This window comes from Calidris pugnax, unplaced genomic scaffold (genome assembly GCF_001431845.1).
Source record: "Calidris pugnax isolate Ruff unplaced genomic scaffold, ASM143184v1 scaffold23, whole genome shotgun sequence".
Classification (NCBI taxonomy): Eukaryota; Metazoa; Chordata; class Aves; order Charadriiformes; family Scolopacidae; genus Calidris; species Calidris pugnax.
Genome location: NW_015090772.1, coordinates 734401 through 800951, shown reverse-complemented (window position 1 = coordinate 800951; position 66551 = coordinate 734401). Strand labels below are relative to the sequence as shown.

General features: G+C 42.6%; 3 protein-coding genes across 3 annotated transcripts in view; 2 read left to right on the top strand and 1 right to left on the bottom strand.

Annotated features, from left to right (window-relative positions):
- Positions 1 to 623, bottom strand: part of CRTAP (cartilage associated protein) — a 24348-nt gene extending 23725 nt beyond the window's left edge. The window contains exon 1 of the mRNA XM_014941476.1: positions 114 to 623. Within this exon, the coding sequence (XP_014796962.1) occupies positions 114 to 575 (462 nt within the window). The 5' untranslated portion in view covers positions 576 to 623. The remainder of the gene's footprint in view (positions 1 to 113) is intronic.
- Positions 624 to 6086: 5463 nt separating this feature from the next.
- GLB1 (galactosidase beta 1) lies at positions 6087 to 54592 on the top strand. Its single transcript, XM_014942202.1, has 16 exons — positions 6087 to 6218; positions 18299 to 18468; positions 25317 to 25467; positions 25773 to 25833; positions 26671 to 26765; positions 28802 to 28982; positions 30258 to 30316; positions 31195 to 31316; positions 31414 to 31454; positions 32064 to 32176; positions 34562 to 34636; positions 40414 to 40503; positions 43045 to 43158; positions 44091 to 44222; positions 48779 to 49018; positions 53116 to 54592. Exons 1-16 carry the CDS (start codon positions 6165 to 6167, stop codon positions 53374 to 53376), a joined length of 1959 nt encoding a protein of 652 aa, XP_014797688.1. The 5' UTR covers positions 6087 to 6164; the 3' UTR covers positions 53377 to 54592.
- On the top strand, positions 6101 to 13716 carry TMPPE (transmembrane protein with metallophosphoesterase domain). Its single transcript, XM_014942212.1, has 2 exons — positions 6101 to 6218; positions 9187 to 13716. Exon 2 carries the CDS (start codon positions 9279 to 9281, stop codon positions 10596 to 10598), a length of 1320 nt encoding a protein of 439 aa, XP_014797698.1. The 5' UTR covers positions 6101 to 6218; positions 9187 to 9278; the 3' UTR covers positions 10599 to 13716.
- Positions 54593 to 66551: the final 11959 nt, after the last annotated feature.

The window sequence follows — 66551 nt, the reverse complement described above, 5'->3', positions numbered from 1 at the left end:
GGTCTAGTTGGGGGTGTCCCTGCTGACTGCGGGGGGGTCGGACTAGATGGCCTTTGGAGGTCCCTTCCGGCCTGGGCAATTCTATGACTCTATGACAAGGGTCCGGGCCTCACCTTGAAGTAGGCGAACTGCAGGTACTTGTAGGGCTCCCGTCGCTGGAACTCCTCCAGCAGGTCGCGGCCGGGCTGGGCCTGTCGGAAGGCGGGCAGCCCTTGCTTGCAGCGCCGCAGGCACTGGGCCCTCCGCAGCACCCCGGCCAGCAGGCGCAGCTCGGCCAGCGCCGCCCCGCCGCCGGTGGCGGGAGGGGGCTGCCCGGTAGCGGCGGGAAGGGGCTGCCCGGCGGCGCTGCAGTTGCGGTGGCAGAAGGCCTCGCTGTCCCGCAGCAGGCGGTAGAGCCGCATGCTGACCTCCAGGTAGTTGACGCTCTCGGGCCAGTTCTCGGTGCTGTACTGGTCCAGGCCGTAGCGGTAGGCGGACTCCAGCGGCATCAGCTCGTCCCGCGGGAAGCTGCGGAAGCTGTACCGCTCGTACTGCGCCCCCGCCGCCGCCACCAGCGCCGCCAACGCCAGCCACATGGCCGCCCCTTCCTTCGCCGCCGCCACCACCACCACGTCGCCGCCGCGGGGAGAAGCGGGGGGGAACCGGAGCGGGGAGGGGAGACCGGAGGTGGGACCGGGGGAGGGATCCGGTCGAGGGGGCGGGGGAAGCCGGCCCGGGCCCGCCCCCGAGAGGGTGTGCCCGGCGGCGGGGGAAGGTCGGTGGCGGGGAAAGGGGCTCTATCGCTCTCTACGGCCACCGGCGGGAGGGTGCAGCGAGGAAGGGGTCGGTTTCTTCTCCCCAGGAACTAAGCGGTAGGAGGAGAGTCGAGAGAGGTCATCCTGCCCCTCTGCTCTGCCCGGGGGAGGCCCCATCTGGAGCACTGGGACCAGTTCTGGGCTCCCCAGTTCCAGAAGGACAGGGAACTGCTGGAGAGGGGACAGCAGAGGCTACAAAGATGATGAGGGGCCTGGAGCATCCCTCTTATGAGGAAAGGCTGAGGGACTTGGGGCTTTTTAGTCTGGAGAAGAGAAGGCTGAGGGGGGATCTGATCAACCCCTATAAATACTTAAAGGGTGGGTGTCAGGAGGATGGGGCCAGTCTCTTTTCAGTGGTGCCCAGGGACAGAACAAGAGCAAACAGGCACAAACTTGAATGTGAGAACTTCCATCTAAACATGAGGAGGAACTTCTTCACTTTGAGGATAGCAGAGCCCTGGAAGAGGCTGCCCAGGGAGGTGGTGGAGTGTCCGTCACTGGAGACATTCAAACCCACCTGGACACATTCCTTGCTCTGGGTGGACCTGCTCTGGCAGGGGGTTGGACTAGATGATCTCCAGAGGTCCCTTCCAACCCCATAGCATTCTGTGAAGAGGAAACAGCCTCAAGTTGTGCCAGGGGAGGTTTAGGATGTATATTGGGAAAAATTTCTTCAGCAAAAGGGTTATCAAACACCGGAATAGGGAAGTGGTGGAGTCTCCATGCCTGGAGGTACTTAAAAGGAAAACTCAGCTGACTCTAAAAAATTTCTTCAGCAAAAGGGTTATCAAACTCCGGAATAGGGAAGTGGTAGAGTCACCATGTCTGGAGGTACTTAAAAGGAAAACTAAGCTGACTCTGAAGGTCTTTCTGGTGATGCCTCTGCCTTGCCTTGCCTTTTCTTTCCTATTTTGCTTTCCTTTTCTTTCCTTACATTCCTTTTCTTTCCTTACCGTCCTTTTCTTTATGTCCTTTTCTTTTCTTTGAGTTTCCTGTCCCCCTTTTTTTTTTTTGGTCCCTTTTTCCCTTCCTCTTCCTTTCCCTTTTCCTTTTCTTAAATGGACAGATCTTGGGTTTAGAACTCATCCCACGTGCCTTGCAGTCCCACCAGTAAATCCCTCTTCTTTTCTTCCCCTTCCTTTCCCCTTCTCTCCCAATGAGTTGAATGACGATGAGACTGTTCTTTGCCTGAAACGCCAAGGGGTTTTCTGCTCCAAAACCACTTTCAGGGACACACAGCACAGGAGTTCCAAGTGGTAACAGGATTTCATTGTCTTTTTCTCAATCTGTTTCGGAGCAGATGCTCAGCAGCACACGTGAAGCCAGGAGCAGGCTGTTGCAATCCTCACTTTAGGTTGAAAAAGCATCACTTGAAGCCTGGCAAAGGAAAGAGACAGCCACAGTAAGTCACAAATCCCCTATGTCGAGTGGAGAGTGAGATACAGGATTATTAGGCTTAATAAAATATTAACATTTGCCAGAAACAAGAAAGCAGGTTAACTGACTGATGCACAAAGACTGATGCACTCCTAACTCAAGGACAAATGGGGAAGTTTTAGGAATGTGGTTTTTCTTTCTTTTCACTGGTACTGAAATTTTTTCAGATGAATTCTTATCTTGGCATCCAAAAACCCTTCCCAAACCTTCTCACCCCTGGTTTATAATTATTTTTTTCCCCTTGTGTTTCTAAATTCTTTTTTCTTTCAGCCTTTGAGAAGACAGGATTATCACCAAAGTCATGTATCACTTCAGACAGGGGGCTGTGCTCAACATTTGGTGCTACTGAGGACAAGAAGCCACCCCCGGGAGCTCCTCTCCTCACCTCTTCCCCAGGGCTTGGGGCAGAGGAGATGGGAGACCCTGTTCATGAAGGGCAGGGGTTGGGGGTGGGACATAGGGCTCATCAGTGGCTTGACAACTGGGTGATCTTCCTGATGAGCCTGCTGGATGGCAGTGTGGATAGTCCACGTACAGCTAGTGGCTAACGTCGTCTGCGTCGCCGGCGCCGCTTGGCTCGAGCTAGCCGTTTAGATCTCCTCTGAGGACGCCGGGCCATCCTGCAGCGCTTTGATCTCCACGGTGCCGGAGGCAGCCTGGCCGCGGGCTCGTTATGTGCCGATGACCCTGCAGGAGATGGATCCACCTCCATGGGCTGTTCCCGATCTGGTGGTGGATCCATCTCCATTGAATCCTCGCTATTCTGTGGCAGGTTGACCTTCATGGCCCTGGCTTGCTTGGTGCTGCGCTCCCCGTCATCCTACTTCCATTAGTTGGGATGCAGAGGCATCCTTGGCAGTTCCAATGAACCTCTTCTTGCTCTTCCCACTTAATGTGGGCACTCGCCTCACTTCACTGGCTCCTCTACCAAGCTGGCTTGCTGTGAGAATCTCAGGCTGCCGAGCAACCTGTGGACGAGCTGCAGAAGTTCCTGCCTGTTTAACAGGAAGCCAGTGACATCACAAAAAGAAAGCACTGTGGCTTGGGCCTCATGGTGTTCCATGAGGCCCTGAAGGCCCCATTCTGGGTGGCCATTTTGGCTTGCCAGAGAGAAAGGTGGCCCCTCAGGCACCAGGACTGCCCTCCAGCTCCCCTTGTGTGCCCTGGGCTCTATCCCCCTCCTCGTGCCAGGCCTGAAGTCCCCTCAATGTGACAGTGACCACAGGATCCTAGGAGAGTTGAGGAGTCAGGCCTGAAGTGCCAGGCCTGAAGTCCCCTCAATGTGACAGTGACCACAGGATCCTCGGAGAGTTGAGGAGTCTCCATGAGCCTCCAACTGCTCGGCTCCCTGCAAGTGGCATCGTCCCAGCACCCGACACTTGCAGAGAGGGGCAGAAGAAAGGAGAGGGCCTGGCTCCCTCCAGGCTACTGTGCAGGGTCAATGGGAGGAGTCCATTGTAGGGCCACCAAGGTCCTTGGGGCCTGGAGGTAGGGTTTTCAGTGTGAGGATAGGGAAGCAGTAGTTAGAAGATGAATCTCTTCTTCCATCTCAGGTTTTGTTTAACTTCCCTCTCATCCTGAAACAGCTTAAGGGAGTGCACGTATAAAACTATGAGCAAGAACCACAAGCATATGTGCACGTGCACTCTTCTGTTTGCATCTGTAAAAGGTACCCTTTCATTTCAGAAAGAAACCTGAGGGAGAACTACACCAAAGAAAGACATCAACTCTAACAGGAGCTCTGGCTGCTGTGCCGCTATATGTGTCCCGCTCTGGGAACTCTGCCAGAAGCTCTTCCTGCTGTCCCAAAACTATGTGCTTCCAGCCAGCCCACACGGTGCTAAACGCAAAGGGAAATCTCAGCTGCACTTTCGTCACATTCCCGGTTTCTTTTGTGCTTTATGCTTTAACCCTGGTTGTTGCTGGGCTGACAAGTCTCTCATTTTTGTTTAGTCAGTAATTCACTTCTCATTTCAGTTCTCACCACAAAAAAATAAAAATAGTTTCTGTAGAAACAGATTTTTAAGTGAACTAAGTGGCTCCAAGAAAGCTCCTTCCAGAGGAGCAAGCAGCAGCACAGAAACATCTACTCCCAGGACGTGGCAAACTTTCACTGTTGATCCCACCTGAATAAACACATGGTCACTCTAAAAGATGATGTAAAGCATTTCTCTGCCTTCTTCATATATTATAAATCCTGTTGGGGAGGTGACATTCCTTTCTTCACAACACTACCAACCTGTAGAAAGCCCTTTCTAGGCTGCAATTTGTACCTTCAGATGGCCCATTCAGAATCATAGAATGATATAATCATAGAATTGTCCAGGTTGCAAGGGACCTTTAAGATCATCTAGTCCAATCATCAACCTCACTCTGATAAAAACCATCACTAAACCATGTCTCTAAGCACTAGGTCAACCCATCTTTTAAATACCTCCAGGGATGGGGCCTCAACCACTGCCCTGGGCAGCCCAGTCCAATGTGCAATAACCCTTTCCGTGGAAATATTTTTCCTAATCTCCAATCTGAACCTCCCCTGGCACAACTTGAGGCCATTTCCTCTTGTCCCATGGCCTGGGACTTGGGAGAAGAGACCGACCCCCCCTGGCTACACCCTCCTTTCAGGGAGTTGGAGAGAGCCAGAAGGTCTCCCCTCAGCCTCCTTTTCTCCAGGCTGAATACCCCCAGCTCCTTCAGCCTCCCCTCACAAGACTTGTGCTCCAGACCCCTCACCAGCTCTGCTGCCCTTCTCTGGACCCGCTCCAGCCCCTCAATGTCTTTTTTGTGGGAAGGGGCCCAAAACTGGACACAGCCCTCGAGGTGAGGCCTCACCAGTGCCCAGGACAGGGGGACCATCACCTCTCGGGTTCTACTCCCCACACTGTTCCTGATACAGGCCAGGATGCTGGTGGCCTTCTTGGCCACCTGGGCACACTGCTGGCTCATCTTCAGCCCACAGTCGACCAACATCCCCAGGTCCTTTTCTGCCAGGCAGCTCCAGCCACTCTGCCCCCAGCCTGTAGCGCTGCAGGGGGCTGGTGTGACCCAAGGGCAGGACCTGGCACTTGGCCTTATTGAACCTCATCCCATCGGCCTTGGCCCATCCATCCAGCCTGTCCAGGCCCCTCTGCAAAGCCTTTCTACCCTCCAGCAGGGTGACACTGCCACCCAACTTGGTTTCATCTGCGAACTGACTGAGGGTGCACTTGATCCCCTCATCCAGATTGTTGATGACGATGTTCAAGAGAACCGGCCCCAACACCGAGCCCTGGGGGGACACCACTCATGACCAGCCACCAACTGGATTGAACTCCATTCCCCACCAGAACTCCCTGAGTGAGTGGCAAGAGCTGGGATCCGGGCTACAGTCTAATCAAACAGACAATATAAACAACGGACAGGGAAGGCAAAGCCACCAAACTGCACCGCTGTGACCTACTCCAATGTCGGCGGTGGGGAAAGCGGGGCACAGTGGGGGGGCTATGGATGGCACTGGCAGGGGACAATATGCAGCCACACGACCCTTAAGGTGCCCAGTCTTAGAAGCTGTTGAGTCCAGTTACTACTGGGATGGGAAACTGCCCAGGGACACCCTTTTGCCCCTGCTCCTTTCCGGGCTGGGGGTTTCCCCCCCTTCCTCTCTTGCCCTGGATTTCCCAAACCCTCCGGGCGCACGGGTGGAAAGTGGGGTTAGGGCCATCTCCCACCTCCTTTGGTGTCCCGCCGCTGTGGTGGTCCCCAGCCTCAGCCTCTCCTCAGCCACCGGCCTGTGTCACCGTGAGGCGCATCCCCTCAGCTCCCTGTGGCGGCGGCGGTTTCCCGCCCAGGCGGCGGGGCGGGGCGGGCCGGTCAGCTGACACCGCGCTGTCACGGGACGGCGGGGTGAGGTGAGGAGCCTTCGCTCCGCTCCCTTCGGTTCCGCCGCCTCACGACATGCTGCGGCTCCTGCTCCCGCTGGCCGCTTTGGCGGCGTTCCCCCGGGCGGCGGTGAGTCCTTTCGTCGTCCCCCCACTCCTCCCCTCCTCCTTCTCCTCCGGGCACTCGCCCCCGTGGCTGTTGGGGGCGGCCCCGAGTTCTGAGGGAGCCGCCGGGCGGCCCTGGCTACCGGCTGGTGGGGGGCCTTCTGCCGCCCGCGGCGGGGGAGACGGTTAACTTCGGGCCGTTTTTTAATTCCTGAGCGATTTGTGGTTCGTGGGGGGAAGGAAGGGAGAGGGGGGGCTGGGCCTGCGGCAGCGCCGAGGCGGGGGCTGGCGGGGCAGGTGCGGCGGCGGGGACCGGCTCCTGAGGAGGCCTGTCCCCCCTACCCTTTTCTCCTGAGGCAGGCCTTTCCTCCCCCGCCTTTTCTCCTGAGGCAGGCCTGTGTCCCCCGCCTTTTCTTCTGAGGAGGCCTGCCCGCTGCCGCCCAGGCCGGCCCCCCGTCGCCGTACCCTGAGCCTCGCCGTTTCGTCCCGGGGAAGGGCTGACCGTGCCCGCCCTCGCCCCCCGGGCGGTGGGTGAGCTGTGCCGCCGCCTTCGGGGGTGGTGTTGGGGGGGTGATGGCCCGGGACGTGCGGTGCTGCCAGCTGTACTCCTGCCGGTGAGACCCCGCTGTGAGAAACAATAGGCTACAAGGCAATTACTACTATATTATTAAGCAACCCATATGCAGGGTGGCGGGGTGTGTGTGTGTGAATCGAGCTGCAGTTACCTGGTACCGACGCTTTATTAGCAGAGCCCTAGGAAAAACTGGCTCTTCCTGTGGTGAGTGAGAGGAGTTTTTCCCGTTCTGCCCCGGTTCAGCATTGACTTCTGTTGCTGCTTTATCCAGTAGCAGCCTGTACCACTGCCTAAACGGGCCCTGGGCAAATCCTTAATCTTTACACTTGTGGGACCATGCCTTGTCGTTTATGCCTTGAGATTGGAGCAGTGTGTCAGTGTTACCTTTGTGCTGCAGTTGGATGATGCACAGGTGGTTAAAGCTGTGTGAAAAGTGGCACAGCCTCATGGGAGACCTTTATCAAGGGAAAGTTTGGATGACGGTAAAGGACGAGGTTATGGCTGAAGCAAAACTCTGAAGGATGTGAGTAAAGAGGAATGGAGAATTAGTAGTCACCAAATTTGGTAGCCTTAGAAGAGGAGCACTTTGGTAGATTAGTTTGAAATGGTTAATATACTTTAAAAGTACATAGTGAATTTCAGGAATTTGCTGCTGTGGGAGGTTGTAGGGTGGACAGCATTGAACAGGTTCCCAAAAAGGATTAACCAAATTAAAATACAGCAGGTTCATAAACTACATCTGAAAATGAGCAGGCAAGGATTTGCTTTCTAACATTGCTAATACAACAACTTTGTCTGCTGGAAGAGAATGAAGGAAGCAGACCACAGACAGTGGCCAGGGTCATGTTGTTTCTTTAAGCAGCATTTCTTCTTGCTGTTGTCTATCCAGAATACGGCCTGGGGTCTGGAGGAACTGTGGACTCAAATCAGCAGCGCATTTCTTACACTCTTATCTCCCTAGCCTTGTTTACTTTTGGTAGAGGTATGTGTAAAACAGCACTGTTTTTTAAGAGTAGTGTTGTAACAGCTGAAGGGCCTTGAGGCATGATTTCTCTATCAACCCACAGACCAAGCAATAATGGAAGAGGTCTTCTTAAAACTTGGTCTAGTCCTGAAAATATAGCAGGGGCCTATCATCACGGAGGCTCTAATGTCCTTTTAAATTAGCTTGGGGAAGTATATGCTGCAGATAAGCAACCTGGCAAGCTGGGGTTTGTAGACTTCTGAGCTTAAGCTCATTGCAGAGTCCTGCAAGGCTGTTTTCATGCCCTAGTTCTGAGATATTTTTGCCTGTAATAATTGCTTACTTTTTCTCTAGTTAGGTGTGGACTAAGACAGGAAGTGTTTTGAAGGTCATGCAGTGACATACGCTTACTTTAAATAAGGTAGCTTGTTGTCTCAAACTTGGTCTCTATTATATATTATGAAGGACCATCCAAACTTTTCTCAACTACAGTTAAATAAAACAGTAGGTTTATTTTAAATAGTAGTGTGCAAACTGGATGTGAGTAGAACCACTGTGAACTCTGAGCAAAACAGGGAATTCTGGTACAATTCAAGCATAAGTCGTGCTTGCTTATTTATTTTCAGGCTAGGAGCAGAGATGCATTAGGCTTAGTGCTCTCTTTAGTTCTGAAGGAGCGCAGTGTGTGATGTTTTAATCCCTTTTCAACTTAATTGCATCCTGGTAGTCATGCTGACAGCTGTTGGGTCTTGGGAACTGTACATGCAGTGGAAGTGATCAGAAAGTGAGTAGTGAAACACAATGTGTGTTTCACTAGTTCTACTGATTTTGAGGGCTTTGGGGAAGTCGTCTTCACAGCTGAAGGCAAGGATATCTGCCAATATCATCTGCGGTTTCTGGGACTGCAGTTGCATCTGGTAGTTATTTCATTGGGGATTTCAATGCTGCTGCAGTTACCTGTTAATAAAACCTGCTGCATTCAGTAAGAATGATGTAGGGTGCTACATGCTTTTTAAGTGGAGCCAACTGCTTGGGCAGAAGAACAGAAAACACGTGCTAAATTAACAGCAGAAGCAGCTTAGTCACAGAACACAAGGTTTACAAATACTATAATGATTGTTTCCAGCACTCATTGGATCATTGTTGTAATCTATTGCCATCTACTATAAGGACATCTTAATGAGGAAATGGCATACAAAAAAAGAAAAGGGTAGGAGAGGAGGAATCACTGAAGGCGGCAGGCAGGGCGCTTGGAAGTGGACTGCCAGAATCCAGTATTTTCAGTTGTCTGATTTATTCCACATCAGGAAATCTCCTCCCAGTCCTTATGATAGTGATTCTGCATGGCCCAGAGTCCTGGGTAGTATATACAGAGCAATAGCCCTTTATTGCAGTCTGGGAAAAGGGGAATGTGTGTAATATTTCAAAACGGCTGATACTGGTTCCTGGTTGCAGGCTTCGTTGACCCAAGGCACCCCTTCATAACCACACTATTGCCTGCTGGAGAATTCTGCAGAACAGAAGGGAACGAGCAAAGGGAAGCAAAGATGATCTCCTTCAAGCAACTGCCTCTTGAAGCAAAGGCTGCAGTGGCTGCAGGAGTGGTTTTCTTCTCCATGATGCTGTCGCGGAGTTATCTGGCAGAGCAGCTCGAGCTCAGGACGCGGCGTTGGCTTCTGAGGCTGCAGATGGCACTATTTGCTAATGCGCTCATGTTGATAGGATCTCTTCATGTTTGGAGAAGCACAGTCACCACGTTCTCCAGGTCTTCAGCTGCCAGCTCATTCTGTTTCTTGCCGTGGAAAATAGCTGTGTTCATGTTTCTAGCTTTGGCTCATTCAAGCTTCTTCACGCTGCTATTTCTTGTTGCAGAAGAGCCCTATTTCTTTTCTTTAGCTGCTTACACTTGCCTGGGGGCCTATATCATTCTTATCTTCTTCCTCTTCACTCTAGGCTCTGTAGAGCAGGCTTACAAGCTCTTGGCTGGGAGAGGTGCTAAGGCAGGTGCTGGCAACAAGAACAGCAGAACAGCTATGAAACCAGTTTTGGCAGTTCTGCTGACTGTTGTGCTGACTATTGTTGGGCTGTTAAATGCTTCCCGGCCTCCCACTGTGAATTCAGTGGAGGTTCCAGTTCACAAGCTGCCATCATCAATGAATAATCTGAAAGTGGTGTTGCTTTCAGATATCCATCTGGGTCCTACAGTTGGGAAGACCAAGCTTGCCATGATTGTGAGAATGGTTAAGGCTTTGAAACCAGATATCACCGTGATTGTTGGGGACCTGACTGACTCCGAGGCAGAGATAATACGACCTGCTGTCGAGCCTCTTGGAGAACTTAACTCCCCTTTGGGGACATACTTTGTCACAGGAAACCATGAGTACTACACATCAGATGTTAGCAACTGGTTTGAGTTGTTAAAATCGTTTAACATTCAGCCACTCCATAACGAGAATGTGAAGATTGTTTCACCAAAGAGCACTGATGACTGGTTCTGCCTGGCTGGTGTTGATGATATTGAAGCAGATGTATTGCGCTACTCGGGGCATGGCATGGATTTAAAAAAAGCTCTCAGAGATTGTAGCAGTGAGCGTGCAATAGTGCTGTTAGCTCATCAACCCATTGCTGCAAAGTGGGCCCTTCAGGAGAGACCAGACATCAATTTAATTCTCTCTGGTCATACTCACGGAGGGCAGATGTTCCCGCTAAACGCTGGGGCTTATTTTCTGAATCCCTTCTTTGTTGGCTTGTACAAAGTTGGGCAGAATACCTTTGTCTATGTCAGCCCAGGGACAATGTACTTTGGAATACCCATGAGGCTGGGCAGCAGAGCTGAAATAACGGAGATAATTCTACGTTCTCCTTGAGGACCTTTCCATTTGAAAGATTTCTGCCATCCTTTTTGGTCAGTATGTTGGCTCTTCTGCTCTGAAAGCAAATCCTTTTTCAGGGAATCCAGAGAAGACGTGCTAGGGTAGACTCCATCAGGTTCTGTTAAGTTTGAGCAGAAGTCTATCTTGGGCCTATGAAGCAAATTTGAGCTGTTAAAATACTGAAGAAATCCATTATTTGAGTTCATTGTTATTGAGGTTCTGGACTTAAAGATAACACTGATGTCATGGAGGTAATGTGTGTCCTGTGCATGTTCAGTAGTGTCTCTGGTCTCAGCTACTTCCTGTTCCACTGGTGATTATCCATTGGGCAGCTGCCTTATCAAATCTCAGGCAGGTGAAGTTCTCATCTCTTGCAGTGAAACAGCACACGCGTGTTTTGTGGAGGGGACTACACAGTGTCCACTGAGTACGTCAACTCTAAAAGCCTTGTGCTAGAAATCTAACAGGAAGGGAGTAGTTCTGCTTTTTTTTCTGTTTTGTTTTTTTTAATTGAATCTGAGTGTCTTTTTCTTGCTGTTTGCAGCATGCACTAGGGCTTCCAGTCTGAGCTTCTTACCAGTACAGTAAGGTGCCAGGCATCAGTTCCTGAAATTTAATTTTTTCCAGTTAAAAAGCTGGGTAGACTGATATCAAAGGGTGAAAGCAGCTGTCTTTCTGCTGGCATTTTCCCCCAAATAACTGGGCATTTAGTACTTACTTACTGAAAATACCTCTAATAAAAGCAAATGAGAAAGAAAACTCATAATGAACATAACTTTTGTTGCTGTCTGGGCATACAGTACCTGCTGATGTAAAGCACAAAATCCAAAGCTGAAATACTCAGGCTCATTTCTCTTTATTTTGCATTTTTTGTTTATGCTTAACTTACCTTCTGTGACTTTTCTCTTACAAGAGTAAGGAGATGCTATTTGAAAACATTTTAGACAGGTTAATGCTTGAATTTTGTTTAAAATTTTAATATTTCAAGTAAACGGTGTCCTTTTGAAGAAGACTAAACTTTTCGGCAGGTGACTTTCCTTAATAGCGTTTGTGCATCAGTGTCCTTGTTGCCTGATAGGCACATAGCAGAATAACTGTTGCAGGATGATCAGGGGTGGAGAAATTCTCTCTGCCTTTCCTAGAAGGGCTTAATACAAATTAGGATCATTCTGGGAAATTTGAGAGATTAGAAATTATTAATAAAAACATTATTGCTTCCATATCATCTAAGAAAGCCAGGATGTAAATTAATGTGCATATATTGTCCAGGCTGATAAAAGAGTTTACTTCTGTACTTCTTCCTCTCCTCCCCTTCCACCTCAGTGTTGGTGTATGAAACTCCCCAGGCAATACAAGTCTGGGGATCCTGCCTCTAACTGAGGTCTCCAGCTGTAGCTTGCTCTGCCTTTCTGCCCACCAGTACCTGGTGGTCTCACAGGCAAGGGGCAAAAGAGATCAGAGCTTACACTGGAGGCTGAGGATGGCAAGACCAGAACTGCAGTGTTCAATCTTTTCTTGCCTTCCTGTGTAATCCTCATCCAGACACACTTTTGTTTTATTCTTCAGCTTCTGTTCTCGTTTTGCAGGAGGTGTGTGGGGTTGTATTTGAAGAGTACCATAGACTTTGTAAAGCTGAGTTTTTCTGTAAGTGAAAACTCAAGTTTCACTTCATCCACTTTCTTCAGCCCCTCCCACAGGCAGAGTTTCTAACTGCTAAGCTGTTTTTGTGTCCTGTTTGTGTGTACAAACATCCTGCATTTTTACTCACAGGAATATTGAGAAATACTGTCATATGTGCTGGAAAATTGAAGCTGGAGAAGTCAGTCATCTTTTAGTCTGAAAACTGAACACCTGACCAGGCAGGCTTTTTATGTCTATAATTTCTGTTTGCCAGCACCTATAATTTTGTAAACTTTTTTTATGCTTGTGCAATAATATCCACTTAGGCATCTTAAAGTTTCCACAGGTATTTAACAGTGCCCAAATGGGGTCCTTCTGCGGTTCTTTTCCATTGTAACCTTGACACCCTCTGTTTACTTATCAACATGCGTTGGGTTAAAAACTGTGTTCTGGGTTTAGTAATGCAGAATATTCCCTCTAGACCATTGGTCCAGGAGGATAGCGTTTCATTTGTTATGCTGAGGGTTATTACTGTGTTAAGAAGACTAATTGTTTAGCTAGTTTTGTTATCAGGAGGCTTTTGTGGGACTGGTTTTAGATGGCATTGGTTTCCCAGTGAGTTGCTAGTATTTTTTTCTTTTTCTCCTGCTGTGTTTATTTCTCTTCGCATTTTGTCCAAATGTGTCCAAAAACCTAGCTGAAGTGGTCCTTCAGTCCTGGGGGGCATATGTGACTTCTTCATTATTTGTACATGCTCCTCTTTGAAGATCTTTGAAGATCCTTTTAGGAACAGACACACGTCCTTTTAGGAGTGGTCATATTATCATTTCATAAATTTATTGAGTTCTCTCAATGTAATTTAGTTCTTGTTTTTTTTTCTTTGACTCCTTCCCTCTGAAAGCTTCTTGGCCTGGTGATTTGTTTTCACTTAAAATGTTTTATTTCTGTGCCAAAACACTTCAAAGCCTTTTGATATTTTGCTATTTCTCAAAAAGTATGGAGGTATCGTAGATCAGCTTTCTTTTTGATAGTGTGAGGAATGAATTTTTTCTAAAATCTCTCAAAGACATCCATCCCTAATTGTCCTCTAAGGCTTTTCTTACACTTTTTCTAATTTGACTCAAATATGCTTGATTTAGACCTATGTTCAGTATTCCAGATGAAAAATAAAATATTGCTGTGCTGCTTATTTTGTAATTTTTTCATTTTTTTTGTAAATTTTTTTTTGTCTGTGTGGAATGTATTTGATCCAGAGAACTGAACTAAATGAATATGTATTTCTTCCTATTAAAGGCCAGTTCATTGGAGGGGGGAGTTTGTCACTGTCAGCAGAATAAGAATACCAGAATAGAATAGTATTATCACTTTGTGAAAGTTATATTTATTACATTATATAATCAGTACAGAGTGGATTTGAAAATATGTAAAATTGTGGTATAATAAATGCTTTAAATGTTGGGATTTAATAAAACTTTATTCACTTATCAAGAAAGATGCCTCTAATGACCTTTTATTTTGTACCAATATTTATTGTAGCAGTACACCATGAATAATTTTAACACGCTGATTCTATTTACCAACAAAAAGCTACTGACAATAAATCTGACTAGTTTTGGGAAATCTTAGAAAACCCACGCTGCTAAGTGGGTGGAATGTGGGCAAGGTAAGGCCACTATTAAATTTGCCTAATGCCTATTAGGGGGATGAAGTGCGGGCTGAAGAGATGAGGAAGTGGTGCAGAGAAAAGCAGCACTGCAAGGGCAGAGAAAGGATACTAAGAGGTTGGGTTTGTTTGGTTTGGTTTGGGTTTTTTTTGGAAGGAGTAGAAGAAAACAAGAGTGATTTGTGGTTCTCAGTTTTGATACTTCGGCTTTGGATTAGAGAAAGGGCCTGGAAAGGGGTGTTCCGTGTTTGAATGCTCTACATAAAAGATGCTGGGCATTTTACAGGTGGAGGGCTTCATTGAGGATTCATATCCATATTTGTTTGCTTTCCTAATAAGAAAAAGGCTTGTTTTGTAAATTTGGAGAAAGAGATCCTAGCCACTGTTAAATAGTTTTGTGTGTTGAAGCTGCGAGGTTTTTTTCTGATGCTGAGAGACACACGTCATAAAATATTGGAATAGCGTTCAGGTTGCAAAAAGAAGTTCTTTCTTGATTTAAGAAAGGACAAATTCTTTAGTTCTTCCCTTTTCCCTGCAAGTTTGTTCTGAGTATGTAAGATGCAACATGATGCCATTGCCTGTGAGAGTCTGAATTTTCAGCTGGATATTAATGGGATGTGGTGTGAATGATCTGGCATCCTACACAGTGTGGAGTTCGTTTGTGTCTGTTGAATCTGCTTAATAAACTTGCAGAGCCACTACCCGATCTTCTAGGGAAATTCAGGGAATTAATTCCTGCTGTTGTATTTTCCCTGCAAGTTTGTTCTGAGTATGTAAGATGCAACATGATGCCATTGCCTGTGAGAGTCTGAATTTTCAGCTGGATATTAATAGGTTGTGGTGTGAATGATCTGGCATCCTACACGGTGTGGAGTTTGTTTGTGTCTGTTGAATCTGCTTAACAAACTCGCAGACCCACTACCTGATCTTCTAGGGAAATCCAGGGAATTCATTCCTGCTGTGTGTTCACAGCCATGGGTGGACAATATTCACTGTTTTGCTCTTACTGCAAGCCTTGATCTGTAAGCGATGGGTGGAGTTGGGCCCTGACAATAAAAGAATGTTGAGTAGTGGATCATGAAGGGAAGTCAGAGTAAATACCTGGGAAGCTTCCTCCCTCTCCTTGCCCCCATAATAATACTGTGTTAGGAAGTGTATGTGTAAGAAAGGTGATTTGACAGTTATGGTCACAGCTTTAAAAGTGTGGCCTTTAAATGATAACTGCTTTAATGATGATAACTTTTGTAATTAATATCTTCTTAAAATGATGAAAGGAAATACTTGTTTCTCTTAGAGGTGTCTGTCCCCTGAGGGTGGAGCTATGTAAACAGTTGATTCAGTGTTGGGCATATCTCAACAGTTAATCTGCCATAAGTGGAGCAAGTGTCTTTTCTATTGGCATCTTGACATGGTTCATCTAGTTGAGGGGATGAAAGTCCTCTTTCAGAGGGAAACAGCAGCAATTTATTTTGACTTTCCTTTATTTCCAGGGGTAGTGGCCCTTTAATGTCCCTTTTTTCCTAATGCTTCTCTCTTTTTTTTTTCTTTTTTTTTAATATTGCAGAATTGGTTAATGTCCCTTTTTTCCTAATGCTTCTCTCCTTTTTTTTAATATTGCAGAGTTGTGTTGCTGCACCTGGGTTCTGAGTTCCATTTAGTCATGATCATTTTGGAAGCACTCAGATCCCTGTTAATGCTTTTATTTCCAGGGATAATGGCCCTTTAATGTCCCTTTTTTCCTAATGCTTCTCTCCTTTTTTTTAATATTGCAGAGTTGTGTTGCTGCACCTGGGTTCTGAGTTCCATTTAGTCATGATCATTTTGAAGCACTCAGATCCCTGTTAATGCTGCACCTTGTCACAGTGCCCTAGAGTTAAAAACATCCAAAGAATGTGAAACAGCCTCTTGGTGTTCTTTAGGGTGAATGGGTTCCTTAGGGGATGGATACACACAGCACAACTCCATCCTAGTGCAGCATACCCAGGAATCAAGGTGCAGGTTATAAATTAAAGATCAGCAAAATATCACTTAAGTTTGAACTGAAAGGAACATAAGCAGATGGTAGATACCTGTGCATCCTCTACAGCGGTTTACTTGAGGTTTAACAGCCTGGAGTTACTACAACAGCATAATTTCACAGGGAGAATCCCAACCTTTGAGTTATTTTTGTTCCAGAGTGGTTGGTTTGCATTTCTCAGGTCTGTAAAGGACTTGTGGACTTTTGGTACATCCATACCTTTGTTCATACCTTTGCTCAGTCAAGATTTATTTCAACTTTCATGGACCTCTTTGTTAAGTAATGTTAAGAATGCGTCCGTGCTTGTGGGATGAGGGCTTAAATGGCTTCCCCTGTGCAATACTTTGTAATGCCTTGCAGTCCTTGTTTCCCTGCCAGCTCAGGGCTGTATCTTCTCACATCTGTGTTACGTGTCCACCACACAAACAATTTCAATTTCTCGCTGTTGGCAGAATGTTTTGGGTTGCTATGCGCATTTAAGACACTTTCCACAACTTTATTCTAGGCTTTCTGTGAAGAAATGCCTTTATCATGGCAACAACACACTAGCCTTCCTCTTTTCTGGAGTTGGTAGTCTTCAAATGTTTGAAGAGTGTTCTCTCAGTTGCTCCGTTTAATGGCAGTCTAGGGATAGGCATGTTTACTCAGCAGTTCCATCCTCTGGTTTTCAGGAGAGTGTGTTTTGTTTTTGTGCTGTTGTTCTTTTGGCCTGTGACACGTTGCACTGGCCTCCTTTTTCCTGTCTTGTTGCACTAAGAGTATGGTCTTGGCTGGCAGTCCTGTCCAATTGTTGGCCTGGCATCTTGGTACTTGCAGCTTTATGGCTTTACATGCCTGCTGTATTTCACATTTCCCATTCCTTTCTCTTTACCTGTAGTTGTACACACTATTGTAACAAAGCTGTTCAGCAGTTAACTCAAAGAAGTGGTTTCATGGGAGGACTCTTCAAAACTATGTGTGGTCTGTTGGTCCCTAATTAACCTTTGGGCAGATTTCCTTAGATGGTGGATGGCTCTCATGTAGTGGAAGTCACCTGGGGTTATATGGTGGTCTATGTCTTTCTTATCTTTCTAATTTCATCACTTTTGTTTCATGGAATCAGTTTCCTAATAATTATGCCACATTATCAATATGGGGCAGGCCCATGCTCATCTTTTCAAGAACAAGGCCAGTATCCTTCAACAGCTTGAAATGTATGCTATTGAAAATGTTTTATTTCATTTGGATTAGTGTAACATCCAATGAATCATGAGGTTTGGTTGGTTGACTTCTGACTTATTTTCTGACAGGTATGGAAAACTGATTACAATTGCTGACTTGGGATGCTACTTAGTTAACTAAGTAAAAGGTTCTTCTTTACGGTTGGTTGACTTCTGACTTATTTTCTGACAAGTATGGAAAACTAACTGATTACAATTGCTGACTTGGGATGTTACTTAGTTAACTAAGGAAAAGGTGGTTCTTTAATAAGTTAAGGGTTCTTAAAGGCATAGGACCATGCACTTAAAAAACCCAACTTCTTTTTTTTTTTTTCTTGTTTTTGACAAGCAAAAGAAGTACTGCTGTTGGTCATAGTACTTTAAACCTTACTAAGATCTTGAGACTAATCCTGTGCTCTTGAAGTTAAGGTGTTCTTGTTATGGCTAGGGAGTGCATATTCTTAATCTACCTGCTTCTTTTTTTTTTTAGGTTTACTAGTTCGGGTGGAAAAGTATTGCAAACATATTCTTAATCTACCTGCTTCTTTTTTTTAGGTTCACTAGTTCGGGTGGAAAAGTATTGCAAGTAGAACTTTCTCCAAAAACTACTAATCTTTAGTGACTTACATAAGTCCTATGCAGTTTGCCAGACTGATCTATCAAACAGTTTTATACCTACTAGAAATTAGGCTTTCAAACCTGCATGTGTCAGAGCCCTGGTGCATTTAGAATGTGGCATTTGTTCCTCAGAAGCTCCTGGTGGGCTTTTGCTTCTAGATGCAAGCGTGACATGAAGTTTAGTAAGTTGGAACACTGAGTACAAAGCGTTGTCACTCATCAAATCTCCCTCATTAAATCCTCATCATTTGCACTGGTGTGTCTGCAATGTGTATCACTGGAGAAAGACGGTACTGTTATACTTGTTAAAAGTGGAGAATTCATGTGGAATATTTTGGTGTAGCAGTGAATCCTGTCGTTGCTGAGTGGCTGTGACAGGCAGGTGCATTGTAGTTCTTTGGTGTGTTATGTGCAGGTGGGCTGTATGTAGCTAGCAGAGAGCCATTCACCATCACTTACTTTAACACCACTGTACCTTCTATTGTGGACAACCCACGGGTGTTCCATAGACTGTTCTCTGTGTCTTTCAAGGCAGAAAAAGATTCTATTGTGTATTTTTGGTTTTTTTTGTACACAGAGTATACCCCAGAGGAGTTTTGGGATTGATTATGACTGCGGCTGCTTTGTCAAGGATGGGGAACCTTTCCGTTACATCTCAGGTAGCATCCACTACTCACGGGTACCACGGTATTACTGGAAAGACCGCTTGTTGAAGATGAAGATGGCAGGACTTGATGCCATTCAAACGTAAGTAGCTGTTGACTTTCGAAGTGATTTGTACTCCTGGGAGATAAGGACTGAGAAGTAGTTAAGTGGAATGTTACCATTGGTTTATTAATTTTTACCTAATAGATGACAAAGCTCTAGAGAAGTGAATGGTGGTACAGGATGACCTCTAACACCATAGACTGGGACAACTAGGCAGGTTGTAGCTAACATCCACTTCCCTGCTGATAGGCAACACCTTTTGCTTCACAACCAGGAATGCAAATATGACCTGAAATAAATGGTTGGACTGTGAACTTTGGCAACTACGGAACTGTTGTATGAGCTCAGCCTCTGCCAAGGGCATTGTAATCTCTGGTTGAAAAGCGGAGGAGGTGAGAGGGAACAATAACCTCTTAATACAAATGTTTCTGTTTTTTCTTTCCTAAAGCTTATCACTTCTCTTTGAAACAGCCTGCTTGTATGCTGTGCACTGCCAGGCAGCAGTGGTTCTGGCAGCGCAGAGCCTGTAGGACATGGCACTTTTCTCAGTGCGAGTGTTGCATCATTTCTCCTTCCCCTCCTTTGAAATCTGTACTTTGTTTCATCTGCAAGTTGCAGTATTGCCCAGTACACTTGAGGATGTCATCCATAAGGGCTAGTATGTGAGGAGCTGGTGTCAGGGAAAGAAGTTGCATTTTGGTTTGTTTGTTTTTTTTTTTTTTCAAATTTAGGTTTTTTTTTTTTTTAATGTCTTAAACTCTTCCTTGTGTTCTGATGTAATGACTTCTTGATGGGTAGATTTTGTTGTTTGCTAATAAAGTAAGCATGTTCCATCTCGGCTGGTGTCAGGGAAAGAAGTTGCATTTTGTTTTGTTTTTTTTTTTCAAATTTAGGGTTGGTTTTTTTTTGATGTCTTAAACTCTTCCTTGTGTTCTAATGTAATGACTTCTTGATGGATAGATTTTGTTGTTTTCTAATAAAGTAAGCATGTTCCATCTTGCCTGACGTAAGAACAGTGGGATGAAGTAACACTTGCTGAGGACAGAGTTGCTGGAGTTGCCCATACAATTATGTTTTGCTGCAATAAAAGTAATTTCAAATGGACCTGAAAATTACACCTTTTGATGTCTGGCTTGAAGGTCAGCCTGGGTGCTAATGGTGGCTCTGTGGCCCCTATGATCTATAGTGTGTCACACTATTTTTCTTTTCCTCCCAACCTCCATATATCTTCAGTGCCCTCTGTTAATTTTTGACTCTTTCAAGCAATCCCTTCCTTTTTTCTTTGAAATTCCCTGTTCATGTCTCTGCTACATCACTGGTCTTTTGAGATAGGAATCTTTTCTTTCCCATTCCCCCCATGCATCTTTCCATTTAACACTGATCTCTCTTTCTCTACTAAAAAAAAAAACAAAAACAAAAACCCAGCCATCCACCAAAATGCTTTTGTTTTTCTTTGAAGTTTGCAGATAATCAAGCCTTACTGCTCCTGATTATTTGAGTTAAAGCAATACATTTTCATGTTACCCCAAACAATTCTGCTGTGATTTTTGTGTAGTTTTGGTAAAAATGGAAATTGGTCTAGGTGATTATTTAATCATGTTTTTGTTTTCTCTGCCTACTCTTTTGTGGTTCAGTAAAACGAACGATTAGCAAGGGATTGAGATACCAGTTGTGTGAAGTCATTCTGCAATGGGCAGCAGCACTGCCAGACCTTCTGGCAGAACATGGTAGTTGGACTCTGAACCTTGGGGCCACTTGAGAAGACTGTGATTTTGCTGCTTGGGTTTTTTCCCATGAGAAAGGGAAGGGTCTTTCTGCAGTTTGAAATATAGGAGCCTTCCTTTTTCATATCAAGGTGCTCCTAGTGAGGCATACCACTTTAAGGGAAACAGGACGCTTTTGTTATAGCATTGTCCTCATAAATACCTTGTGGTCAAAGTAAGCCAGACCTGCTCTCCTTCCTGTTCTCTGCAGCCTCGTTTCCAAAAGATTTGGAAAGATTCCCTGGTGAGGCCCCATCTGTGTCCAGTTCTGGGCTCCCCAGTTCAAGGACAGGGAACTTCTGGAGAGGGTGCAGCAAAGGGCTACAAAGATGACTAGGGGCCTCTTGCTTATGAGGAAAGGCTGAGGGACTTGGGGCTTTTTGGTCTGGAGAAGACTGAGGGGGAAACTGATCAAAACCTATAAATGTTTAAAGGGTGGGTGTCAAGAGGATGGGGCCAGTTTTTTTTTCAGTGGTGCCCAGTGACAAAATAAAGATAACAGGCACAAACTTGGACATAAGAAGTTAAATCTAAACATGAGGAGGAACTTCTTCACTTTGAGGGTGGCAAAACACTGGAATGGGCTGCCCAGAGAGGTGGTGGAGTCTCCGTCACTGGAGACATTCAGACCCCACCTGGACACGTTCCTGTGCAACCTGCTCTGGGTGGACCTGCTTTGGCAGGGGGGTTGGACAAGGCGATCTCCAGAGGTCCTTTCCAACTCCATAGCATTCTGTGATTTGCTGTGCCTTGATGCATCGTTCAGCAAGTGACTGAGTCAGCAGCTCGTCTGGGACTCTTGCATGAGTGCAGTCGTACAGGTATGTAATCATTTGCACCTAGAAGCATCTTAAGCAATAACAGAATGTGAGAAAACAGGTGACAGGAAGCTTGAACTTATGTTAAAGCTTAAAATATCAAGGCCGAAGCATTCCAAATAGCAGGTTGAAAATCAATGTTGTGGTTTTGTGACATCCTGGAAGATGGTGGAGGTGTATCTAGGAGTTCCACTCCTGACCTCTCCAGTTAGTGTGTAGAGACATCGATATCTGGTCACACAAGGGTAACTGCTTGTTTTCAATTCCTGAGCTGTGTCTGCCAACTAGAAATGAGTGCTGTCAAAGACATTTGGAAAAGACAAAGTTAGTGTTCTCTTCTGGGTGAACATGGATGAGATAAACAATTAACCACTAGATGGGGCTAAATATTTATGGGATTTACAGATCAGTGGAGAAGCTGCCTGGAACAATCAGCAGTTACCATACAGGCTCATAGAAAGTTAAAGAATGTTTAGCATTTTGTTTGGTTTACTGTATTTGACTAATGAGCAGAAAACTATAAACCTGTAGGAACTACCTCTAAGAAAGAGCTGATGTTTAGAGTATCTCTTTATTAAAGAAGGTAAGCACAAGTTACTTTTTCTAAAGACTCATAGATATGTAATATAGCTAGCATGTATAAAATGGTGCTCTATTATTTATTAAATTAGTACAAGCTATTGAGTGTTACACTATGGTATAGTTTGAAGAAGCCACCACAATTTATTGCTGTTCAGACAATTATTCCACCACCCAATGACCCATCTGCACCTGGGAAGGGGAATGAGGGGAAAAAACACAGAAATCTGAGGGTTGAAATGTAGACAGATTTAACAGAATAAGACTAAATAATTAACATTAATAATACCAAAGAGCCACTATTGATCCTGATACCTATATAAAATATAGGAGGATTATAGTCAGCCCGTTCTACCAGCAGGAAGCTGTGCGTTCCCAACAGGGGACAGCAAATGTTGAACACTTTGAGTGCCATGGCTTCAGGAGGAAGGGAAGGGCTCAGGGGTTTGGCAGTGGGGCGAGAAGTTCTCAGGATAGCAGCCATCATAAAAGAGGAGAAAACTCCTCAGGAGACTTTCTAATTTATATAGAACGTAACGTTCATGGTGTGAAATAATCCTGTTCCCCAGCCTTGGTCAAGTGCCCAGGTCTCTCTTCTTCTCATCCCTGTACCTGGCACGGCTCAGAAACACTGAGACACTGAAACCCACATCCCATAGCTGGCTATAAAATAAATATGTTTACAAAATGAGACACAAGAGTCTCCTAAACATGCAGTTTTCCCTAGCATTAGAGGAGACTTTGCTGTCAAGTAAAATTACTGAAAGAGAAATTAATCCTGTGTCGCTTAAACCAGGGCACACTATTAAAAAAAAAAAAAAAACAAACAAAAAAACAAACAAAAAACCACACCTTGGTGTTACAGAGAGAATTAAGGTAAGTAAAGTGGGGTTTTTTTGCCTATTAACATCGCTCTGAAATAGTAGAGGAAAACCCTTCTTCTTCTCCACTAAAATCTACATTTTTTCCAGCCTTGTGGGGAAGCATGTGTCATAAATTGAATCTGTTTCTGGAAGAATTTTTCTATCTTGAGTGTAAGGGAGCTGGAGAAACCCTTTTGTTCTCACCTAGACAGTATTAAGAATATTTAGACCTGCAGACTTGTTTCGAGAACACGTTCATAAAACTCTATAATTGAGTATATTTTTGTAAGTAACAGGTTACAAGGTGTAGTTAAATTACAACTAAGAATGCTTTTCTCATATTAACCTTAACTTGCTGGTTATAAATAACTTGTTTGGTAGCCTTAAGAGAAAGGAGTTCTCAGCATTTGTTACTTGAGTATAAGCAGTTTCTGTAGTTGTATTTTAGGCAGTGAGAAAATGTTATGAAGTTAGTATCCAGGCATCTTTATTTAGCTCAAACAGGTGCGGTTGTCTCCTAGAAGCATTTTTCAGTGAATAAGTTGTGAATTTGTCCCAGAAAGAGCTTTGTCTCCTACTGCAGTGTCACGTTGGTGATTCATAATCAGATGGTACTTATCAGTGGAACCTGCAGACCTTTTTCTTATTAATAACACTTCCATTTGTCGTCCTTCTCCTTTTGTATTTTTTTGCCATTTCCTGTGCAGGAGAAAATTAAAAAGTGATAACTCTTAATTCCTTGTTGGTATCAGACTGTGTTGCTTATTAGTTAAGAGTGTGTAGAACCCTGGCTGTGTTCACCGACAGATTCTGGGTTGTTCTTCTGTTCTATGTTAATGTTGCATCAACTAGCCTCTATTTTTTTTCTTGTTCACTTCATGTTATACAGCAGAGTACCAAAAGCTTTGCTAGGTCAAGAGACATCACCTTTTTTCCTCTGCTAATCTTTTAGGCAAGTTTTCTTGTGAACAAATGGAGTTAGGTTTATCTGTCTTTGACAAATCCATAGTCATTATACAGATAATGTAGAAGAATTCTGTATTTCTAAGCAATAGTTTTGAAAAGAATATAGCTATTATGGCTTAGAGCAAACTAAAATTATCCTGCAGTGATGACCTGGGTAATGGTGTGTGGAATAGGGAAAGAAAAGCACAATATTGGGATTCTGGGAAGCCATCTGGGATTGGCTTCTCTGAGGTAGGTTGATAATTTGTTTTAAATAGTTTTCTGTTTTCTCTACTTTGATATTAAATGTCAGCTCACCTGCTTGAAATTTAGGTGAAGGGCACAAAATGGAGTTAATGTTGAATGTATTTTCATGTAGTTCATCTATTCATTAAATGCATATTTAGTTTGCTCTACGAGTGAGTTAATTGAGTGCTTTGGAAACAATTAGAGCAGGGTGACAAAAATCCGAAATATACTACATAGAGGGAAAAGTCTGCATTTTGATGTCTGAGTGTGTTGGTTTGACTCCGTCCTGGCATACAAACCTTAACCTTTCTCTTTTCAGAGGTTTAAGGGTTTGGCATTTGTGAGGTTGCAATATTAACTAATGTTGCTGAAATATTATAATTTTTGTATTTGATGTTCACATGCATGTATTTCTGAGTGTGCCCATTTCAGTTCGTGTGACGGTTCCTGTTTTTCTTGCTAATTGAAAGCAGTGTTTTTCTGCACTTTCTTTCCCTCTTGGGTGGTTCTTACAAAATTAACTCTGGAAAATATAAACAAACCCAGACAGTAAGAAAAGTGTTGCCTGACAGAGTCTTTGCTTGACTAACCACGGGTTTGGTTTTACAAATTTCTCTCAATTTTTTTCTCTGGAGCCTTGGCAACAGTTCTCTTGGAGGGATTACAAACGTATGTGCAAACAGGTAAATGCATGGAGAATAAGTTTTCCCGTTCTCTTCTATCCTTGCTCAGGTTGTACCCATCCCTAATTTGAATGTCTTTCTGTGCTACAACTGCTGCTTAGCACTATCCCAAGGTGAAACTTGCATGGTTGTCAAGCAAGGGCCATAAGCTACAATACAACATGTAGTAGTAGGTAGATAACATGTTTCTTTGTTGTCTTGCGACCAAGTGTATTTTTTATCTTCTGCGAGGTGTTCTGTGGTGAGGTTGTGGTTTCATAAGTCCTGGAAGTAGGAGAGAGGTGTTCTCTCAAATGGTTATCTGCTTGTTTGGCTTTATTACTTGATTGAAATTAAGTTTTACTTTGCCCAGGCTCCTGGGCAACTTAGCACCCTCTAACTTGACTGTTCTTCCCATGCTGGTTTTCCAGAACCTTTGTGCCCCTGCATGAGGAAGACTTTCAGGATCTAGATGCAGTATCATTTAAGGCTTAGACATTTTTAAGTTCTTTGTATTGGTAGCAGCATGGACCTGTCATCCTAGTTGGTGTTACCTATGCAAGCTGGGTGATCCATTCGCAAAGGTTCGCGTGCTCTTTTGGGCAAGATCATTCTTGACCACCTCCTGCGTGGGTGGTTTACTGTATTCTCTCTTCACAAACTTCCCACCGCTGTACCACTGGCAAGTGACTTGCTAACATCAAAACTGTTAACTAAAATTTGGGAACAGACATCATGGTTTCTAAATGGCACTAGCAAAACCTCTTCCTGCATTGATATGGACTCCTGCAGACATACTGCAAAGTATAAGCCTTGTTTCAGTACTAATTTTAACACTTTCTACCATGTGAAGTACCTCAAAGAAGGAAGACCCTAGAGTTACTCTTGTATTTTACTGATCTGAAGAGCAGTTCAGCCTTACAGATCTCTGGTGCATGTAGTGCAAGCAGTTGTTATTTGGAGTTTTGGTTCAATTTTCTAATGGAAGGTGACCTTCTGTCTTTATAGGTATGTGCCGTGGAACTACCACGAAACCCAGATGGGCACGTATGATTTTTCTGGTGACAAAGATCTAGAGTATTTCCTGCAGCTTGCTAACGACACTGGTTTGCTGGTTATCCTGCGAGCTGGACCTTACATCTGTGCAGAGTGGGACATGGTACAGCCTTTTGTAACAGTTATCTCATTTCTAGGGTAAATCGAACGCAAGTGTTTCTGTCTTAAAGTAGTCAAATATATTTGGTGTGTCCTTGGACAAGACTATTGGTTTAGCATAATTAAAATCCATGCATCCTAAGTGACTTCTTACAACACAAGCTTGCTTTGTATTTGTTTTTTATATTGGGAATTATTAGTTACTTGTAGAAAATACATCTTCAGATCTAGATATGTTTTGCTGAAAGGCTACATTCTTCTTACATTTCCTAAAAATGGTCACTGAAGTGATTCCCTTTCTTTTCTCAGGGCGGTCTTCCTGCATGGCTGTTGGAGAAGAAATCTATTGTTCTCAGGTCTTCTGATTCAGGTAGAGGCATCGGCCAGACTAGCAGAAATACACTTCAGCAGCAAGGACACTTGCTGTTTGAGGCCGTTACTAGATAATTCATATTTCAGCTTAAGTTATTTTGTGACTAAAATCTTCAGTACTTCTAATAAGTACTGAATAAGTACATTCAAGAAGTATATAGAATGAACAAAGTAGGGTGGAAATTTTCCAAGCTATTGGCAGGTTTCACAAAAATTGGCGCCGAGAGAGAAATCATTGTCACCACTGAGGAAAAAACAGGTAGCTCTCAGCTTTGAGTTTTTTGATTTTTGCAGTGGCCAACTGGCCACTTATCATGGAGGATCCTTCCTGGCTGATCAGTGTGCATGTAATTCCAGAACTAGGTACAGCATTCTTAAGTGCTACCTGGTCATGAACCAGACATGGAGGGATGAGATGAGACAGGAGATTAATGTAGTTATTGGAGTCCGTGATGGGGGACAAAGATATGTATCTGACTTCAGTTCTGCTCATTGTGGCATAAATTACCTCTAAAAAAACCAAACAGCAGTACACATAGCAACATTTGAATTTGTTTTCCTGTTGGAATGTATTAGGACAACCTGCGTGAGGCATGTTGAAGTCTCTCTGGTGATTTTTCAAAGCTCATCAGCATTTAAATGTTTTATTTTCTGCTAGACTGTACTGGAAGCTGACATTTATGAGCAAGTATAACAGGACATGAGTTCATTAAATGCTATTCTGTTATGTTCTGCATATTTAGAACACTAGGTAAAATCTACCCATAAATAATTTGAAACAAAAACTAGAAAAAAGCAGAAAAGTTGTGAAACATATGTACTTTGTGTATCACAGATTACCTGGCAGCAGTAGAGAAATGGATGGGTGTCCTTTTGCCAAAGATGAGGCCTCAGCTCTATCACAATGGAGGACCAGTCATCATGGTGCAGGTAACTTCCTGAAAATCAAATGAACTCAAGCAGCATGGATGCTTATGTTGCTCTTGAAGACACTCCGGGGGTGGTGGGTGGTAATGTCACAGGTGTTCCTTAACAGTTTAGGTAGCTGAAAGATTCTGATGAAATCTGTTATCCTGAAGAACCGAATGCACTGTTCCCAGAATTCAGACAGCACTTATCTGCTCCATCAAAGTTGTTTCCCACAGCCATAGAAAGCAATGGAGGGGTAATGTCACAGGTGTTCCTTAACAGTTTAGGTAGCTGAAAGATTCTGATGAAATCTGTTATCCTGAAGAACCGAATGCACTGTTCCCAGAATTCAGACAGCACTTATCTGCTCCATCAAAGTTGTTTCCCACAGCCATAGAAAGCAATAGAGGAAACTTTTGGCTTTTTAGATCTGAGTTTCGTGCCAGTTTTCATAATAAAGCCAAAATACATTACAATTACCTGGAACCCTCTGACACAAAAAAAAAGGGGAATAAGGATACCGGAAGATAGAAGCAAAAGCAGTATGGAGTAAGCACAAAACTTGTGATAAAAGCAGCCTCAAAATCTAGGCTTTTTAGTTCTTAGCAGCTAACTTAAGCTGTAAATGTTTCAGGACACAATATTGTGCATTCATGGTTAGTAGCTTCTCTCTCAAACTCCTTCTAGATGTGTGGTGGTGATTGTTCCGTACTCTTAGTATTTGACTCTAACAAAAGCTCTATTTTCTTTTTTTTTTTCTTTTCCTTAAACTTCCTGGTTGGCACAGGATCGGATAGGAGACCCTTCTTATAATATGCCCAAGAGCATTGTTCTTGAACAGTGCATCATGTCTATTGAGCAAAAGCAGCAGGCAGAACTATTCCTTGGCAGAAATAACCTGCAGGTGTGCGTGGCATGGGATCTGGAGCTTGAAAGTCCATCCCCTTGGGAAAAGGGCAAGATGCATACCTCTCAGTAGTAGCAGGTTGTCTTCCCCTCAGTCCATTGAGTCTATTGCAGGCCTTTGCTCTTCACGTGAGTCCTTTGTAGGCGTCTCTGTTCTGGAAGTCCAGTTTTGCTGCAGTTTTGATCACGTCACAACCTGGTCAAAGGTTTTATTGTTCTGCTTGGGAGGTGGGTCGTAGCTCTCAATTTTTCATAGAGGCTGTGTTTGATCACTTGCTAAGTGGACAGGAACAGCGTGGCGAGTAGGGCCCGAGAGGTGATTGTCCCCTTGTACTCAGCACTGGTGAGGCCTCACCTTGAGTACTGTGTCCAGTTTTGGGCCCCCTACCATAAAAAAGACATTGAGGTGCTGGAGCGGGTCCAGAGAAGGGCAACAAAGATGGTGAGGGGTCTGGAGAATAAGTCTTATGAGGAGAGGCTGAGGGAACTGCAGTTCTTCAGCCTGGAGAAGAGGAGGCTGAGGGGAGACCTTATTGCTCTCTACAACTCCCTGAAAGGAGGGTGTAGAGAGATGGGGGCCGGTCTCTTCTCTCAAGTCACAGGCGACAGGACGAGAGGAAACGGCCTCAAGTTGCGCCAGGGTAGGTTCAGGCTGGATATTAGGAAAAATTTTTTCACTGAAAGGGTTATCAGGCATTGGAATGGGCTGCCCAGGGAGGTGGTTGAGGCACCATCCCTAGAGGTGTTCAAAAGACGGGTTGATGTAGTGCTGGGAGGTCTGGTTTAGTGATGATGCTCCTTGTTTGTTGTGTGGGTGACTATTTTTGTCAGTTAGGTTGACGGTTGGACAAGATGATCTTTAAGGTCCCTGCCAACCTAGAAGATTCTGTGATTCTGTGACATGGTAGAGATTCTTATGTGGAGGGTCATTTAATAGGAAAATTACTTAACTCCTCATGATGATTGCTCCACTGTAAGATACAGGTGAGAGGAATGAGTGCCTAAAAATTTATCTTCTCTTGCTCCTGAGGTCTGGAGTTAAAATGACGTTTTCACCATGAAGAGGACGGTTGAATTTGGGCTTTCCATATTTCGTATCAGATGCAGACTGAAATTGGGTAGTGCTTTACTGACTTGCTGTTACTGTGCAGGTGGAGAACGAGTACGGAAGCTACTTTGCTTGCGACTATGACTATCTGCGTTCCCTTCTGAAGCTCTTCCGTCAGCACCTTGGGGAGGAGGTGGTGCTGTTCACAACTGATGGCGCAAGCCAGTTTTTCTTGAAATGTGGAGCTCTTCAGGATCTTTACGCAACGGTGGACTTTGGCCCAGGTTGGAAACTGTGGTTTGTTACCAAAGAATTCTGGTGTGTGTGTGTTTGTGGCAGGGCAAACTGGCTTGTCTGCTTGACAAACCTGATGGCTTTGTTCAAATGGGGTGATAGAATCATAGAATATTTCAAGTTGGAAGGGATGCGTAAGGATCATCGAGTCCAACTCTCTGGCATTTTGTGTATTTGATTTACTCTTAAATGTACAAGAATCACCCACAAGTATCCAGTTAGAGAGGCTTAATCACTTCCTTGCATCATGAAATCATGAATAAACAATTGGTACTGCTAATAAGGTGGATCTGCTAAAAATCAGCAGTAATAGATGGCATTGTTTTTTTTAAATTGTTTTTTAATATAATTTTTAATGGTTTTTTTTTTGTTGTTGATTTGATTCTTTTTTTAATGTCCTATATCTGTTCCAGAATCCAGCCATCATAGTTCACTTCTTTTTAAAGCAGTGGTTACTGGAAAAAAAATTGCTGCTGAAGATCATCTTTAGAAATGTGCACAGTGCCACAATTTAGGCCTGAAGAATGGCTGAACAGTGACAGTGTGTTCAGAAGGTGCCCTTTTGATAAAAGAGGAGAGTTAATGATGTAAACATTCCTATACTGCACAGACTTGGCACAATAGACTTAAGGCACAAGAAACAAACTCCAGGACAGATCTTCCCGTGTTTTTTTTTGACATGTGGCCTCTTTTATACACTGTCTTTCTAGGTTCAAATATGTGGGCGTGGCAGGAATCTGTTTTTTTTACACGTAGATTGAAATTGTGAAGCCCTTCATGTGTCTCACGAGGTGGTGAGCTGTTCATGAAAGTAGTTATTTCCAGTGGCTTGAGCTGCTGGGAGTGATTGGTAGTGAAACTCCCTTTTAGAGACTGCCTGCCCTCTGTTCTCCCCATAGTCTTGGTACCACAACCCTATGCCTATACTTTTCAATGCCCAAGTAGCAACTCTGACAAATCTCAGACCTTTTTTTTTTGTGTGTGTGTGTGTGTCCCAGGATTTAATTCCTGAGAAAATCTGGTCAGAAGATGTATCTCAAAAGCAAAGACATACATGAATGCAGGCATGTGTGTATGTATATATTTTAAGTTCTGCAACTTAAACACTGAAATCAAAGGTATTGATCCCTGTGTTTTCTGAAGTAGCTTTGTTGTCTGGATTTTTGCTAGCTGTTGGAAGGAAGGTGAGAAAGCTATTTCAATAAAATGAAGGACTGAAAAAGTGGTGGATGTAGCAACTCAGTTTTATTTCTTTTTGCTTATAGGTGGCAATGTCACAGCAGCATTCTTAGCTCAAAGGAGCGGTGAACCTACAGGACCTTTGGTATGTCTTTTTCCTTAAATTTCTTGTACCATTCCTAATCTTGATTAAAGAAGGGAGTTGACAACAGTGTGTTGGACAGTTTTAGGGACATTTTTATGAAGGCGTAATTAGTCTGTCAGAAAAACTGAAGAGAGGAGCTTCTGTGTGTTTGTCAAATCCATATTAACTGTTGTTCTGCAAATACTGTTTTAGTCTCGGAAGGTATTGATTTCGTGTCAGTATTTTTCCTTGCAAAGAGAAATGTTTACAAAGCAGCGGAAACAGTAAGTATGGTTAGATGAGTTAGTGAGGTGTGTGGGTGGAAGTTAAAAGCAAAATTAAAAGGGCAGGTTAGAAGTTGCTTCCTGTTTTCAGCTGCCTTAGAGGTTTTATGCAAGCCATAATGGGATGTGAGATGACTGGTAGCCGTTTTCACAAAGGGAGATGGCCCATTAAGGGTCCAAGATTATTTCTTCGCTATGAAATTGTTTAGAATGCAATTTGAGTATTGGAAAGATTTATTTTCCATTACATTTAGTCTATGTATGCTATTCTGTAGAGACTGTATTGGCTCCATCATTTATTTTAGTGCTGAGCACCTGAATCACGTTCATGTTGACAGGTTCCAAGGAAATCCATGCTTTTTGGTACTTAAGCAGTTATTTTCAAAGCATCCCTATAAAATTATTGAAACAATCTGCTTAATTTCTTTGACCGGTTATCTGCTGAAAAGGACTGACCAAGAGTATTGCTGTATTTATAGTAGTTTAAAAATGGCTCAAATGAGTCAAGGTGTCTTTTTCCTTCCCTCTTGCATTTAGTAACCTTTGATCACATTGCATTCTGTTCTTGTTCCCTCTTCATGTTTTCCCTTCCTCTTTTTCTGTTCCTCCTTTAAGGTTAATTCTGAGTTTTATACTGGATGGTTGGATAACTGGGGGCACCGTCATTCTGTTGTGCCCGCACAAGCTGTAGCTAAAACACTTGATGAAATCCTGGCACGTGGTGCTAATGTTAACCTGTAAGTATGTGTTCAGTAGAGGTTAATTTTGGGTGGATTTTTTTGTTTTACCAATTCACAAAATTTGATTTAAGTGGGTGGCTTTTTTCCTTTTTAGGTACATGTTTATAGGTGGGACTAACTTTGCCTATTGGAATGGTAAGAAATAATTTAAATTATGCTAATCATAGAATGGTTAGAGTTGGAAGGGACCTTAAGCATAATTGAGTTCCAACCCCCCTGCCATGGGCAGGGACATCTTCAACTAGACCAGGTTGCTCAAAGCCCCATCCAGTCTGGCCTTGAACCCCTGGGGCATCCAATGGTGTAGGGAAGCTGTTTATGAATTAGGTAGTAATGTATTCTGTAATAGAATAAGCTTTGCCTGCTTCCAGATGGCAACCGATGGCTGCACTAGCTGTTCTTTGTCTAGTGCCAGCACATCGTACTAAATCCACATTATTTATCTTTGCAAAGGCCACTTCTGCTTCAGTCAGTGCTGTGAAACAGTTGAAACATGGATAAATCTGTTTCTCTTCAGAGTATTTCTGAAGGCTGTGGAACAGAGCAGTGTGAGCTCAGAAGGGTCTTCCATTAGGAAATAGTTTCTCTGTGGCAAATCCCAAATACCAGGGCCTACATTGAATCTAAAAATGTAGCAGAGTCTGGCTGTGAGTAGAAAGAATTCTGAAAGTTGACACCTTAGGAAAAAAACAAACTCTTTCATTGTTTCCATTGCTTTTTTTTCTTTCCCCCTGCCTCTCTTAGGTGCTAATATGCCCTATATGCCACAGCCCACTAGTTATGACTATGATGCTCCACTGAGTGAAGCGGGCGACCTGACAGAAAAATATTTTGCCGTGAGGGAAGTCATTGGCATGGTGAGTGTCCCTGGGACATGTTTAGAACGGTTCTTTGAAACATCCCTGGTGTACCTGGAAACTCCCTTGCTTTTCTGTTGGTATAAGTTGCTTCTTAATTTACTATTTTCTGCAGGTGAGGGAAGTAGAACAAGGTGATTAGGCCAACCTAACTCCTTGCTATGAATGTGTCTTGTTTTTGTGATGCCTCAAACTGTAGCTAGTGGGTGGGACCAGCTTTGCCTTTGCCATAAAGTGTACAAACTGGAGATTGAAGTGAAAGGAGGAACCTGTATCTAGATTTTGCATAGCCTTGAATTGGAGGCTATTCAGATGAAACAGGTTCCATGGGAATCCCAAGGCTTAGGCTTGCACTCTCTGTCCTGTTGCATGCCAACATCCTATTCACTAGAAGACATTTTTTTGATGGGAGTAGATCTCCTAAAAGTTTATTACAGTTAGAGTTGAGAATACATTTATCTCCGTACCTGTGGAAGGCCTGCTGTGGATCATTTTCCTAAATTTTTCCATTATCTCTAAGCTTTCCATTGATGGGATCATTCTGATAGCCTTTCAAGGGGAGCTTACTGTCTTGATACAGCTTTTCTCACCGGAGAAATTCCTGTTTTTGAGTTGTTTTCTTCAAGGCAAGATCCCTATCTGAAATGTAAGTAGTGCTCTAGTAAATGAGAGAGCCTTGATAAGATCTGAAGTGTTCGATATAACCTAAGGTGTGTTGGGTCATGGTACAGCTTTTTTTTGGTGTGGTTTGTTTATCTCTTACCTTCCATATCCATAGGATCTCAGTGAAGTTTTCCTGTCTCTGCTGTGGGTTCTAAACCAGTAACAGTCTATCTACTCACTTGCAGTTTCAGGTGGAGCCGATGAAAGAAAATTAAGTTGCCTGTTAATTACTTTGTTCAGCATATCCCTGTGCTACAAGGCTAACAAGTTTACTGTTTCCTTCAGTTAATAAAATAAAAGAGTTCAGTCAATAAAATAAAAGGCTAACAAGTTTACTGTTTCCTTCAGTTAATAAATCCAATAAAATAAAGGCTTTTTTTGGTGTGGTTTGTTTATCTCTTACCTTCCATATCCATAGGATCTCAGTGAAGTTTTCCTGTCTCTGCTGTGGGTTCTAAACCAGTAACAGTCTATCTACTCACTTGCAGTTTCAGGAGGAGCCGATGAAAGAAAATTAAGTTGCCTGTTAATTACTTTGTTCAGCATATCCCTGTGCTACAAGGCTAACAAGTTTACTGTTTCCTTCAGTTAATAAATCCAATAAAATAAAGGAGTTTCAGTCTATAGCTTCTTTCAGTTGCTGACAGCATTCTGTAATTTCTTCTACTAGAACTGAAATTTCCTACTTCATCTCTTGGGTGAATATAGTTTTTCTTTTCTTTAAGCCTGAATATCTTGATTATCTTAAAATACAGAGAGGAGGAAATGAACTTGTTACTGGAAATACAAATCAGGCATTCATCAGTCCGGATATAGTTGATATTTGACAGGAGGCCATTGGGTATTATGTTGCTGTGATCTCTCAAAAAAACCAACAAAAGCCCTGGATGATGGCAAGGAGAAAAGAAGGTTGTAGGCTCAGAAAGGAGGCAGCTAGGGTATGGGGCAGAAAGACACTTGCCACTCCTCAAAGGTGTCCAAGAAGGTGGTGGGCATTCTTCAGCTGATTCTCTGCTGATCTTGGATGGTTCTTCCTAGAGATATAGGACAAGAAGTAAACAGAAATAGCCCAGCAGTCAGAGTGTTTTCTTGTCATGTTTCCCTATGATTGATGGCGCAGTTGTGTAGACCAGGACCAGAGGGGAGGTAATGATGGGACCTCAAGGGTTTGCGGAGCTGTGGAGGAGACTGTGGTCTCAAGGGAGAAACCAGGCCAGGCAGTAATGGATTAACAGGTGGTGGTAGGGTATAATAAGACTGAAAGGAAAGGCACAAGAGGCTAATAATTCTCATATGCAAGTGCTGCTAAGAAAGGATCAGGTTGAAATGCTGCCCTGCAGACTTGGAAAGCTTAACTCAAGCTCCCGTGGACTGGGGAGATGACTGCAGGAGGGTTGTAGAAGACAGTAACACAAGCTTTAGCCACAGGAGGGCCCCAAGGGCACTGTGATTCTTGGGCAGTGTGTTTGTTCGCTATGCTTTTTACCATTACCTCAAACTGAATAGTTATTAAAAATTGTTTGCCATATGTGAGCAAGTCAGATGTTTTTTCCTAAAAACCCTCCATCTTAGACTAGATGTAGCTGTAATCCTTTAGCACAGTGAGATTATCTACTTCTAGTTAAAGTTCTACTTTTGTAAGTTGTGAGGTGAAAAGTGAGAATTTGGTTAAAGCATGTCTGTATTTGCTTTGTGTTTCTTTTTTCTTCCTCCCCTTTCTAGTATAAGAAGTTACCAGAAGGTCTTATCCCTCCGACAACACCCAAATTTGCATACGGGAATGTTCGCTTGCAGAAGGTAAATTAACATTTGTAATATGTTGTGTATCTTTCTATAATGCTGTATATTTGCTTTTTGCAAAAAATGTTTATGAATGTGTAACAGCAGTCTCTAGGTATCATACAAAATAAAGAGGAAAACCTTGAAAGCTGATTTTCAGTAAAGAAGGCACAGAGCTTGGGAGCTAGTGATCATGCCCATAGCAGAAAATAGTGAAAAATGAGAAAATGTGTGTTATCTGGGTATTAAAAGGTAATTTTTACAGTATGCAGCATGTGCCTGAAGTTTTACTAAAGTGAAAATAGTGTATTATTAACAGAATCGTAGATATCTGAGAACTTATGTTGAGTAATGTAGCTGAGGGAATACAAGCATGAGAGCTATGAGCAAAGCATGGTTTTGTAGCTGTTGGTACCTCTGAAGAAGGAGGAGCAGGTAGGATATGTGTATCTTTTAAATACTTCTAGGTGTTCAAATTTTGAATATGGAACATCTATCAACAAGACTTTGAAATTTATTGAAAGGTTTCTCACAAGAGTTGTGAAAATATGTAGCTGATGAGACATCTATCAACAAGACTTTGAAATTTATTGAGAGGTTTCTCACAAGAGTTGTGAAAATCTGTAGCTGATAATCGTAGATATCTGAGAACTCATGTTGAGTAATGTAGCTGAGGGAATACAAGCATGGAGAGCTATGAGCAAAGCATGGTTTTGTAGCTGCTGGTACCTCTGAAGGAGGAGGAGCAAGTAGGATATGTGTATCTTTTAAATACTTCTAGGTGTTCAAATTTTGAATATGGAACATCTATCAACAAGACTTTGAAATTTATTGAAAGGTTTCTCACAAGAGTTGTGAAAATATGTAGCTGATGAGAGAAATTGTTAGTTTCCTGCCAAGGGGAAACTGGGCAGAACTTAGCGTGCAGAACCCAGCCTTGCCATATCCTTCTGACAGCAGTGGTATAACTGGTCAGCACATGAATAGCTGGGGTTTGTCCCTAGCACCATCTTTTAGGACCTGCGACAATTTTCTGTGAAATACATTGTTAAGAACTAGGTTCCTGCAGTGAGTGTAGAGGATGGTTTTAGTGGGGACGGAAGAGGTGACAGGTGTGAACTTGGCTGTGTTAATTCTTCTGGGTACAGACAAGTGGTTTTCACAGAATCACAGAATTGTCGGAGTTGGAAGGGATGTCTAGAGATCATCCAGTCCAACCCCCCTGCCAAAGCAGGGTTGCCTATAGCCCATTACTCAGGACTGTATCCAGGTGGGTCTTGAAGATCTCCAGAGAAGGGGACTCCACACCCTCCCTGGGCAGCCTGTTCCAGGGCTCTGCCACCCTCACCCCAAAGAAGTTCTTGCTCATATTTTAATGGAACTTCCCATGTTCCAGCTTGTGCCCATTGTCCCTCGTCCTGTCACTGGGAACCACTGAAAAGAGTCCGGCTCCATCCTCCTTCCACCTACCCTCTAGATCCTTGGAAGCATTAATAAGGTCTCCCCTCAGCCTTCCCTGCTCCAGGCTCAAGAGCCCCAGCTCTCTCAGCCTTTCCTCAGCAGGGAGATGCTCCAATCCCTCCATCATCTCTGTTGCCCTACGCTGGACTCTCTCCAGCAGTTCCCTGTCTCTTGAACTGGGGAGCCCAGAACTGGATGCACTATTCCAGTTGTGGCCTCCCCAGTGCAGAGCAGAGGGGGAGAATGACCTCCCTCAACCTACTGCCTGCCTCTTTGAGGTGGAAGATTACTGCAGTTGGTGTACTGGATACTTGGTTTTTATACTTTCTACTTTTAATTTTCCAGTCAGAGATATATCTGAACTGTTACGTGCTGAAGCATTGCAAAATTCGGTAGTGATAAGGCTTTGCAGTCTTTTTCAAGTCATCCCACTCAAGTGGTGGGCAGAAATACTTTTTGTATAAAAGCGATTCACCAGTCAAGTTGAAACAGATCTATATCATTTTCAACAACCTTTGAGTATCTTCAGACCTTTTAGGGCAGGAGTTGCCTTATGAGGTTTCCCTGAACTGGCTTGTGTTTGGTAGTGACTAATTATATACCGTTATCAGTACACCCACCACTTCTACTGCTATCCTGGGTTGCCAGCATTTGGGAGCTTAGCAATCAGGGTTTGACCCTCCCATCTTCTCATGGTTCATGGCTCCCAGACAGGGCTGTTCAATTTCTCTGGAACAGTGAACTGTCTCTTTCATGCCTTCAAGAGATGAATGCTGCATGAATAGTTTTCTGGGAAGAAGGCTACTTTTTGTTCTGTGAACCCACTGCTTAACTTCAGCAGCAGTTGACTTCCCTGCTTGGTTACCCTGCAGCACAGGATGAGTCTCAAATCACAGAGGGTCTGTCCCATCCCAGCCAAAGCCATCCTCTCAACTCCATCATTCTTTCTAGCCCCTGCTGTTACCAGGTCCGAGCATCTTGCTGTATGGAGAAGCCTGAACGTATTTGGGTGAATATCAGAAGGAATAGTCTAAAAGATAAGACTTGGCTTTGGTAATAGTGAACTTCCCAACTATTTTGTTTGTGGTAACACTACTAAAAGAAGTTACTCTGTGAAGCTTCACTGTGCAGTCGGGCTCCAGCAGTCAGACCTGTGCAGAGCGCTGTACCTACTGCAGTGAACCAACTCCCTTGATGCTTTTGCAGAAAGGAAGAGGGAAAGGAGACTCCAGAGTATTTTCAGCAGTCATGTGGTTAGATTAGAAAATAGGAAGAAATTCTTTTCTGTGAGGGTGGTGAGGCACTGGAACTTCTCTCCACATAGAGAAGCTGTGGCTGCCCCATCCCTGGAGGGGTTCAAGGCCAGGCTGGATGGGGCTTGGAGCAACCTGGTCTGGTGGGAGGTGTCCCTGCCCAGGGCAGGGGGTTGGAACTTAATGATGTTTAAGGTCCCTTCCAACTCTAACCATTCTGTGATTCTGTGGTGTACTTTACAGAGATACATGTAATGGGAGCAGGCTGTTCTCTATTTTTTTTTTTTTTCCCCACAAGATACACTGTGACAATTCAGTCCTTAAGTAACCAGATCAGCTGCTCAGGACCTACACTTGAGGAAAAGATATCTTTACCCTTAGCAGTGCTGCCTGTCATATTTGGTGGGTTTTGGAGGTTTGCAACTTGGTTGGCCAGATGAAAATGATTGGGGAACCCAGGCTAGTTGGGGGGGGAAAGAAATAATGAAGAATAATAAAGAAAAACTCCCCTTCTGTTCCCTGATAAAGCAGTTGTTCATTTTGAGCTACTGAATTATTTTTAAAAAATTCTCCTGGGTGGGGAAAAAAGGTAATTTATTAAAAGATGCTGGGGATGCTGAGGCCATGAGTAAGAAGTCTTATTTCATAGATACAAAAGTATTGAAGATGAGGAATGAGGGCGGGCAAAGGCAGAACAGCAATAGATAGACTCAAGAAATGTGAGCAAGATGACAGAGTTTAGGGATTTAACACCCAGAATGTGGGGAGCATCCTTTCCAGAGGGAAATAAATGCATCTGCATGCCTACTATGTGTCTGTGTGGCTGTGCAGGCTTGTGAGCAGGTGGTCACTACTTGGAGGGCCCTTGAGGAGCGCTTGGTCACAAAGAAATGCCTGTCCCAGCACTGCAACCCACAGACTCCTAGGTTCTGGAGTTGTATTCGGTTTTTGGGATGGGGAGAGCTCATTCTTGTTGGAGCTGGTTTGTTCCTTTTTTTTTTATGCTTGATCTTAAAATTTTGGTTTTGATGACCTTGCTGTGGAGGTTAAAAAAGTATTTCTCTTTTTTATTAATAGTCATCTGTTGTTTTACAGGTTGAGTTTTTAAAAATTCTTGATAGTATTTGTAGTTTTCAAATTTACTGTTAGGTTTTTGTTGTCGTACTGTTTGTCCACTAAGAAGCTGTCAACAGGAACTTGCAGCAAGAGTAGATCTTGTTTTGGCTTGGTTTTTTTGTAAGTACCACTTAAGAGTGAAAGCTGAACAAAAACGATCTATTGACCTTCCAAAGAAACAAGCTCTTACCGGTCCAGTCCATAAGTGAATCATAGGTGGTCGAGGTGTATTCAGAACAGAAGTCCCCTTGGTTGCAAGAACTTAAAAAAAATAAATCAAACAGGCAGATGTACAAGCTGCTAATACTCCTTTCAGCAAGGCAGAAAGCAGCACTCATTGCCAGTCAGTAGCTCATTGTAGTGACCATATGTGTTGTAGTACTGCTTACATTCACTTCTAATTTCGTTGTCTACCTGTGGCCAAGGCTATTAATGCTCACAGGATTGTTGTTTAGTTCTATAAATCGACTCTGTCAGTGTATGTACAAAGATACTCATCTCTTGCTTCACAGCTGTTGTACAAGACTCAGCAGTTTAATCTCTCTGATGAAGTCCTGCATATTGCTTTAACGTTACTGACTTCTTATTGGAGGAGCAGAGAGTAAGGAATAGAGCACATACACACTCCAGAGCATTTGGGGAATTTTACTCTGCAGAAGCTGATTGTTATTTTAGGTACAACGCTTAAACTAAAAACATAAGAGCAAAGGTCTTTCATCAAATTTTTGCAAACCATTGTTTGACTGACAGCCTTCTTGCCAGGGTGAACACTATAGACTAGTGAGGGTGACCCAAACTTCAGGTAGTGATGGCATTATCCTTTATATGCCTATGGTCTCTTCTGGTTTGTTAGAACCAGGGAATAGAATTGTCCAGGTTGGAAGGGACCTCTCAGATCATCTAGTCCAACCATCGACCTAAGCCTGATAAAAACCATCACAAAACCATGCCTCTAAGCTCTATGTCAACCTGGCTTTTAAATACCTTCAGGGATGGGGCCTCAACCACTGCCCCGGGCAGCCCGTTCCAAGGCTTAAGAACCCCTTCAGTGGAAACATTTCTCCTACTATCCCGTCTGAACCTCCCCTGGGGCAACTTGGGGCCATTTCCTCTTGTCCCATGGCCTGGGACTTGGGAGAAGAGAACGCCCCCCCCCTGGCTACACCCTCCTTTCAGGGAGTTGAAGAGAGCGAGAAGGTCTCCCCTCAGCCTCTTTTTCTCCAGGCTGAACACCCCCAGCTCCCTCAGCCTCTCCTCACAAGACTTCTTCTCCAGACCCCTCACCAGCTCCCTTGCCCTTCTCTTGACCAGTTCCAGTCCCTCAAGGTCTTTTTTGTGGGAAGGGGCCCAAAACTGGACACAGTACTCGAGGTGAGGCCTCACCAGTGCCCAGGACAGGGGGACCATCACCTCCCAGAGGTTCTTGGCTAAAGAGCTGAGATAAGCTCATTTCAAACATCTGTTTAGATCTACCTGCTCATCTATGCCCCGTAGAGCCAGTTGCTCACTCTTCCCCAAGAGATGGGGGAGACAATCAGAAAAGCAGAAATGCAAAAACTTGGGCGTTGACCTAAAGACAGTTTAGTAAGTAAAGCAAAAACTGCACACACACGTAAAGCAAAATAAGGAGTTGATTCACTACTAACCATGAGCAGGCAGGTGTTTAGCCACCCACAGGAAAGCACTGCTCCGTCATGTGTGATGGTTACTTGGGAAGACAAACCCTAGCACTCCTTATGTGATATCACTCCTTACTAATGCGGTTGAGTTTTTGAGCTTGTGAGACACTAAGTGTATTGTTTGCATCTCGACTAATACAAAATTGATAGTGGACTTTGAGAGAGAAAAAAATGTCTTTGCTTTCTGGACAGATGGAGCTAGCTGGTGAGGTGACTGGATATGCAAGCTGTTATATTTGGATTGAAATTTACTGACCTTCATACATGTGCTTTTTCTATCCTGCAGGTGGGCACTGTGGTAGATGTGCTGAACGTGCTGTCACCTAAGGGACCAGTGAAGAGCACTTACCCATTAACCTTTGTTCAGCTAAAGCAGGTGAGGATTCCTTCAGTAGGAACTTTGCAGTAATTTTGTAAAGTTTATTTGATCAACCCTCTGTGGTATGACTCTTCTTATGTCCAGTGTCTTACACCTTATCTTATCACGGAAATAATAGTATTGTGAGGGAGCTAAAGCAGGTGAGGATTCCTTCAGTAGGAACTTTGCAGTAATTTTGTAAAGTTTATTTGATCAACCCTCTGTGGTATGACTCTTCTTATGTCCAGTGTCTTACACCTTATCGCGGAAATAATAGTATTATGACGATGTCCAGGATTTTTGCATTGGAGACCTTTCCATGTTCTACAGTGCTTCTGTTTTGCATCTGAGGTTTTCCTCTTTCCATGGATGTAGGTATATATGGTGTCCAGGCTTTCACCTTTATCTCTCTCCTCTGTGAAATACTGATTTTTCAGGTCAGGAGACTTTTTTTTTTTAATCCATCTTCCTTTGCAGTAATTTTGTAAAGTTTATTTGATCAACCCTCTGTGGTATGACTCTTCTTATGTCCAGTGTCTTACACCTTATCGCGGAAATAATAGTATTATGACGATGTCCAGGATTTTTGCATTGGAGACCTTTCCATGTTCTACAGTGCTTCTGTTTTGCATCTGAGGTTTTCCTCTTTCCATGGATGTAGGTATATATGGTGTCCAGGCTTTCACCTTTATCTCTCTCCTTTGTGAAATGCTGACTTTTCAGGTCAGGAAGCTTTTTTTTAATCCATCTTTTTCTTCACTAATTATTTCTTTATCCTGTTTTTTTCTTTGCCTGTTCCCACGTCTTACCAGAGTGAGCACAGTGCCTGAGACACTACTTTTGCATACAAGGTGACTTCCCATATCTTCCCTCACAGCCAAAGATTTTCCCCTTGCTGCTGACGGACTCTGTGTTTCCATTAAGGTTACGTGGCTCCTTGATCGCTTCTGTGCTGAATTTGGCAGAGGCTGGAGCATGGGCACTCGTTGTCTGCAGTTCAAATAAACTCCTCAGGAGAGAATGTCGCAGTGGTAGTAGCTGGGGGAGGAAGAAGAGGAGGAAGCAGTTAAGCAGATGATTGGGATGTGGCATTGGTCAAGTAGGCATCAAAGCTCAGATTTTTCCTTCCCAAGCCACTAATGCAGAGATATGAGAGAAGCAGCAGGTAGTACTTTGTGGCTGGATGCAATTTCTAATGGGATTTTCTTGCTTGTCCTCCGGCCTTCCCACCCTTAGTACTCTGCTTAGGAAAACTCCTGAGAGAACAGGGCAGCCAGCCCAGCTGGTGACTTCCCATATCTTCCCTCACAGCCAAAGATTTTCCCCTTGCTGCTGACGGACTCTGCTGTCTTTCCATTAAGGTTATGTGGCTCCTTGATCGCTTCTGTGCTGAATTTGGCAGAGGCTGGAGCATGGGCACTCGTTGTCTGCAGTTCAAATAAACTCCTCAGGAGAGAATGTCGCAGTGGTAGTAGCTGGGGGAGGAAGAAGAGGAGGAAGCAGTTAAGCAGATGATTGGGATGTGGCATTGGTCAAGTAGGCATCAAAGCTCAGATTTTTCCTTCCCAAGCCACTAATGCAGAGATATGAGAGAAGCAGCAGGTAGTACTTTGTGGCTGGATGCAATTTCTAATGGGATTTTCTTGCTTGTCCTCCGGCCTTCCCACCCTTAGTACTCTGCTTAGGAAAACTCCTGAGAGAACAGGGCAGCCAGCCCAGCTTCCTAGCATATTTTAATTTTTTTTTTTTTCTTTTCTTTCCCCTTCTCCTTCTTTTCTGGGCACCTTGTTGCAAATGTGTTACAAATATGATAATCGTAGCAGAATGGAAATGATTTACTCTCACTTCTTCCCACCATGGTTGTGTTCTAATCCCAATCTTGAAGATAAATGGTTTTGTGGCTCCTGAGTGAAAGAGATAATATTTTTTTTTTTTACTTGTTTTTAATTTGTGTTTCACTTTATGATGAGAACAAATCCAATGACTATGACTTTTTTAATTTCCTGATTGGAAACAGGAAATTCCAAAATGTTCCTGATGTAAATTGGGTAGTTTTAAAAATAGATAATACCAACTTGATGAAAATACCAGTTTATGGGCACTGGGTGACAAGTATACTTTCAAGTTAGTTATATAAACTCAGTAATGAAGGGATTTTCAGCTGTCTTCTCATTGATTTTAATGAAGAAATAATGCTGTCAGTCATTAACAGCTTTGTTTTTATTGAGGAAATGCCTTCGTAGCTGAGACCCTTCACTTTTAAAGTTACATAAATGTTATGATGAAACATTTAAAAATGGAAACTCTGTGGAATTTATACCCATAACTTAAAGGTCAAAGTGAACTCTAATCTGAAGCTGGTATCTGTGATAGATGCTATCTGAGGGGAATGGAGTGTTCTGTGATAGATGCTATCTGAGGGGAATGGAAGTTAATATTTTAATCTGAGTGCGTGGGCAGGAATGTGGGATATTTCTAATTCATGACCTGAACTGAAACTACGGAATGATTTGATTCATTAATCTGTTTGGGTTTTTATCCTTTCTTTTCTTCTCTTAGTATTTTGGGTTTGTACTGTACAGAACTAAACTTCCAAAAAATTGTACGGAGCCAACACAACTGTCTTCACCTTCAGATGGAGTCCACGATCGTGCCTATGTCTCTGTCGATGGGGTAAACATTGTTTGCTGGTATTCATCTCTGCTGTCAGTGGCCTTCACAAAAGTCGTGGATAGTCTGCCTTTTTTTTTCTCCAATTTACTAAACACCTTCACTAGATAAACTTTAGTTAATCAGATGAAGGAAGTAAGGAAGTGTAGAGTCGATTTATTCTAAATGTTCATATTTCAGAAAATATGACTATTTATTATTTCTAAGGAAAATGTAATTGTTTCTGTTTTAGAGATATTTGAATGTTAATACAGATTCATGACTTCAGTGCAAAAAAATAACTAAAACCCAACCAAAACCTAGAGGAAGAGTTTACTTAGAGGTTCTTGAAATACATTAATGATATGGTGGTGAAAGTTTGGTGGCTTTCTACAGTGTTGTCATATATTTTTATTTTTTTTTCCTTTGAGGGTACAGGGAAGTGGAAGCCTGAGCCTATGTCTTACCTTATGAAACTGGCTTCTGACCACAAGTTAAAAAAAAAAAGTTTATTGCACAGAACATGAACTTTACATTTCTTCCCTTAAGCAGGGTTTTGTTCAGACTTTTGTAGCCTATTTTTGAATTATACTTTGACTTGTGCTGACTCTCATCACCACAGTGTCCGAATCAAAGTCATCTCTCTTTATGTTGTGACAATGGGAATAAATAAAACTTAAATATTGATGTGGGCTTAATTGGAAAATTAAGCCCCTTGTAATCACTAATATTGCCAAAATCTTTATGGTCACTAGACTGACTAACATGTGAATACTGACATAGCAGTGCTCTGTGTGCGTGTGCTCCCATGCAAGAGGAGGAAAGGAAAATATTTCTTTAAACTTTTTTCATTTGTTTCCTTTGTCCCCTTTCTTTTCTATATACAAGTTGAAGAGAGAAATAACAGGGATTTGTTGGTTTTCAATGTCTCTTTCTCTTGGTGTAATTCATTATAGGTTCCTCAAGGTGTCCTTGAAAGGGGCAAATCACACATGTTAAATATAACTGGGAAGGCTGGAGCAAATCTGGACATCTTGGTAGAGAATATGGGCCGAGTCAACTTTGGCAGATACAATAATGACTTCAAGGTAAATAAAATAAATTGAGTTACTGGATTATGGTGTCCGTTCCACAGGTTGAAAAGAAAATAATGGGTTAGAGCAAAAGGATCAGGATTATGCAGCTGTAACTTTACCTCAAAATAAAATAACTCTTCACTAGTTTTTGAGTTTTTCCAGTCACTGAAATCAAAGTGGAATTAAAAACTGACAGACATCTTTCTTTTTTTTTTTTTTTCATTATTTTATTATGTTGTTAGCCAAAGTGTTGCCCACAAAACTTTCAGGTTGAATTGATCCTGTAGCTAGCATTTTAAAATATGCAAAGCTCTTTGAATAAAATAAAAAAGTGGTTTGGAAATCAGTCTAGATCTTGGCTGTACTTCAAGGCTTGTGAATCCTGGGGTTGTATTTGTGTGTGTATATGTATACACTTTTGTATCCTTTCCCATGTCCCATTTCATTTGTAAGCAGTGTGCCCTTGCAATATTTTCAATATGACTAGGAAAGGCTGTCTCATGAGCGCTTTATCATGTAAAATTGCCAGTTCAGATTTGGACTGATCAGGTTTTAGAGATAATTAGCAGAAAACCTTCCGAATGCTCCTGGGTCCATGCTACACTTTGGGACTGTCGCCTCCCTGCATGAGTGGCTGTGGTGGGTTGATCTTGGCTGGCTACCAGGTGCATACCAAGCCACTTTATCACTTCTCCTCTGTGAACAGGATGGGGAGAAAATATGACAAAAAGTTTGTGGGACAGAGATCACTCAGCAGTTACTGTCAGGGGCAAAACAGACTCGATTTGGGGGAAATTAATTTAATTTCTTGCCAATTAAACGGAGTAGGATGATGAGAAATAAGAACAAAACTTATAAACATCTTCCCCCCACCCCTCCCTTCCTCTCAGGCTCAACCACACTCCTGACTCTTCAGCCTCCTTCCCCTGAGAGGTGCAGGAGGATGGGGAATGGAGGATGTGGTCAGTTGGTAGCACTTCATCTCAGCTGCTCCTTCCTCCTCACAGTCTTTTCTGCTCCAACATGGCACACCACACACAGGGCACGGTCCTCCATGAGCTTCTCCAATATCCCATGGGATGCAGTTGTTCAAGAACTGCTCCACCATGGGTCCTTTTCATGGGGTGCAGTCCTTAAGGAAGAGGTCACAGCACCTGCCAGCATTCTGAAATCCTTTATCACAGAGGTGCTACCAACATCACTGTTGGGCTTAGCTCTGGCCAACTGTGGGTCTGTCTTGGAGCCAGCTGGAACTGGCTCTACCGGACACGGGCACAGCTTCTGGCATCTTCTCACAGAAGCCACCCCTGCAGCCACTGTGCTACCAAAACCTTGCCATGTAAACCCAATACAGTGGTGATGCCACTAACATCACACTAGGAAGGGCAGGGGCAAAAAGGAAGCTTTCTTGGTTTTCGACTTTATGGGATCCCAAGCGTGTGTGATACTTGCTGAAGAGAGGAGTCATGTAGAGTCCGCTCTTGCATTTTTGCCGTGTTTGGTGCCACAGCACACTATTTTGTAAGTTTTTTATGTTATTGGGTTACAAGTAAGCACACTATTTTGTAAGTTTTTTATGTTACTGGGTTACAAGTAGTAGTGAAGTCATGACAAAGCTTTGCAATTAAGAAGAGATGTGCAGCCCCCTAACTGCAAGAATGTCTTAAACACCCTCTCGATTTTACTTGGCCTAAATTGATTTAGCAGTATTCAGAAAGTGTGTCAAGTGTTTAATGACTCTCCAGATTAATAACTGTCTGTCTGGTGATTGTGGTACCTTTCTGGTGCTAAGGTAATGCCAGGTAAATTAGAAGCTTCTGGTCCCTCTCAGTCTAAATTCTATATGTGATGGGTATCTCAGAGCAGAATTAAGACTTGTCCAAAGTGTTTCTCAGTTTGGATGCAAGAGCTGGGGAAAGATAAACAGGAAAGACGTGTGCCTGAACAGTACCATTTAGTTATCAAGCAAAGGCACATGTGCTATGAGGAAGTAGTATTTTTAAGGTTGTAAGTAGGGGAAGAAGTAAACCCAAATGTGTATGCATCTTGAGTTGATGAGATCGCAAACTCTGGTTGAGTTTGGGCCAGTTACAGAATCCAGTTTGATCACCGAGTGGATGATATCCGGTCCATAGACTGGGAAGAGACTTGCAAGGTCTCAACTAGGCAGAATCTCCAGTTCTCACACTTGAGTAGGATGGGCATATTTGCATTGTTAAAGAAGGGTATATTGGTTATGATTCAGCAGCATGGAAAAACTGAGGCTTGGTTTAAAGGAGACTAATTGACCCGTTATCTTATTCTTAAGTATGTTGTGATGAGGATTTTTGTAGGTTTATTTCCAATTATGCTGAGACTCTAGTCAAGGCAAAGCAACATAACTCTCAGCATTTGCAAAGATGGTAACCTACAGGCCTTCACCGTATCAAAAATCAGTTTTGCCCATTTTAGGCTTTGGAAAGCATACAGGTATTTGAATCCTGATCAGAACAAAACTGAAAATATCTGGGATGTATGGAAGCCTCTCAGTTAGAAACATCAGCAACTGATGGTTTTTCATATTAATTCAGTAGGCAGCAGGAGTGCCAACTCTGCTTATACTGTCTTGTCAAGGTGCCTTGCCTTTTTCAGAGTGACAAGACAGGACAGGTAGTTCCCCAAGGTTTTGCCTTCACGTAGAGGCAGCAATGTTGCATTTATTTATGTGTGTAATAAGAGGCTGGGTGATAAGGAAGCCTGTGTGCTTAGTGCTAAATTAAAGTAACAGAATAGAGGATTAGAGGTTGGATTAGGCAGGTACTCAGTGCTGCTGTGGTTGAGCTGAAATTCACACTTACACCAGGGTTTCAATCTGTTAAAGATCTAAGAGCGAAAGCAATTTTAGTAGACATATGATTTGTGAGAATAATCCTCTAAAAGGATCCTGCTGTGTAGCAGAGGCAGCCTTTCTCAGGTAATTTTGTGCATTGCTCATTCCCATATAATCCCTCCCTCATGCTGTTCTTGTATTGATTTTGAAAACTGGGAGTAACCATGGGTTTTAGACATTTTGTGCTTTCAAAAATAACTTTAGAGGAAGAGATTCCTACCTTGTGAAGCCTTGCATTTTTCAGCAAATAGGATAGCTTTTTCTTTCGGGCTGCAGTTGAAATTTGCAGCTTGAAATTGAGCTAACCATCTAGCTTTTGGGAAGGAATCTTGAAAGGGTTTTGCTTTTAAAACATCCTGCTGATTTAAATCTTGTTGTTGAAGGACACAAAGGAAGGAAATGTGGTTTCTGGTTTTTTCTATTTTTTTTTCCACATACTCACTGCCACCTGTATCTTTGTTTTACTTGGAATATTTATATTTATATGCATTCTTATGCAGACCAAAGGCACTTCATCTCATTTGAAAAATCATGCCATTCATAGCACCTAAATGGGGGCTTAGGGGAGGCAGGTTAGAAAGTTTGAGCTAAAGTTACGTTGCATTACTTCATTTTATTGCTAGACAGTAAAGTCTAGATTGTATAGAAAAGTTTTGCCACTTAACTCTGTGCAGATATTTTAGTTTGATGTAAGAAATTTAAGTTCCTCTTCTGTAAAGTGGGCATCTAGGTAAATGAAGAGAAATCCACTTGGTGCTCATACTGCTGGTGAGGCTTGTGGAGTCAGTGCCATGCTTATTAGACATCACAACAAGCACCCGACATAATATTAGACCATTAAAAATGTGGTTTTGCTTGTTCCTGTTCGACAGGGTGTTTGCAACAGAACTTAAGTTGCCCTGAAAACCAGCTTCTATACAGTGTCTGTTCAAGCAATTATATGGATGTGGCAGCATTGGTTTAATATCAGCCCCTTGCATTGCACTGAAACACAACTTTAGAAACTATTTATAACACAATTAACACCTGTGCAGGAGTAACTTAATGTTCCTTCCACTCTTCTTAAATCATGAGCTTACCTTGCTGTTGCAGTCATTGTGTGAGTACACATGGTTCCATAGAAACGAAACAGGACTCTGTGGGCTTGAAGCTGACTGTAAGCTTAAAGCTTTTCACTGAATCAGGGTCAGAAAGCATGTGTCTTGATTTTGCGATACTGTATCTTAGCTGTAGAAGATTTGTAGGAAGTAAATACAGCTTTCTCCGCTATTGTGCAGGTTAATATATTGGGTTAGTGACTCAGTGTTACCAGATCTCTTGATTGTTATCACAAGCATACGCTATTTGATGCTTTTTCCACTTTTATTTAAGCCCCAGGTTTTGGAATCAGGCAATACCGAAATTTTCAGAGTTATGGGAAAAAAAGTTTGAAAAAAATCTTGGGCGTGAGTGAGAGGTCAAAACTTTGAAGAGGAACAGATCTTTCACAGAGAATAAACGGAACCCTTTATTCTTAAGCAAAGCCTATAGCTTGGTGATGACCAGATGCTTGTTTTTTTCATACACAGATTGGCAGCTGTTGCAAGTAGTTTGATTCAGTTTTCATTTCTGACTGATTTATAGTTGCAGCCAAGTAACTTCAATAACATGAAAATAATTATGATTTAGTGTTTTGTTCTTCTTTTTTATCTCCTCCTAGGGTCTTGTTTCAAATTTAACTCTTGATCAAGATACACTTGTTGAGTGGGAGATGTATCCTCTAGACATAGATGGAGCAGTGAACCATAGCATTAAAGGCCACCTTGACCGCCGAGAGAGATCCGTTGGCAGTCCACCGAGTTATGAAGCACCTACTTTTTACACTGGTAGACTTTCAATTCCTGAAGGGATTCCAGACTTGCCTCAAGACACCTATGTCAAGTTTCCTGGCTGGACAAAGGTACAACTTTTGCTGTAAAAACTGCTGTAAAGTCCATTCAGAAAGCTACTGAAACTTCCATGGACAATCGAAGTCCACCTCTCTTGAATGGGTAGAAGTTGGTTGTAGTGGTGGGGTGTCTCAAATGTATTTTAACAACTAGGAAATGGATTCCTTGCTTTAAGTAAATCTGGAGGCAAACCATTAAGACAAGGCAAACATACTCAAATGATACTTGGTATTGGTCTAGAAACTGGACCATCACAAAAAAAACCCACCCCAAAACTAGTTTTTCAACAGTGAGAAAGATGAACTGTCATGAAATGCTGCATTTAGTTGTTTAGATGTTATTGTCTCAAGATGTGGAGCAGAAACATCTTTTTGGAGGGAGGGAGTGAATATATACCTTGAGATAAAAGAATTTTTTATTCTGGAGGAAGTGGGATGCCAGAGGACACTTTCCTTGTTGTATTGTTTGATTAAAAGTAACTAAGAACGTATTTGTGGTGTTGTGTGAGGAACTATGGGTCCTGTTACAAAGCACAGAGAGTGTTGGACACAACTGCTGGTGTTGTGCCCATAGATATGGATCCAACGCATGGAAGATGTTACTGCTTGTCTTCTGGGGGTTACCTGTAACTGGACTGAATGGATCAGAGAGTGCTGCTGTGAGAAGCTGGTGGGCAAATCTCTGTTCATCAGAACTTCTCAGGGGTCTGGAACATAGCTAGAGCAGGAAAGAGTGTGTTTCCATGGTGCAATGTGTGGAACAGCCAGCGTGCAGGATAGGTGAGGACCAGCTCAACAAGCTGCTGGGATGTCCAGGGAGCAGAATGTGTGCACTGAAGCTCCACTCCTCTTGGAAGCTTAAGCATTTATGTCCAGGCTTCAGGGAAGTGCTTGTGATAGTGTTAGGTAGCAAAATTATTCCTTTCTGAATAAATTAATTTACTGCTATTAAAATTGAGTAGGAGAAGGAGTTGCTGGTGATCTATCTATGGTATTGTACTGGGTAAACCACTTCCCAATATGCAGAAGACTGTGGTTCATTGCAGGCACTTAGTGTTGCTGGCACTGAGCTTGGATGAGGAAGTCTGACTTACACACGTATATAGCAACAGGGACTATCTTACCAAGTCACTGAATAAAATCCAAAAATAGCTTTTTGCACAGGAACTGGAATCTGAGACTTCTGCAGTAAATTTTGTGACCAGTGAATCACAAATCTTCTTCAGAAAATGAGATGACCATACCTGCTGGTTTGCAAACATATTTTTGAAATGGCAAATGGGTCCAAGAATTCTCATGTACCGGTGGGAATCCTGTTCCTAGGATCTATTGAACATACAAACTCTGCAAGACAGAGGTTTCTGTACCCTGTAAAGCAGTCAAGGTGAAGAGAGCCCAGACAAATTGTAAGTAGGGCTATGTAATTGATCCTTCAAGCTTTACATGGATTGGACCGAAGTTTTAAGTAAGATACCCAGGAGTAATAAGATGAGGTGATTCTGGGTGTGGAAACTGAGACTTCCAGATAACTTCACAATGAGCAAATGCTTTTAAGGCAGAGGGCCTTAAGGGGTTAAATTCCACTCAGGTCCCACTAGATCTGGGCCTTATTTCCTTGAGTGGCAATGTATAAATTGCAGGTGCCAAGGTGTGGAGAGGGACTTCTAATAAAAACCCACCTGCTTTGAGTAATTGGAAAACCATGGAAACACCACTTCCCAAGAAAACATGTAATTCCAACGATCATCCTGCCTTTGCATATTAAGATGAGGAATATGGCATGCTGGACAGCTTGGAAGAAGGGTGCAGCATTGACAGTCATGCAATGTTGTAGCTCACTTTCTTTCAGTGGTTTTTAAACCCTTCACTATTAATAAAACTTCCTCCACCCTTGCTTGAGGAAGCACGATGCCCTTAAGCGCACATGCCCCTGAATGTATGGTTAGATTTATTGGACTTTTTTTTCTTTTCTTCAACAGAAAGATTTGGAGTCAGAATGGTACTTGATTTCTGTGGAATCATGGGTTGTAGTTGCTAGCCCTACTAAAGGAAATCTTGTTACTGAAGATAGAGATCCCCCCTCCTTTATTTTATCTAGGGCATATTTGTTGGTCGTGTCATGATTTGCTGGGTTAGAGTGTACAAATTCCTGAGTGTGCATACTTTAGAAATTGCAATGTTAATAAGGACAGTTTGCAGTTGAGAAATTAAGTTCATAACTTTACTGGAAAAATGAGTTACAACCAGTGCCTGATTAAGATCAGAAACAGAGACCTCCTGCATTAGAACAGTTGATTCCTACAGTAAACTCCTACTGCCCCAGGGTTACAGTCACTCTCTGTAGTGGGTGGGCTGCTGTCTAGTGGGTACTACACTCACTAATTCATCTTGTGTGGGGGGAGGTAGCACTGGTGCCACGTTTTCTTCTAAAACTACCACAGCAGCAGAGTAGTGAGCTCGAATAAATAGCTCTGCTCTTGCCTATTAGTGTAGCAAAAACAAAGCAAGATAAATTTGGTTCAAAAAAAAATAAAATTGGAAAGCTTGAGGTCACAGTTTATTAGCACCTTGGCAGAACTGTGCAAGGTAGGAATCTTATACCACAGCAGTAGATACAGAGATTAAATAACTCACCTGCAGTTGCAAATTTACCAACTCATTATAAAATTTCGCTTGCAACTTTAATAAAGTCTGTTTTCATAAATACCTGAAAACACAAGAAAAATACCTCCAAAACATCTTGAACAGCAATACTCACTATATTACAATTGTGCTTCTGTAAATCCTCTAAAAGTATTATTCAGATATCCCATAAAATTGTAGAAATGACCAAGAGTGCAGTAAAAGTCCTTACTTTCCACTGATTCAGACTATTTTATTATTTTTATCAGTGTACATCAATGCCAAGAGGTAGTTTGTTTTTCCTCTATATTCTGACTAACAAAGTTATCTGTTCCCATCCTTTTTCTTTTCCACTGAACTCATCTGACATGGTGAAAAGACATTAGGAAGGAGTAAAAGCAAATTATTTAACCAAATCAGCTATATTACCTCCCTTATGTCTTGTTTAATGAACAAAGATTCAGCTTAACTCAGTAGGAGTCCATTTACAGTTTTACGTAACATTCTGCAACTCACCAATGCATAGACTATATATATTTAAAAATGTATATGTATATATATATGTACAATATATATTTAAAAATGTATATGTATATATACATATATGTATGTACGCACACACTCTTTTGGAAAAATCTGCATTTGTGTCACTTCAATCCGTCTGTTTTGTGGTGTATAAATGACTAGTTTGATTTTTTTCTTTTCCCTCTTGCCCAATTTTGTTTTATCTTTTGAACTTAAGATATTTATAATGTTAGAACAATATTTTGAACTAGCAGTTCTGACCACCTCTGCAATTAGAAGTAATTTAAGGAGTTTGTATGCCATGTTAACCACAATTTCATTGGACTTAAATTAATGCTCACAGAGCCCCAAAGATTTTAATGGTTGTAGGTAACTACACCAAAATACACTACTCTCTTGCAGTGTGATTTCACAAGTTTTTTTGTTGATAGAGCTATTACAAGTATAATAGACATCTGAGTTTCGTGTGTCTAGACAAGCTGTACCTCTTGCAGGAAATTATGCAACATGAAAGGCCTACCAAGATAATGTAGTCTTACATTAGCAAAGGTGGCCACAACAATTAGGATCTGTTTTTTTTTCTTTTGTGAGTTCTTTCTCCATTTAACAATCAGCTTCAAGCAAATACCGTTTTCAGTTTTGCTAGGATCTGAAACTTGGTGCAAAATTCAGTGCCAGGAACCTGTAATTTTCTTTTCCTAAGTATTGTCATATTTGGAATTACTGCAGTATTTAACCACTTCCTTTTTAAATATTAATTACTTTAACTCATCAAGGAATTTAGATTCTTTTGACTGTCATTAGTATTTTTCTGACCAGATTTTCTGTCATTGTGTTCTATCAAACTGGAGGATGGAGAAAATCCAGTTACTATGTGAAGAGCGTTGTGCTTAAAGCTATTTCATCATTTGATTGCTGTCAAATTACTAAAATGTCATTATTTTTTCTTTCTCTCTTAACAGGGGCAAATTTGGATCAATGGCTTTAATCTTGGTCGCTACTGGCCAGCCCGTGGTCCTCAGTTGACCCTTTATGTTCCAAGGAATATACTTGTTTCATCGGAGCCAAACAACATAACAGTGTTGGAGCTGGAGTGTTCTCCTTGCAGCACCCAGGCATGCGAAATAGAATTTGTTGACAAACCTAATATCAATGCGACTGCAGAGTATGAAAATGATGCCCCCCAACTCTTTGTTAGAGACATAAGGCTGAACCATCTATAATGATTTCAGTATTTTCTTATCTTCCCCCAGTTTGCTTCCCTTTCTCTCAAACCATACTTCCCTTTTCTAAAGATTCGGTGTTTATCAGTGAGTTGTTTGGCTGAGGCAATTTTTAAAATTCTTCAAAAACTTTTGTTTTTTAAATCTGCCAGAGTTAAATACTGAAATTCTCTTAAAAAAAATAAAAGCTGTAACTTTAGAATTTGCCATGGACTCTGAAATTGAACTCAACTGGAAGATAACATTCAGATCAGTCTAGTAAAACTGGTCCTCACAGGCTGCTTACATTACAGGAACCCTTTTACACTTTCCTTTTTTTACCATGTTTTGCAACTGGAGAGGAGCCTACGAAAGGAGTGCACAGTCTCACCAGCTTGCTGTTTACTCACGCAGGCTGGTAGGTCAGGACTGCCAAAGGACTAAACACTTTCAGCTGATTTTATCATCTGGTTACTATCAATAGTCTGAAGGGGCTCACTGCCAGCGTTGGGCAGACCTCATTTTTCTCACCTCTGTGCAAATGACCTCAGAAGAATTTCAGTTGGTTTCTCACAGGAACAGTGATGAGAACTGTGGAAGAAAAACTGAAATACAAGCTGGTCCCAACTGCAGCAACGTGGAAGGACCTTGTAGTCTGCATCTGTCCCCTCTTGGAAAGCCAATTTACTGCTTCCTTTATGCTATCTTTGAAGACTTTAAGTTGATAAATACAAGGACGTGTAAAACTTATGCTGTTTAGGTTGGACCATAGGCTCTGATTAACCTGCCTGCAGAATTTAGTTTTAAAATTAGCCACTTTTCCTTTCATTGAATCCTTCTTCTTTTTTTTTTGGGGCGTGGAGTACCTGTTTTTTTATAGGCCAGCATCTTGCAAGTGGAAGTCTTTAAGTTAGAGAATTTTAATCCTCTTTTAGTCATTAATTCACATCTGTTTTGTTCCAGTAAACTGATGATCTTTGTAAGTGCCTGATATTTGCAAAGATGCGCAATCTCTGTCAGTAAAACTGACTTTCTACAAAAGACTGAGTTGTATCATTGATTCTTAGGGGTTTGATGTCAAATTCCTTAATTAGATTTAAATAACAAAAGATTAAGATGATGGAATTGAGTATTTTCATAATCTGTGGTTTCTTCCTTTGATTTTTGTCTGACGTTACTAAAATGGTTCTTTAAAGATTAAATCCTTCCTGTGCTTGTTTGGGAAGGAAAAAGGGTATGAGGAGGAGTTATGAGGAGTTACAGTGTAAGGGAGAAATGAGGTTGTAAAGTTTCTTTGGATGAGTTCTTGTTGATGTCTCATTTGCTTTCTGTGCTATGAAGATACGTGCACAGTAAAGCAAATCAAGTAGTTGTGATAAGCTGTGTGGACTTGGGAGGTGTCACCCTTTTCTGAGGTGGCCAATGCAAAAGCTTACTTCTTCTCAGCTGATGAGGACTATTACTGTCACCTGAGGAGAGAGTGAAAAGGAACACAGGCTTCCTTGACTACCCACATCTCTGCTATGTGTTTGATAGGCTTTCAGACCAGGCAGAAGTCATTCACCTGAGCCAGAGAGCTTCTACTCCTTCAGTTGTCACCTCAAATGCAAAGTCTAACCCTTGGGGGCTGTGTGTTCAGTACCTGACACACTTCGTTCGTGGAATAAAGCGGTTTGCTCTGACTCCCCATTTGGTTTGGTTTATGGTTTTGGTTTTTTTTGCACAATCCCTGTGCAGACCCTGGAACATGCTCTGCAGTCGGTATATTGTGAAGTATTAATTACCTCAGAGCCAGGCCTTGAATGTAAGGAATGGAACAGAGTTAGTTTCATACCGGTTGTGGGTTTTGTGGCTTGAAGTGTGCAGAATGACAGCACTATTTAGGTATTATACCTACAACAGTTCAGTGTTTTAACAGCCAGGGGTATTTTTAATTTTGATGGCAGTTAGTGCTGTGAGGGGAGTCATTAGAGTTAGAATACTCTATTTCGTTTTATATTGTACTGGTGAAAATGTAGTGTAATCCGAGACTTCACTTTTTGCCACAGCTCTGGGTAATATTACAAGTAGAAAGGCTTTGCATCAAGGATTACAAACATGCATCTGGTTAGACAGGAGACTAACAAGAACAATATGGAAAAATGGGCTTAAAGTTTTTCAAGCAGGCCTGTAGATAGCTTCATTAGCACACCTGCCTATTTTCTGCTTTCAGAGAAGTGATCTCTTGTTTACAGAAAGGAACTGAAAGTTGAAGCCCTTGATTCCTAATTCTGATCTGCCTACATGAAAACACTGCTAGAGGTTGCCAAGCACTGCAGTATTTATTTGAGTATGCAGAAGGGAGGCCTCCAGAGTACAGCGCTACCGAGAAGACCCTGTTGCCACTTTCTGCTGCTTTACCCAAGGATGTGTCTGTAGGTGCTGCGGGAGGGTGCTCTTTACCCAAGGATGTGTCTGTAGGTGCTGCAGGAGGGTGCTCTGCCCTGCCCTGCCCATCTCTCAGACTGGGTCGCTGTGCCCACACCACTGCTGGTACTTCGTGGCTGGGGCTTACCCTAGGTTTCCTAGCCTCCATGCAGTCCTCTTGGGGCTGAGTGTGTGATGCAAAATGGGACAGCTTTGGCATTTTGCTGCTTTGCAGTCTCGAGCAGGTCAGTTATTTTAACCTATCCTCAAATCACAGAATCATAGAATGGTTAGAGTTGGAAGGGACCTTAAAGATCATCAAGTTCCAGCCCCCCTGCCATGGGCAGGGACACCACCTACTAGACTAGGTTGCTCGAAGCCCCATCCAGCCTGATCTTGAACACTTCCAGAAATGTGATTCTATTGTCTGTATCCAGAGGTGCACATGGAATCGGAAGGAAACCTTCTGACTGAAGACCAAATGCATAGGAGAAGAGGGGCTGTGGAGATTAAGCTGGCTCACCTTGACCAAGTTCCTATTTGATTTTGACGGGCATGATGTGAAACCATTGTCAGACCCGTGGGCAGCATCTGCAGTGTAGCTGTGTCATTGGCTCCAGATACTGAAGCTCAATGGGGTGGTCTGTCTGGATCCCGCTGTTCCTGAAGGCATGGCAAAAAAGAATGTTCTTGATGCTAAAATTATGGCTCCTCAAATGCTCCTTTCTACCTGTCCTTAGGAATTAGCAAGTGCTTTACTGGCACAGCAGCTGAGTAATGGGCACAGTGTTCTCTACTTTCAGCAGACCAGTACAAACCTGGTATTTAGTCAGAATAGGTCTGTAAGGAGAAGGGCAGATTTTACACTGGCCCCATCTGGAAGGGAGGTGCGATCTTTGCAATTCTGTAGGGGAGTGACGTTTGAAATCTGCCCTTAGAGTGTAGCTGCAGGGGCTCAGCTTAGCACAGATATTTTTTTCCAGCCCTGGAGTGAGGCTTTTAAGCCTGGGCTGTGATTATCTGGGATGAAGGAGCAAATAGGTGAACATGAAATGGTGAATAGCATGCAGTATATAGTTTAATTCACTTTCTTAACCTAGGTACAAGACTACTTTTTCCCTTATTCATAATATGGTTATCTTCCTAAGTGTTGACCAAACTTTCAGTCCCTTGACCTTGTCCATACCACTTCAGACTCTCCATGCCCTTTGTAATTCTCCTGTGCAGGTAGTTCTCCCTGTCTCCCTGCTCTCCCATCTCTCAGAGGACTCCACAGTGCCTGTGGTTTTCTTTCACTATTTTTTGATGAAGTACTCATTTGTTTGCACAGTTTGAATGTTTACATGAGCCTGGCTCTAGAAATAATCCTCCGGACTGGACAGCAAACACCGTCTACCTGACAAATCTGTCAGGCATTCAGAAGTGGCAATTACAGAAGAATCCTGTAGTGGTGTGCTCTGAAGGAGGCAATACTGAATTATCCAGGCTGAAAAGGCAACCTGTGAACAAAACTCTAAGTTTGAAACTGCAAAGGGAAGAAATGCCCTCTCTTTGGATGGATTTAGTCACTTGGATCTAATTGGATGGCTGACTAAACTACTGCAGTCCCCTTTTATTCTCATTTCAGATATATTAAGATGCTGCTGGTCCCAGTGATCTCTCTATGTGTAAAATGGATATTCTGATGGTTTTTGTAGGATGCTCTTCCTGGAAATCCATCTGTCTCAGCTCGCAGTGCTGAGAGATTCTAACCTGAGCCTCTGACAGCAGCTTAGTTGTTTACGGCCACTGTTGTCTCTCTATCAGCAGGAAACTACTTGAGAATGTTTTTCTGTTACATGGCTTTGCAATCACTTATCATCTTCCTTTTTTTTTTTTTGCTTGCAAATGCTCTAGCATAACTTCCCAAAGGAACTGCTGATTGATGTGCAGTCCCCACATTTTCAGTTTAATCTTTTTGTACGTATCTTTTCCAGACTGCAAACAGCATTTTTACAGGTAATAAAAGATGAAAGTTACCAGTTTCACTGTCCACAGCCAACATGAAGTATGTCTTTGTGCTCTGAAACTGTTTTGTGCCCTCTCCGTTACCTTCTTACCTACCTGATGGACTGGACTTACAGAAATTTTAAGAAGTACAGAACACCACAGAGATGACTCAACAAGGATGTGAAAGGGTGATAAGGTCTTGAATGACCTGGTCCAGTTGTTGCAGCAACTTTATTTGAAGGAATATGAGTTGCATGGAAGCTCTCTTGCAAGGCCAGGACTTAAAAGCATGGTACCCAGCCTCGAGATCCTGGCTGGAAGATCTTGTTACAAAAGGAACTGGAACCTACAGAAGAGTGAGGTCTACTTGAATGGTTCTCCTTCCATGAGAAGGCAAAAATCTGCAGGAAGAGATGATCTTGAGACTTGATGCAAAGAACTGAATGGAAAAATGTTGGAAAAGATGTCATGGGGATCTTTATCATGCTTTTGCTGAATAAACTATATATGCTTAAAAATTCCTTTTCAGAAGGTAATTTCTGTTGCTCGTTATGTTATCAAATACGGGAGGAGTCAACCGGAGTCCCTGGCTTTGGGGGAAGTCTTGAAGATGTGTGTTAGCTACAAGAGATTTCACAGATCCAGTGCTAGTTTCAGGCTCTTGGTAATGCAATCCCCTTTCAGTAGGATTTGTGGCCAAGGAATCAGGAATGTATTTAAGAACTCACGTTTTGGACTTTAGCACATACAGCTGTTCCTCAGGAGCCAAGTATAGGTAGGACTCCAAGGTCAGGGTCTTAGGAAGGTCCCACCTTTAGCTCTGTAGTGTTGTAATGGGCAGCACAGTCTTGCTCACGGAATTCCACAGCGTGGAGTCATAGCAGACTCTGTGCAAGCATGATGGTAAGTTCAATATCTTGCACTTTGGTAACAGGCTTACAGCTGCATGACTGTAACTTAGCTTTTTTAATATATTTTTTTTTTTCTTGGTAGACAAAAGGAAAAAAGACTCCCTAATGGAACTGGGAATTGAGTTTGAAACTCCCAACAGAAAGGTTATTTATTAAATAGAGTGGATGCGTTTGAATAATGGTGCAAATTCAGTAGGAAAATGCAGCCAGTATCTATGGTGTGAAAGAATGTTGCTGTTAATTGTCTTTAGTCCTAAGTGTATACAATATTTTTATTTTTTTTAAACTCGGTACGTCTATACTAATATTAACTGAGCATTTTCAGTGTTGGGTATGGTTGTGGGCCAGAACGCAAATCTGAGCACGATGTGGGGAGATGCCTAGCAATTGCAGGTCATCCCTCTAATGCTGTAGCCAAGAAATTACTCTTCTCTCTTTCCTATTTCATTCTTCCTTAAGTCTTGCTGGTTCTTCCTCTTGTACTAGGGAAGTCTTATGTATAGAGAAACCAAAAAAATTCCCTTCAATGTGTCCTTGGTTGCCTGAAGTGGAGTTGATCTCCACCCCTTCCACCTATCCGTCATTAGTTTGCAAGCTGGAGGAAGATGCCTTTGTTTCCAGCTTGCTTATAAGTTTCTCCTTTCTTCCAAATCCCACTCGGATGTTCCTTTTGGTGAGTCCCACCAATCTTGGTCGGGTGCACAGAGTGAACACTCTTTATGGATCTAGCCAGAAGTCTCCCCTGGTTGTGGAGCTCTGCAGTAGCACTCTCCAGTGCAGTTGCCTTGGGAGAAGGTGAATGGCTGTGTGTTGTGCATGTGGTGGCTGCAGGGTCTGGATGTGTTCCTGCACTATAGGTGAAGGAGCATTCTGAAGCATAGGTAGAATTGTCGAGGAGGAGGAGGAAAAGAAACTGAGAGCTTACCCTCAGCCTTCCTCATGCCCTGTTTCTGAGCTTTAGACTGTAACCTTTCTCCTTTATATTGAAAGTGTTACCTGCTGTTTTCTGAGCAGGCACATATGGAAGAAGAAAGCAGCTGTGCAGAAGGAAAACTTGCACTTCTTTCTTGCCTCCTTCACATTACATTTAATTTCTGGACGTTGAAACAGCCTGCTATACTAGCGAGGTTTCCCAGAAGATTTCAGACCATGAGACACGCGTCTGGATCGTGCATGTACTTTACATTATCTTCTTTGAAGCTTTCTGATTTTTTTTTTCCCCCTCAGTTCTAGGATGTGGTTTGTACTAATCATGAATAGGTAGATCTGGTGCGCTGAAGAACCTGAGAACCTAGTATTGAACCTGTGAGGGATTAGCATGATTTCCTGCAAAGTTTTGTCAAAGCAGTGACTTCTGCTGCATTGCTGTCCTATGTTGCTCTTTTGGTCCTTTGATCCAGAGCAGTATCCACTTCAAAAGCTGAAGTTAAAGAAATGTGAGTCTTTTGACTACAGTCAAACATAGACACCTGCAGATGTGACTTCATTTAAAGCACTGAGTCCACCTAGCTCATGTTGATGTAGATGAAAGTAGCTGCTGGTTGGTATCTGCTGAAGCAGCTCTTTTTATTTTTCACTTTTTCAAGTCTAACCTCTGAGGTCTGTTTGCTTTGACTCAAAGGCTTCAGAGATGTTGAAGAAAACCTAGAGCTTCTACGGATCCTTGCTAATTTTAACTCTCATGCTGAGACAGTTGATGTTTTAGTATTAGCCAAATTTTGGACTCCTCTTAATGTGAATAAAAAAAGGGACACACCCCAGCCAACCCCAAAATTAAGCTTGGTCACCCATCCTAGGAAATAAAGAGAGCTTAGACAGAAAGTGCCAGTAGTTCAGATGCAAGAGTAGAAACTACCTAGGCATCTTTTGTTTTAGTGGGGGTTTTTTCGTTTTTAAATTCTGAAAAAAACCCAAACCTGCCTTGCAAAGATACTGAGATGAGATTACAGCAGTAGCATACTTGACTTGCATGAAGTTTGTTTCTCCTTTGTGCTGTACCTACAGTGCTGAAACGGGATGCCTAAGCACTCTGGAGATACAAGCAGACAAGAATATTCAGTGTTACAAAACACGATCTGGATCACAAGCCTTGTTAAGACCAAGGGGAAAGCATAATTATGTGTCAGGTAAAGAGTGGGTAGTTAGGTTTTTTGTTTGGTTGGGTTTTGGTTTGTTTTATTTATTTTTTTTTTCTAAACAAAAGCAGGTTGGCAGTGGGGCAGGGAAAGAAAATCATTTCCCTTTTGGTGCCTCCAGCCACCACCAACCAGCTACAGGCTGTGGCAAAGCTGAATGGTGCTGACAAAGGTGAATGATGCTTGAGCTCTGCAGTTTTCAGGTTTTCAGAGCTACAAGTGGAAAATTTTACATGAAAGAAAGGAGGTGAAATGGGGTGAAGGTTCAGCTCCCCTGGCTGGATGTGCAGGGTGGGGGAAATATATCCAAGTCATAACAAAAATCCTCCTAAAGGCCAAGTTGTGAATACCCATAGCTCTGCTGGTACTTGCTCCCCAGCTGTTTATCACCATCTTGTATTCCCTGTTATCCTTGCAAACCGAGGTAGAAACCATGTGTTTTCTGACAGTCCTTGGTGTGCATCACGTATTGTCAGTTGTTCACAAAACAATGAGGCTAGATAATGCCTGCTTTGGTTTCACTGTGGTTTCTGGTGAGCAAGTACCTTCTTCAGCAACATAGCCATGCTGTTGTACTTGTCCTGCAAGGTGGGTGAAAGAACCTTCAGGGATTCCCACTGTTTCTTCTCTCTCTGTGTCATGAGTTTGTCAAGGGTCTGCCCCGTTGGTGCAGCACATGAAACTGCTCTTGTCTCAGATGCTGAGGGCTTCAAAAATACACAGAGCTCAGCTCGTATTGTTTTCTTTGCTTTTTTTTTTTTTCTCATGTAATAAAAGTGTATTTTTTCATATAAGAATAATTGTACTGAGTTTGAGTATGGTCCATCTAGCCCTGTGTCCTCTTGTCAAGGTGAGCGTACCTGATTGTCTCTTTCTGAGTTTCAGCACCTGAAACTTTCAGGTGAAGTCTTTTTTTCTTATTAAGTTGAGCTGGAATTCCAGTGCTTTTAAGTAGAAGTCCAGTCTTTTCAGTAGAAGAGACTCAGCTTTGACAGCTGAATCAGCTGCTTGCTCACCATGACTCAGTTTGCAAAAAAAAAACCCCAAACCCCTACTGCTCTGCAATTTGATCTTATTTACAGCAACTGAGATTATTTAAAAACATCAGTTCTCTTTTAAAAACCTGGGTCTGTGCTCCATAGCGTATTTTGATTTTGGGGCTTACTCATTTGTTGTAAGGCTCTATGCCTTTTGATGCAAAAATGTGATGCTGGTTTGGCTTGGAAAGAATGTTCCTGTTCTTATGAAGTACTTAGGTTTTTCCTGCTACCTGTTTTAGTGTGTTCATGCAAATTGGTGAAACCCCCTGCTGATTACAAATGTCAAAATGTGAAGTAAATCAGGCAAGCACGTCTAAAAGGGATGGGGGTTTTGTCTGCAAACCCTCATGATTCAGGACAACACAACAGTCACCCATTAACTGAGAAATGTTAGGAAGAAATTGCTCAAAACCAAAGGCTTTTTTTTGATTTTGTTTCAGATTATAGTACTCTATGAAGTTATTTTCATCTTCTGTGGAAGGAGATGAATCTTTTTGGGCTGTGAGTGAAAGAGTATGCATGGTTCTTGATGTCTTGAGACAAGGCAAGAAATTTAGCAATGAATACACACATTTTTGTCTCCGTAACAATATTTAGTTTCATTGTAGTACTTTTCATCTGCAAAATGCCTTGTTTTACAAAGGAGGGCAGAGTCTCGATATCCAGATGCAAGAGTTGAATTAACCGAGATCCCTGGCAAAGCTGAAACCAGCACTTTAAAAAAAGCACTTTTTTTTCTTTTTTTTTTTTCCACCTCTTTCTTTTCAGGGAGAAATAAAGGATGCAGTGCTACAGTCTCTTTGGAGCATATCAACTCTGGTTGATAGGTAGGGATGGACGTGCTTCCGTCTGGTTTAGGTCTGTGACCCAATACGAGAAGGAAGCCAGTGCAGACAGTGAAGCCATCTAGTGAACTGCAGGTAATAAAACGTCGCTTTTTTTCCCTACAACAAGCATTGTCTGCATGGACAAGACCTGGGCCAGTTGCTTTCTACCCCCATGGGCTGTGGGGCACATCTGGCTGCTGGGTCTCTACAAGGTCTCACGAACCTGGTCCTCAGCCACTGCTAGTGTTGGAGTAGACACATCTAGCTTCTGCCATGCAGTGACCAGGCAGACTTTGGCTGTAAAGGATCTCACTGATTTTTACTTTTTTTTTTTTTTTTCCCCATTGTGTTTTGTTTTTGCCAAAGTGGTAACTTTGCAGGATCTTGTGGCCTCAGGTCTAGAAAACAGGGCAGATTTTGTTAGGAGGTGTCACTAAAATAGCCATTGATACTAGCTACCTATTCTGTATGGGTAGTTGACATTTCTAGAACTCTTTCTATGTTTTTCCAGGAACCTGGAAGCCTATCCATACCCAGTGGTTTATGTTGGCATGACAGTTCATTCAGCATGTGCCCTCCTGAAAATCCAGGCCACATTCAATCCTATCATATTATGACTGCGTTTTTTAATTGCAAATTACCTTACAGAAAAGGTAAACTTTTTTTTCTGTTTATGGCATGAACCCTCTGAACGGAAATGTAGTAGTTACCACGTATCTGTACAATTTAAAAAAAAAAAACCCAACGCCTTCCGTCCTCCCCAAAAAAAGCACTCAAAGAAAAATTCTTCAGAATCTTGGATATCTAATGCTGACCTTTGCTTTTTCAGTGGCACAAATTGTTAAATAATTATCACGTAAGAGTTGACCTTTCATAAATGCTGATTTGAGGTTTGATTATTTTAAATTTTATTCACATAGTCCCATTTTGATAGAGTATGTAAAGCACTGTATTTTTTTTTACACTACAGAAGTTTATTTGCCAGGCAAATTCTCATGAATTCTCAAGTCAGTAGATTTGAAAAAAAAAAAAAAAAGACAACAAAAAACCTCTTTTCTGTCTGGTAGTCTTCTACAGTAACATTCATCACTTTATTGCTATTTTGCTTCAAACACTAGCTTTTTTCTAAATTATGGTACATCGCTGTGGGTATGTGGAATAAGCTGCTGATAGAGCAATGTGATAGATTTATTCAATGAAGTTGTTAACAAAAAACATTTAAAGAAATCCATGAGCTCTTTCTACGATTTTTGGTTGCATGAGGACTTCTGAAATTGTTTCCCCCATCAGAATAAAGATTTAATAAAAATTCAAGGCAGAAACAATGAAATATTTTATTTCAGTAATATTGAAGCAAATAAGCTGAGCTTACTCTAAAGCAGTTTTAATCCGAGGCTGAAACAAAATGCAAACGGCAGCGCCGGCTTAAAAGATATTGATCGCTAGACGATGCAACCACCACGAAAAATCTGTTCTCTCCCATGTTCAGATTTTCATCAAGCTGCCTCTTCAAATGCCAAATCTTCTGCCAGTGCAGTGACCAGGCAGACACCCTACTTGTGTGACCGCTGCCTGCAGATAACGTGACCTTAAGCTGGTGAGGAAATGGATGGATTTGCTCCCAACTCCATGTGACTGTGGGAAAGGAGGCTGTGGCAAAAAAAAAAAACCCAGGAGCAGATGGGGGCGCAGCCTCCCCATGGGGGTTTTGGGGAGTTCCCTCCTATTTCTGAGGAAAGGAAGCGAGTACTGACCTGCGTTATGCAAGGATGTGTTGGTGAAGCAGAACTGAGGAGAAAACGGCCTAAATCCAAACTTCCTTTTTTGTTCCTTTTGTAAACTCTTCAGCCCATTCTCTGCAGCGTGGCAGGTTTTTGTGTGACGCCTCGTGCTATGGGTTTCACTCTTCTAGAGAGGGTAAACAAGATTTTTGATAGCAAGGGCAGACCTGTGCTCTGCAGTTTCTCAGCACTGTTTCTCTGCAGGGCCTGCAGACAGTGTTGTTCCTTGCCATCAACCAGCCTTGTTTTCTTTCCATTCCTGGTGCTTGTGAATGAACAACAAGGGCACAAGCAACAGGAAAAGCCATCCTTCTCTTTCTTCTCTCTGTGTTTTTTACACCTTTCCCATATACTTTGGTAGCAGAAAAGACAGTCAGTCTGCGGTCATGGTCTTACTTGTGGTCAAATTTCAGTTTACCAGTTATGAGCAAGTACAGAGATCTGTTGTGGTCTTTTTTCACTTTGATTAAGATACTTTTGTGTTTTTGTATTACTGCTAGCTGGTCCTGCTCTTTCTATTTGTGTGTGATGGCGACAGGTTAAAAGTCAGAGAGAAGACTCTCTCTTCATTTTAGCATCTGCCCAAACCACTGTACTTCTGTGGAGGTATTTCAAAGGGTGCAAAGTCCTCGTGCAAAAGAGACAAATATGCTTTTCAGGCAGGGATGTCCACCTGTCTCCAGTCACTGCCCCAGGTACAAAAAGTTTCTTTCTCAACTTGGCTGCTTGGAGCTTCTGGGAAAATGCTGTTCAAACACTGCTGGCCTCTATTGAGCAAAAGATCTGGTAACATCAATCTTTGTTCAGCCTTTGTTGTCTCACAGGTTGCTAGCAGCACTGAGACTACCTTTTATGAGGGTTTCATATCTGTGGAAACAGATCAGGTTCTTGCAGATGAGATACTTGATTACTTGCTATAATTTTTAAAAGCCAAAGCAAGGAAACAAACACCTTCTGGGAATTTTAAAAAATGTTTAGTGCCGTGGTGGTTTTCATTTTGCAACACCTGAAATCATAACAAGCTTGCAGAGTGAAATTACTGAGCTACATGTACTGAATGCATGCTGTTACTCTGAAACAAGAAACTACAGAGAAACTTCAACCTTTCCAAGATGACTTGAAATTAAAAAAAAGACAGCCAAACAAAAAACCAACACAAGAACTAAAGGAGTATGATGCACTGATCAATCGTGTGTTTGGGATGCATTTGTGCAGAAGATGAATTTGTTTCTTTTTTGGTCACCTGTGAACAGGAATCCTTTTTCTCTGGTGTTTTAAGACACATAATACCCTCTCTTACCTGTGTCAGTGAAGAACATCTTTTATTGGAAGATGACAGTAGCTGGTCATCCAGTTACCTCCAGGTACCCTTCACATTAACCTGTGCTGGTCCTCTCAGAACCTGGATCCAGATGGAGACTTTCCTGGCTGGGCCATTTCAGATTTGGCTACCAGAAAGGGCACGGTGTGGGCAGCTCTTACCTGGAGTTCCCCTCACCAAGCTGAAATGCAAATCCTCCCCAAGGAGAGCTAGGAGGGCCCGGAGATTCTGTCAAAAATGTGCATTGTGCCCATAATGTCTGAGCTCTTGCCCTGTGCCTCAGCTCCCCTAGCTGTAAGACAACAACTTTTTAAAAAATAGGGTCAAGTGGCCAGTGATGCAGAAGAGAAGACATTAATTAGTTATTTCAGTAGAGATATCATATGTTACCATTTTTGAGAGTTCAAAGGAGAATCAGAAATAAATTAAGACAAAAGCCTGAGTGTGGCCTACGAGCAGTCCTCTTTTGAGCTGAGCGTGTGAGGGATATGTGGAGGGGTATCCTGTGCCAAGGGCAAGAGAACATCAGGACTGGTCAATCATGCCAGTGCTCCATCAAGGAGCTGGCAGAGAACTTGGATTTTACTGGTCTGGAACCAAAGGGCTTTTCTGCTTCTGAGCCTCATTTCTGTGAGAAGTGTCTTTGACTCAACGACTATCCCATAAGATGCAGGTTTCTTGATTTTTCTGATGGATGTTGCTGCTGAATGACTGTGAAAAAGAAAATCATCCTGGAAGCATCTAACTTGGTGTCTCCACATTGATAGTTCCTGCTCCCATAGACGT

What these genes read in the sequence shown, in the direction of transcription:
- GLB1 (XM_014942202.1), top strand. Translation starts at nt 6,165, where the DNA reads ATGCTGCGGCTCCTGCTCCCGCTGGCCGCTTTGGCGGCGTTCCCCCGG. An exon ending in TAACTTTGCCTATTGGAATG is followed by an intron (nt 31,455 to 32,063) that starts GTAAGAAATAAT and finishes TGCCTCTCTTAG; the next exon opens with GTGCTAATATGCCCTATATG. An exon ending in CCTTTGTTCAGCTAAAGCAG is followed by an intron (nt 40,504 to 43,044) that starts GTGAGGATTCCT and finishes TTCTTCTCTTAG; the next exon opens with TATTTTGGGTTTGTACTGTA.
- TMPPE (XM_014942212.1), top strand. Translation starts at nt 9,279, where the DNA reads ATGATCTCCTTCAAGCAACTGCCTCTTGAAGCAAAGGCTGCAGTGGCT.